The sequence below is a fragment of the Dromaius novaehollandiae genome, chromosome 2 (assembly GCF_036370855.1).
Source record: "Dromaius novaehollandiae isolate bDroNov1 chromosome 2, bDroNov1.hap1, whole genome shotgun sequence".
Lineage (NCBI taxonomy): Eukaryota > Metazoa > Chordata > Aves > Casuariiformes > Dromaiidae > Dromaius > Dromaius novaehollandiae.
In genome coordinates, this window is record NC_088099.1 from 28,716,971 (window position 1) to 28,789,059 (window position 72,089).

Sequence of the window (72,089 nt, forward strand, 5' to 3'; positions counted from 1 at the left end):
AGGAGGCTATTCAGTTTATTTGTTTGAATGTGCCAGCAATTAATTTAGTAATAAGCATGTTCTGAAGGGACAATTTGAGAGGGTAAAAACAAGGGCCAGGCTCTCAGTCAGTATAAATTTACATTGGCTTGTTGAGTCACATTCAAATTTACACCAGTGGAGGATTTCACTCAGATCCCATTAGAGGATACATTCTGGAGGAGGTGACTTATCTTACATAAAGATTGTTGTGTGCTTCACACACATGCAGATGGTGATGCTTTTCATACCACCCACAGCACAGATGGACTGTCAGTCATTACATTGAAAGTAATTCCAAGAGTGTTCCTACCCCAAATCCACCAGGAAAAAATTAAGTGTTCTTTTATCTGCTAAACCTACCATGCTTTACAATGCACAGACACCAGAAGCAAAAACATTGTAGAATTAAGTCTGCTATTTATATAACTCAGCAGATGAGATATAGCAATAAAGTAAAAATACTGAAGTCACCCCTTGTTTAATATAAATCAAATAATGTTTTGCTTATAGAATCCCTTTCATCCAGGGATCCCTGAGAGCAATAATCTCTTTACTTCAGAGATGGCCAAAATACTGTCCTAAAGAAGTTAAAGCCTCAGATTACAGCGCTTGCCAGCCCATGCCATCTATGCAAAATAGCATGCAGGGTTAGATGCCTAGGTTTAAAATAAATCATTCGCTTAATATCTTTATCTAATTTTGGTTCTGTGAAGCACCAGTATCTCAGGACAAGCCAACTACATGGCCTAGAGTTATGTGTGTGCAGAGCCTTAGATAAGGAGTAAAAGGAGACCTGATTTAGAAGGGGGCGGCGGGGGGGGGGGGGGGGGGAATCAGTAGACATCTTTGCAAATATAAGCTAACATGTCATCTGGTGCATCTGGTGTGCACATCAGACACGAGCACCTGGCACCTCCAGCTCCACACATGAAGACTCCCGCTGCCTCCAGAGTGGCACAGCTGGGGTATGTCCATCCTCAGTTCTCCAGGAACAAACTTGTCAGAGGTGAGGAAGCTGCACCCTGCGTGCAGCTGCTACGGTCTCCTCCCAGCGTAGGGACCATACATTTTCCCGTTTCTCATTTCCCCATACCTGATGAGGAGGAATGGCTGTCCAATGAATGCTTTAACCATGCAGAGAGGCACTGGCCTTTTCAGAAGCTACAGGTTGCAATGAGGGAATCTCTGCTTATCACTCACATGCTTACCATCACACCTGCCAGCCCAGCTTGCACAAACCCCTCACACTGGCTGATTGGATCCAGGTTTTCAATGGCTGGAACTGGGTTGTATTTCCAGTGGCAAGATCCCAAGTTTAAAATTTGCACTCTTCTCTGATCAAATCACACAGCAAATCACAATTTTGACAGGAAAATCATTGGTTGGGAAAACACCTTTTCACTTAACTTCCATCCCTTCCTATTTCCCAGTCAGGTTTCAAAAGCAATTTTCAATATAACCTTTGAAAACAGGTGCAGATCCATTAGTATTACTCAAGATTATGCTGAAGTTACTTGGTGAGCAATGATTCCTTCAGATATAGCTGGTATTATCAGCAGCGAGCATTGCCACCAAGACTACATTTCTGGCCTTGTTGGAAAGCATAGGACCTATGACATTCCTTCTGTTTTGAAGCAGAACTCACCATTCGTCAATGTCAGCAGCCGTTAGGTTTCTTCTTGGTTGTAAACATCTTAGAAAGCTTAGTATTTTCCCTATTGACAAGTGTGGACCTAAGGGGAGAGGAAAGGAGGTGAAGAGGGTTTTCATTAACACTGCCTGGTAGGACGCTCACAGTGTGTGCCACAGCACAGCTGCCAGCCTTCACATTTAGAGCAGGACTGCAACCAGTCTTGCCTCTTTAGGTCATTCTTTCCTATCAAAATATGTATTATTTTGCCTCAAATTCTGGCCAAAGCATCAGATATGTGCAAATCAAAAAAATATTTATATATAAAAGTTACTGGAATACAAGTCACAACATGGCTGCACATTGCTTTTGAGTAACATATTTAACTGCTAAACACTGAGGTGATGAATAAAAAAAAAAAATACTGTGTTTGCACATTTCTCATTTAAATTTCCTAAGAAATAGGCATGTTTCACCTGAAAATGTATCTCCTCAGCTATCTTTTAAAAGGTTTGTTTTCCTTTTTCTTCTCCCTTCCTCCACACTAATTTTTAGAAGTCCAGAATTATTTTTCTCTTAAGAATTATGATTTCCTTAAGAAAATGACCTTTCCGAATACATGGTGAGGAAGGAGCGAAAGAGGCAGAAAAATCTCAGTTTGAACTCTGCAAAATGAAATATTTTAATTAAGTAAGTCCAGTCTCTTTCTGAGGTGTAAAACTTCCAATGAGTTACTAGTCTGGATTGCAACTAGTATGTCACTGCATACCATTATTACACACAGGCAGCATGTTAGAAGAAAGAAGCCAAAAAAAAGAGAAACACAGAGAAATTCATATGGCCAATTAAGAAAAAAAAAAAAGCACAATAATTTTCCTAAGCAAAAGCTAACCAGTATTTTATGGTAGGTATGAGCTGTTCTGGATGAGGTTTACAATTCTGTATGTTTTTAAACAGCTAAGTTAAGCGCGCTGTGTAAGTACTGGAGCCTTGCTGGCTGGGTAACACTATTTGCTGAGGATAGGAGGGAGCATCAGCTGGCTGCCACCACTTTCCTCCCTTAGCACCGGCATCCCACCAAAGCATCCCGCAGGCTTGCCATCCACACAAAATGAGAATCGCAGCCTCTCAGGAAGATCTGGATTGCATTGATGCAAAAGCATCAGCAACACGAGACCAGTCCCCCCCTTGCCACTCACTTGACTGATAACTTAGTGGTCTGTCTTCATGCTGCACACAGCTGAGGGAGCAATCTCAAGCTATGCAACTCTAAATCACTCTCCATCAAGTAGGGGACAATTTTATAGCCAATAGTTATCTGGAACAAGGTTTTAAAAACCACACAGAGAATGCTGCTTGGCAGGACCCAGGCTATCTCAGAAGGAATTCATTAAAATATACATATGAAACAAAAGAAGAACTAGCATTTCTTTACCATACTTTCCCAGCACGTTGGATTCCTTAGAAGCTGGTATACACGTTCACTAGACATCTTCTCAGACATGATCATGCTAAATGACACCTGTTGGGATGGTAGGAACAAGTCCATCCCACCACTAAATAATCCTGATTTCTCTGCAGACAGTCTGACTCAGCTGCTTTTCAGTCCTTGGTTTGTACTACTCCAACCTGCTCCTCATTCTTACCAGGGCAACCAGTTTTCCACCATTTTGAGTAAAGAATGGTCCATTTATGACAAGTTTCACCTGTAAGTGTCAACTCCCTACAGCCACACAGACCCTGTGACAACATGCCCTTCTCAAAAAACACAAGGCTGGATTAGAGATGAACCTCTTTACAAATTTTCTATTCTTGGATACAGTTTTTAAGAGCGAATTAGGAGTGTAAGCAACTGAAAGAAACAGCAGCATGAATTGCTCTGTTACTATTAAAGCCCCTGTCATGCTTTAGAAAATCCCCTCCCATCGGTAATCTTATTACTGTACAACCAGAAGCTACTGCTCCAACACCTTGCATGTGCAAGCTAGTAAGTGCTCCATTCACTTCTTTTTCCTCTTTTGTCAGTAAAGAGTCCTTCCTTGGAGGTTGGATGCTGAGGGACTGTATGCTCCTTGTGCTTCAGCTAATTAAAATGAGATATGAAATCACAGCCAGAGGAAATCCTCTTAGATGATCTGTCTCCGTAAGTGCTCTGTAAGCACACTGAAGCCTGACAGTGGCAAGTTCTGGCCCAGCTTGCTATTAGCAGCCTGTGCTGCCTTAAGAATTCTTTGGATATAATTCCAGCTGTTTTTCTTGTTCCGGGACAGCAGGGCCAGACAGCATCACAGAGCTAAATGTATTTGCTCTAGGAGCATAAACAAATGATGCAATGGTAGAAGGTCCAAGTCTCTTGCACAACACAACTTGTCAAAAGGAGCCCCTTAAGCTTACCTGATGGATAAGCTGTTTTGGAAGTGAGGTAACCCAGTTCTAGTCCTGCCTTCTGGTGCATGTTAGAGATGTGTCCACAGCCACTGCACATGGAAAACCTGCATTTGTTACTAGACAAAACCTTAGACAATGCCATGCAAGCATGCTTTTTGATTAACTGACAGAGAAAAGTCCCACCAGGGACTTTCTTGAAACCTGAAGGATGGAGGCTGTATGAGAAGATACTAATGTGAAGCAAAGAAAACAAATGGTTTATGGGACAGGTGAGGAGTGGAGGAGAAAAATGGAAAGGAGCTGCACAGCATTAATAGCAAGGTTATTAAAAAGAAAGAAAATCCATTACAGGGAGATGCTAACACTCCAGCACAGAACTTGATATAATACAAATCAGCATAACGTTACTATGCTCAGTTTACAAGTACTCTCCATATTGCATGTACCAGGAGAGGAGGAATTCAGGGTAAAGCAATGAGGCCCTGGTAAAGACATTTTTATATTTGTCAGGTATTAGAGGCAAACTGCAAGATTACTATCATGCTTTCTGTGTTCTGCCTTCTCAGAACTGGAAATGGAAAAATCCTTTAATTTTGTTGCTGCCTTATAAAGTATTCATTGCACTGATGAGGAAGGTAGAACCTGAATACACATTCTTTGAAAGCACATTTGATTTTCTTCTAGAAAAAGAGAGTTTCTGAATGCAAGAAACCATTTAATGCTAGAGTTAAAAGAATGTCAACCCCCATATATGATATTGTTTTATAGCTAATTTTGTTGATTAGAATCATTAGGACACGTGAAGAAAAAATGCTAATGTGCTATAATCAAACTGCAAATGTTAGAAAACTGGAAATCATATGAAACTAATTTCAAGTGAAAAGGGATGGTCTACAAATTATGGGCAAAGGATTGCTATATAGGCACTGAGAAAGAAGGGCACAAAAGCAACACACACACAAATAGCCCACCCACAGTAACCAGGTGGTTGTGAGAGGCAGACAGCTCACACACTCAATGAAAATTATTTCTGAAGACTGATGCAAAATGAACACTGACTAAATTTCAGCCCTCTGAAGGCTTATTAATACTGACATCGTAGGGGGCCAATATTACTGCCCTTGCAATGACTAGCGTGAGGATGGCAAGTCAGTGGCTGCAGGGCTACATGCAGCTTGAAAGCAGCAGGGCTGTGGGGGTGTGAGGTTATTGCAAAATCCTGCTGAGGGGGAGCAAATCAGCCAGTGAGGTACTGGGGAGCTACAGGTCCTGGTGCCCATCCTAAACACCCTGGTCTCACAGGAACCCAGAGGAACATTTCTGTCTCCTGCTTATGAAGTTTCCTCACCTCAGCTCTGAAGCATGTGGCATGTCTTGTCCAGACAAACAGAGAACTTGGGACGCAGCTTGGATATTTATCTCACTTCAAGAAGCTCGTCTTATCCTAAAAAAAACAACAGCGGGAGTGTTCATGCACCCCTTTAAAATATCAAAGCAAAAACTGTCAGCTGGCTAGGCTACAACAGCAAAGCAAATGCAGACTTTGGGCTTGTTTGTATTTTTTTTTTAAATCATAAACAACCTGTTTGAAAATAAAACAGGACATAATGAAAATGCATTCACAGAAGGAGCACTAGCCCAAAGGTCCAAAGTTGTTCTGCAGTGTTTTATTCATTTTCAACCCTCCTGCTTCTTGTCTGATTCTTATAGCACTGTTCACCCCCCACCCTCTAAACTCCTATTATAATCCTGCCTTGAGATGCTCATCTATCAGCCCATCACTCAGAAGGAAAGCCAGTCATTCTACCTTTCAAACATCCATCCAGACCTTGGGAGGACAGGGAGGGAGGGAGGGAGTGGAGAAGAAAGCACATTCCCTGTTGCTTTAACGTTGGTTATAAACTATGGAACATGCTAGCTTCTATCAGTGAAACATCTCCACACTTCTGCCCCTTCTTTCCCGTCTCCTACAAGGCCTATGCTTTTGACATGGCTGTTTTTCAAAAACGGCATCATGTAGGGTCTCAGCCTGAAGCACGAAAGTCAGGATCAGGTTCTGACAAGGACAGAGAGTACTACCCTGGTAGTAATAATAATAATAATAATAATAATAAAAAAAACAGATGGAGTAAGAGAGCCAGATTCTGATCTAAGGGAACATGAGAATAAGTCTAGAATACACTACTCCACTGCCTGGATTAACAGAGCTGAAAGAGCCATCAGCCTGGCCCCAGCACGTTCTCTCTTCAGCCCAACTCCATGACAGCCGTTTTACTGCCCTCTGCCTAACTCGGCGTTTTCCCCCCAGCGCCCAGTAAAATCTGTGCCCAAGAGCTTCCCAAGACCAGCCCAGAGAGCTACAGGACCACCTCCCAATGTACTTGTTAGCAGACATTATCCAGAGATGATTCTGATCAAAATTCAAAACAGGATTTTCTTTGAGAGGATTTTTATATGGGCAATCTCTCCTCCATTAGCTTTCCAAAACAATTCCCTTCCTTTCCCACAGAATTGAACATAACTCACAAAAGGAAAACAGACCTTAAAACCAGTCAATTGTGCTACCCACTCCCTCCCGGCTGCTATTCCAGCCTTCCATGTTGCTACTGGGGTGCAGTAACATCTGATTTTAAATGGCACTGACGCTGTAGTCTCATTCTCTTAGCCAAAATGCAAAACATAAGAAGCTATCCACATACACATTTTATCACAGCAATGGATAATGCTATCACAGTAACCATTGTGACAGATAATAAAAAGCAAAAAAAAAATCATGAGGAGTTTACAGCAGTTTAATGAAGGCTCTTGTACCAAATCTTTTAACTCAAAGGTACAGACAGGGTTATTGAAAAAAATAACTTACAACAAAAAAAGCTGATGAAAATTGCCCACCTAGCCATGGAATTAATTGTAGTTTAATGCTGTACTTAAATACTCACCACACAATAGAAACAGTCAAATCACTACCAAGGTACACACAATTCACTTCCATTCTGTTTTCTATTACATGTATTCAGCATGTAACCTAACCTCTGGAAGTTACACTGAAGAACAGTGTTTTTTTTTTTTTTTTTTTTTTTTTTTAAACACTCACTGAAAATAAATACCATTTAAAGAACACACAAGAAATGCAATCAGATGGACACTTATGCACTGGTACAGTGCCTCTTCAGCCCCCTACATACTACAAGACAGTAAGTTTTAAATCACAGATGGAGTGGAGAGCAAGGCAGAGCTGTACAGCTAGCACAACAGGTTATGTACTACATAAAAGCACATCTGCAAAAGGTCCCAGGAGATTTTTGTTGAAGATGCAGCGTATCCACACCAGGTATATTGTGAAGGGCTTAATGTTTTCTGAGAAGGTGTGATTCTGATGGGACAATATATAAGGCATGTAATTGTTTTCCCCTTGCTCTTGTATCCACACTTCATATTTCACTTCTCTGACCTTCAGATACTTAAGGTTCCATGGGATCTGCCAAGACACGACAAGTTTAGCTTCGCTCGTGCCCTGGACAGAGGCTTGACACTTGGCATCCCTCACTTTGCCCGGGTAGAGGCTACCAGACCACCTCTGTTTCTTGGGTCCAGGCTTAGACTTCACAGTCTGCCTGATCACATGGATGAGAGAAGGGATGTCCACCTTTGTGTCCTGGTAGGCACGGAACAGCCACTCAGGGTTGCGGCAGCAGAGATGCCGCGGCACTTCTGTGCTCTTAATGATGCGCTCCTGCTCAGCTTTGTCCAGGTGAGCAATCCCGCCCTGATCCCATGGTCTGTCCGGGTAGGTAACGGTGTCTTCCCTGTCGGTGTTCTGCCAGGCAATGTACTGCAGGTCCATGCCAGGAAGGGTTGCCAGAGTTTTGTAAGGGGTATAGTGTTCAGGGTTTATAGCATAAGGAAAGAGCTCCACCACTGTGGCACCTCTTGGTAGGAAGAGAGACATCACTAATTGGGCCCCATGCATGCTGACCAGCATGGACGCATTGCTGATCAGCCGGACAATGTCAGAAAATGAATGTTCCTCCAGAGAGACGGTAATGGTTTTCATCTGAAACTCCTGGGCTAGTGCCAGGATTAATTCTGCCTCATTTAGGATAAGTCTGTTGATCGTTCGACTGAACACTACGATGTACTCCTCACTGGAGCTTTCCTCCAAGCTGATGTTCAGCTTCTCCATCATGAACTTGGTGAACTGCCTGATCTCGTTACCAGAAACCAAGATGTTAGCCTTTGGCCCTTGTGGCTGGACAAACCCATACTGGTACCAAGTGGTGATTTTGGACAGTCCCACATATGATTTAGTAAAGCAGAGGAGCCTGCCCAAGCTTTTAAGCTGCTCCCTGAGGAGCGGCTGCTTGTTACTCAGTAACTTGTAAAGGTCGAAGTGAACACCTTCACTCCACCCTTCCATGAAGAAGAGCCGTGCCTCCAGATCTAAATCTGGGAACTGCTGCATGGTATAATAGATGGGGAGAAGGTCATCATGAAAGACGTGCATCAAGTTGTCTGGATTGAACCTGTTAGTGATCAGCGCTATGTCAGGCACAAAGACCGGCTTTGGCATATATTTCAGCGCAGCAGCTGGCAGCTCCACAAAGTTGAAGTATTGGGTGTTGTGATCTTCGACTGAGGAGAGGTCAAGCAGAGCTGGCTGGAATCTGCGGGAGCCCAGGTTGGGCAGCATGACCGAAGAGTTGCTGTGAAAGTAGATAAACTCCTCTGCCTCCGTAGAATAGCAGAGGGACTCAAAGCGGCAGATGCGGTCCGTGTGCATCCTGCCAGTGCACACCATCCTGGTACCATCCTCCACCAGTGTCTGGAGAGCTGCATTGTAGTCAATCTGAACCTGAGAGAGTTCTTGAGACTGACGCATGAGGACCAACTCCTCTTCAACCACAAAGACATGCTCTCGCAGTCTGATGTATTTCCACAGCACAGCAGCGAGGATAGACACGAGCAGGGCATTAAACACCGCTGCTATGTTCATTCTGTAGTTAGATCCTAGCAAGATGACAGGTGGGGAACACAATGGAGAAGGAATACATCATTAAGACTCCTTGACATGGCGAAGGCAAAGACCTGTGGAAAATAAAACAAGAAAGGAACCATTTAAATGTCATGTTTATAGCCCCACCATAAATCATATTTTATGGAGCGTTCAAGAGAGTTTAAGTGTTTTTCCCCACAATTTTTTCCCCTTCCAGGGAACCAGGAAAAGGAAGAGAGAATGCTAAAGGAATAGCCAAAACTGTTAAAAAAAAAAAAAAAAAAAAAAAAAAAGCAAACAGAACTGTGAGCTGCTCTACAGAAAGGCTGCCTCTCTCATTTTCATTTCCACCCTTCAGGAGAAGAAAAAATAAATGAGTTTGAGGATGAGCTCTGTGAGGCTTTGTTAGAAAAATTGCTATCCTCACTAGGACTTTGGCTCACTCTGCTTTTTGCAGACCAGTCCAGCAGCAAGAGGAAAGACAGCCCTAGAATCACTGGGCCACTCAAAGAGCACTTAGGAAACCTAACTCCCTTTCTTGATCTGGTGTAGGCCTTTTCCATGGCCATGTGTATCCAATTCTGCCTCTTGCCCTCACTGTGAGGATAATAGTACAAGTACATATTTTGATATGTTCCATTCCAATATGAAAAGTAAATTATTTATTAGTTTATTATATGATTTATTAGTTTGGGAGGTTTTGTAGGTCTATGGACTGTGCTTTGGGAGATTCCCAAGCCACTCAGCTATTTTCTTGGCTGGAATCCAGGATCAAAGGTTGGAGTTTCCACTGTCTTTCAGAGGAAACAAGCTGTATGACAACAAGACGAACCAATCTTTCATTAAAGTCTGATTTGCACCAGCACAACCAACCCTTGTACAAGTGTGAAAGAAATACACTTCAAGCACTTTCAGCATTGGTTTCTTCCCATTCCAACCATGCTGCTCCAAAGTTTCCCTGTTCCTTTTTCTGTTATGGGAAAGGTCCTGCCTCTCTTTTCTTTCCATGTAGAAACACTACTGGTTTATATTAGAGTATTGATTATATTTTCCACTGTGAACTTCAGCTGAGGTATTGATTCACCTGCTGTGTTTATGGGCTCCAGTTTGCATCATATATCAAGGTTCACTGTTAGTCAGGCTGTAAATAATTGCATCCATGACTCATGGGAAGCTATTGGAAGGGAAATTTCTGATTGGTATATACCCGATCAGACTATTTCTATTTGCACTTTTTAAAGGTAGCAATTTAAACCCCTTTTGATGCAAATTTGGGGGAGTGAAAACCAGCAATGTCTCAAGCACATCCTCCAATAGCCCAAGCAATGGATCCCTTTGCATTTTAACCCAGAGACACTGGTTCTTATAAGCCAAAGTGGAAAAAAACAACAGGGCAGATTTAGGGCAAATGCAGACACCTCCTCTGCCGTCAAGGAAGTTTTTCTGAAAAGAGATATTGCAGCTGTAAAACTTGATCCTGCAAGCTTGTCCACACAGCTTGGAATTGAATGGAAAACCAGCCACGGAATTCAGTGAAGTCAAAAGGGATTCCTGCAGCTTGCAGGATCCCTACAGCTTGTAGGATCAGCATCTGAAGGAAGAACTGCAGGTACCTGGGAGACTGAATAATGCCACAGAACTGAGTCCTGGTTGCAAACCACACAGATTCAAGAGAGTCTTTGGGGACCTGAACAACAAATTCATTTCAATTTCGTAGTAGATTTAATAGGATTAGAAATGAAGCCCACCTCCTTCGGCAAGTGGTCTGAAAAAATGCCTCATTTAGCTACTCCCTAAAAGCAAATGGCAAATTAAGAAGGCACTATTTTGACTTCATAAATAGAAAAAGGAGGCAGGAAGGGACCCGGAGTATCCCTTAATTACCAGGGCAGGATCAGCTCTCCCTAAACCACATCTAGAAGATGCTTATCTATCTCATTCTTAACACTTGTCAATCTCTTCAGCCAGTCTCTGGCAACAAAAATGTAAAGTACTAAGATAAACTTCTTCTCAACCTTCAACCTTCATCTCCTCTGCAGCAGGTTAAACCTGCTCTTGACCCAGGCACTACATATACCCTGCACAGATGAATGACGGCTGTCACGTCAACTCTCAATCCTTTCTTCTTCAGAATAGGGGATGACTGACGCTCCTGATGTCTTTGTGTGCTACCAACCATGGCTGTTCTATGGTCAACCATGAATGGAAAACAGCTGAGGACAGTGGCACATCACTTGGTGTTCTCTTAGGCTCAGCTAATGCAACCAAACCACAGAGTTCTGGGAAGAGAACTACCCTATGATTTGGATTTTTGATGGGGACATAACTTAAATTATTTTGTTGATACTAGATTTTCAAAGCTTCGTTTTTGTATTTCGTTATCTTTGAAAGACACCTAAAAGTATCATCCAATTCTCCAAATAACCTGCCCTCTGCTACAGATCCGTGATCCTGTGAACACTGCTTTAAGTGGCAACAGCAGCATCACAAAGGAAAGGACAGAGCCCAGGCAGCCACGTTTGCACACTCCGCAGCACATAATGGAGACATATAACCAACACTCCCCCCCACACACACACTTCAAATGAAGGCCAGTCTGAGGGAATGAGGAAAGTCAACTACTGTATTACAGAAGAACCAAGCACCTACAACAGTCCAGCTGAGTCAGTGGGAGTTGCAAGAACACAAGGGGGTAAAATCATCTGGCCTTTTTACTATCCCAATATGGGGATGCGGGGAGGTGTTTTGAAAGCATTAAAGCCCAGCAGTCCTTAAACACCACTGACAGCACCTGCATTTCCCGGGTGCAGTGCTCCACAGACCATTACAAATCCTTGAGCCATACGGGCCTCCTTGGAAAATAGCCAACTGTAATGTTTCATCCTGACTGACGTGTTCTCTCCCCTCCATTCCCAAGAGAAGAGTGTAACAGTAACTTCAGAAGAGCTCCAGCCCCACTTCTGAGAAGCAGCCCTGATGGATGTTGCCAGTGTTCAGAGGTTAGCAATTTTCATTTCCAACTCTGCTGCAGCAATACCTGTTAAATGGCTAATGAACTCAGCTTTCTAATAAAAATCACCTGTAAGACCCTCCTTCACCTCTTCCCTCACTGCAGCTCTTTTGCGTCCTTGCACTTAGCTGAAGTAAGTGCACGTGCTTTAGCCAACCAAGTGTCAGGAATGCATGTTAAAAGCCAGCAATGCTAAAGGAATCCATCTTCATTCCTGTTCCTAGTTGCCAATTTGTAAATCCTGGTTCATGCTGTTTGGCTTAAAGCTGCTTTTGATGGAAGTGAACAGGGGAAAATGGACAGAAATGCAGTGTCGCAACCAGAACTGAAAAGAGAATTTCACAGGTACTTGGGGAGCAGTATTATATCTTTGCCCATTTTCCCCACATTTTATTATTCTTTTTTTTTTTTTATTTGATGCTTGCAGGGAACACAATCCTTAGACAACTAAAATCTTTGGTCCCCCAGGGAGTGACAGAACATAAACAGTAACAAACTGTCCCACTAGTTTGCTTTTTACATACCCAGGAGAGGCTGCATCACATGGTTAAGGGGAAGCAATCACTCTCTATGTCCCCTGGTTCCTCATTCCCCCAACTGAGAGCAGTCATTAACTGCTGTCAGTAGCAGTATTCCTGGGATAGGAAAACTTACCCCAGAGGCAGCAGGTAACTCTGAAATAAGTGAAAGCATTTAGTCTTCCACCTAAAGAGAGATGCTTCACAATAAAAGAAACTTTTGTTACTAAAGCTCCTTCCATCTTCCTTCCTCACAAAATGGGTCTAGAGCTGTCAATCCCCTTCCACATTGCCATGAGAGAACATTTTAAGAACTGAAAAGAACTTGGAAAAGTGACAGGCCAGACACACTGTGTGTGACATACAACACACTATGTTGCTTGAATTCAGAGTCCTCCATGCTAAATTTCTTACTACATATGGGTCAGCAGCTGGGCCATTCACACCCCAATTGCCCAGAGAGCTCCCCCATCCCTATCACACTCATCCATCCTCTCACTTCCCAGTGACACCAGTATCACCACAGCTTTGCTCCATGCGAGCACTACATCCCAGCCACCAAGGAAGTCACAGGGACTGACATCTTTTACACCGTGCTTTGAAATGCTAAAGCACCATCCTTCAGCAACAGAAGAAGCACCAGCTGATAAGACTACAGCCTAGCCGGAAGGGATATGCGCATAAAAGCAGCACAGAGTAGCTTGCTGCTAAGCTGGTAGGCGGCAACGCTGCCCCATGGGAGGGGAGGCTAAGAGGCTGTAGGAGTGAGCCTGTTTTTGGTCAGTTCATATTTGCTCTTCTTCCAAAAGAGACCACAGGAACGGAGAGCTTTCCCCACTCTCTTCCTCCATCCCTCACTCACTTAGCGAAAGGGTCGCAGGTTCCTCCTCTCAGCCCAGCCATTGCCTTTCTGATGACCGGCGAGCAGCTAAAGCCCTCAGGAGCACGCACCCGGTGTGTTCAGAGGGCAGCCTGGTGGAGCCTTGGAGCATCCTGCAGATTCTTAGCCCTCTCATAGAAATCTGGCCATTGTAGCACCTTTTTCCTACTAACTGCTGCTCACCTGGTATTGTAAACACCCTTAGGGAGTGGGAAAGCAACAGGAAAGCAAAGGGAAGCACAGACAGAGAAGCTGTTCTTCATCTCATATTAACATGTAGAGGAGATTAGTGGGTGGGATCAAGGAGATTGCCTAGCAGTATAGAAGACCACTGGGATTCATTTAAGAGATGAGTTTTCTTGTTCTTTTTCTAATTATGAAGCTAGGGTATGATGAATCACTAGTATAAAGCTATTAATATGATGGACAATTTTTTAAACCTCTTCTCCATTTTAAAAATTGTAATCTAGGTAAGAATTTGGAAGAAAGCTACAAAATCCAATACAACGAAAAGCAAACCAGATACACACCGAGTACCAAGACCCACAGAGGAACACAACAGGCTCTGCAAGTCCTTGATTAGGGAGAACATGGTCACCAGGAGGAAACAGCATGTCTAACAGGGGACGTTTTAGCCCTTCAGGATATGCCAAAATGAGAAGTGCCATCTACATCTACTTAGGCCTTCCCAATCTTTTGTTATCAACTGCCCAAGCACTTTCCAAGTCAGTGCTTTGTCCTCCAGGCCTATTTGAGAAAAAAGCCCAAAGGATACATATACTCCCAGAAAGCATCCAACACTCTGTGCGCAGAGAGAAATACTTCTACACAGAGGCCAACTTGGGTTTGGCCCAGCTCATGAGCTCTGGCAGAGAGCCTGCCAGTCCTGGCCAGTTTTGCTCCTTCAGAGATGCTCCGGTGTCCCTGTACTGCCTTCCCAACACTCCAGCAGAGCTGACTGGCCCAGGCACGGTGCTGGCCTCAGCCTAACACCAGGCAGGCAGGCAGAAGCCAGAGCGCTGGAGCGCAGATTCAGGAACCCAGCATGCAACCAGTCCTAGCCTGGGATGGACTGGCACTGCCCCAGGTCCAGTGACACGGCACAGGACATCTGAGCAGAATCAGCTCAGAAATTCTCAGAAACATGGGCACAGCTGGAGCTGGACCCGGGAAGGGGTGGGAGCAGCTATTCCTTTGCTGGGGACACTTACCCTGGCAGGAATTATCACTCCACACACCTTGCCAGGCTGGCTTTCCAGGACTGGCACAAGAGAAGTAAGGAGTGCAAACACGACATTTCACATCCCCCCTGCTAAATGTCTTCTTTTCTCCCACCCCTGATGCAGGAGACTTAGCTAAGGATGCAGCACATGTAATACACTAAAAAGTTTTAATTACCTATTCATTCATACTCAAAGTAGAGATTGCTAGAAGGCAACTTTCCAGGTTGGAAGGGGCAGAAGGGGGCTAGGATTTAACAGCTAAGAATTCCGGCTTTTATTTTCATTTCTGTCACAAATTTACTGCAGGACTGCAAGCAAGTCAATCCCCCAGTCCCAAAGGTCAATATTGTCTTATTCACTGTATTTATTTAATGAGATACATATAACTTTCGCAGTACCTATCACACGAAAGAAAGGATGGCACACTGAATGACTGATAAACTGGAACATTTTCTTTGTAAAAAGCAGTCAAGTGTAGAAGTGCTGACTTTTTAAACTGGAAAAGAACAGATTCTTGAAGGGAACAAACCCAGGAGTAAAAGCAACAAATACCATTAATGAAGCATGATGCAAAAAGGGAATATGAGAAAAAGGAGGATACCTTAATTCTGCAGTCCCGAGTGGAATCTTAAATATAGGACTTTATTTGGAAAAAAATAAAATCAAAATGTAATATAAAACAATTTAAAAATATTGTTTTACAAAATCCTTGGGTATCTACTGACATTTGTAATCAAAAGCAGGTTTATCTTTAGTTTTTACGGTTTAGCAAAAGATTGGAGTAGAAAACAGTAAATACTGTAAGGCTCGCTAAATGAGACTGCAAACAAGAAGACAGAGACTCTGTGCAATGATCCCTCCTGCAAACATACCTTCAGTATGGAAAACAAAAATATTAGTAGCTCCTTGAAACCTAACTACCAACTGCACTTATGGTCGGAAAATCTAGTTTTCTCCCACTCAGTTTGTTAATTTCAGTCATTAAGAGCTAGGACAGGAAGAGATCCCACCTGACCTTCAGAAACCTTTAATTTGATATTTGTTGATACTGCTGTGTTGACCTACAAAAGAACAATTAAAAAAATAACAAATTCCAACACTAAGCAATCAAAACAAATAATTAAACCAAGAAACTGGGTTAAAGGCATGAGATGAAAAAGAGTTCCTCCTGTGCTCTTAAGGTTCATATTTCTAAGATCTCCTCTCCATCTAGAATGACGTGGAGTACTGAACTCTTCCCCCAAACGAAAACTAACACTGATCTCCAGAAAATTCCCCTAAAAAAGATGCATTTCTGATGAAGATAAACAAGCTTGAGGTGGGAGATTTAAGAGAAACAAGCTAAAGAAAAAAAAATTACAGTATTTCTCTCAGTGGCCAAATCTTCAACTTCTGACAGTCCCAGACCTAGAGATGAAAATTCAAGGTACCTGGGACAGGGGAGGAACCATGGCTGGACAAAGCGGAAACTTCGCAGACAAAGAGTTCACTCCAGATGACCTTACTTCATCTGAGCATCCCAGTGAAACCTATCAGATTATGTCGATATTAATAGCACTGGTCATATCAGTAAGAACCTAAAAAAACCCTCCCTCTTCTCTGGTCTCTCGCTTTTCATCTGTAAGCAAGACACCTTTTGCGTATCTTGAACGAAGAACAAAAATGTGTGCCAGACAGCAGCAGTTATTTTACCTTGTTTCAGTGGTCTACCTACAGCAAAGATGGAGTAGGGGTGGCTGGAAGAAAAATTTACTAATTCAGCAAAAGTGATTTTAAAAGAATATGATATGAAATCCAGAAAGCATCGAACACGATGAGGTTCAGCCACTCCAACTATGCCTTTGGGCTCTAGCTGTAATTTGTTATTTCTCTGCATTCTATGCCTCCTTTCTCTCCTCCTCCTCAGACAGGGAGAGTGCCTATATTATTTGGATATTGGGACTGGTACTTAGTAGCATTTACAGCCTGAGCTTTCCCCATTTCCCTTCAGCAGGGTGCTGGAAGCCGTTTCTGTGTGCTAGAAATTCTAAGCAGGAGCCAAAGACATTCAGAGCACAGCACAGCCAATAAAAATAGTGAAAATCACTCCCTGGTTACCACAAGCTCTACATTATCATGTTTTTAGGGGAGAGTAAAAAAACAATCCCAAATCAGCAACTGTCCAGTAAGAAACGTAGTTCTGAAAACCTACAGAATTTAGTCCAGATCAAAGACGTTTTCCACACAAGACTTCTGTTTAAAAATGATAAAGCAAACCAACAGCCAAACAAAGAGGGACTACAAAGACCTGGGATTATAAATGAACTACTGACCTCCTTCCCCCTCCTTCCCACACATGCACAGCCCCAGATGAAAGACTCAGCGTGAAGTGTGTGTGTGTGGGGGGGGGGGGGGGAAGGGAGGAGACCGAGTCAAAAAATCCATGCTAAAATCTCAAGAAGCACGCTGCAGACAGGAGAGCCTACAAAACTGAATTCAGAGCCGTATGTGATCAGCACAGCAAACAGAGCACAGTTACAATAACACCCACCAAACACATTAATTCAGAACATCCGCAACCTTTTTAATCTTGAAAGTACTATCACTAGTAGATTAGTGTTTCAGCACATGCATGCATACCTGGTGTTGCTAAATAAAAGAAAATGCTATCCAGAGCCTCTCTTTCACAGGAGAAAGAAAAAATAATAATAATAAAGACACCTTAAAGCTATGTTTTGCAGGGGAACGAACACACTCTCCAGTCCTCTTCTTTCCTCACCACCGTAAGAAAAAAAATACCGTATCTAACAGCTCTCAGAACAGTAACCCGTGCACCATCTGCAGACTGAGCTACCTTTCTCCCCCAGGTCTGAGCATGCTCTGTCTGTCGGCAGTGTCCTATCGCTCCAGCTGGCTCACCTCAATTTGTTAGCCTCCCAGAGGTCAGCCTCGCATGCAGGATGATTTGCTGCAGTATTCCTGCAAATCCCCAAAGGGCGGCCACGCTGGAACAAACACCATCGTGCTGTCTCACAGAGCAGAGCGTGTCCTGGGAGACAGACAGGAAACTGGTTTGGGGGGACACACACCGATTTTAGAGATTCTGCTTTTAGATATTACTAATGCCACTACTATTGCAAACACATCACACAAAAGAACAAAACAGTGGGAGAGAAAGGAAAAAACTGCCCCTCGCTAGAGGATGAGAAGCCATTCTGCATGCTTTCTAACAATTCCCCCAGCCCCTTGGAAGAGATTTCCTAGCTGCGTTGGTCAGCTTAGTATTGAACAACACTCTGAGTGCCCTCCTTCAGAGATCCAGGCAACCATATTTTTAAAATGATCTCTTACAGGGGAAACTAAATACAAAGGCACAGAAATGACCTGGGACTTATAAGCATGTATCTAATAGCATTCAAGCTGAAGGTCACGACAGCCAAAGTATCTCACACCAATCTTATCAGCAGAGCTTGAACCCATGGTGATCCAGCAGGTTGAAAAAGATAAACCAGGGGACACTGACTGGGAACATTTCAAGTCCTGATCCTGCATCCAGATCTAAATGCAGGATTAGAAAAGCAGGAGTCCAGTTCTGCCCACAGCACTCACCAAGAGTTTTATGGCAGAACGATGTATCACTGCACACTGGAGCTATTGCAGGTACTAGGAGTGAGGTTCCAGCCCTGTAGGGACATACTTGCAGATAGATCATAACAAAACATATGAGGCTTGCTACAACTGTGTTGTCTCTATATTTGCAGGATACATCTTGTTAATTATCTTTGATGCTTTTTCCCTTTAAGTGAGACTTAACAGGTGAAATAAGAATGATGGAAAAGAGGAGTTCTTTAGCACGCTGTGCATGCACATGTCTATACAGATACTCTCAGATGAAAAGTAACCATTTTACATAAGGAAAAAGAGAGAAACATACCTGGTTTATTATTCATGGCAAGAATTATCCTCACTGTCAAAACAAAAAAGTACAAAGTCCTGGTTCTGCATTAAAAAATGCAATTGGATAAGATATGGGGTATTCAAAACTCCCAGCCAGGAGGGTTTGGCAGCTGCAAGGTTTAGCGTTTTACTTAAACTCCCACTCTAAACACACATCACAGATGAGCTGGTGTCTCCAGCTTCTTTTGCTCCCCAGCTCATGCTAGAAGTCTTCTGTTGGGTCACTGCACTGTGGAGTCACACTGACTGGTCTGGTTAGTGCTACCTTGATGGTCACTTTGCCCACAAACAACCCCGCACACGGTGGCACCCCATCCCCGAAAAACCTTCCATTTCCAGGCAACATGGCAAAGCAGTCCTGCCAAACTGATCCATAGCAAGGGGCATACAGATGCATTTGCAGGGTAGTGAGGGGTGATACTATTTGAATCACAACAGCAATATAGCACAATACCACAAAGTACAGCAGTACCCTAAAACTTTTGGGGTGAGGGTCCACCAGCATTTCAAGTTAGTACAGGTGGGAAAAGCCCCCCATTTACCACCAAGTAATCTGATCTTTCTGAAGCCAGGCCTCATGCCTGGGGGAGGCCACTACATGGAGACAGCCTGCAATCTAGGCACTAGGGTATCTCCTCCTCCCCTACCTGCCCACTGCTTCCCATCCCTCCCAGTACATGGATCCACGGCCTCAAAACCAGCATCTCCCTCACCCAGCTCCTCCTCCTGCCAGAGATACAGGATGAGATCAGGATGTGCTTTGGGCAGAGACCTGGAAGAACTAGGAAGCACAAAGCGACACCAGGAAGACGATGGCTTGGCCAGGCTGGGCGGGGTGCCACAGAGCAGACAAGATCACTAGCCTGAATACAGCCACAGCATCGTCAGAGCTGAGGAATGTGGGTGTCAGTCAGCATCACACATGCTTAGAAATGCAGTAATATCACCGTATTTATAACCTTGGGTTTCTGAGTAACAGTTAAAAGCCAAACATGTAAGAAAGATAAGCTGAAAGAAACAAAGAACAAACCCAAATAATATTCTGCAAAACCAACAAAAGGTTCTTCACAAAGCTAGACCTTCAAAAATGAGCCTGACAACATGATGAATAAACAGAACTGTTGTATCCACTAAACTAGGGCATCACAGAAATAAAAGAGACATTTTCTCATCTCCTGCTCTGGAGTGTTGCTTTTACACCTCTGCCTTCTCTGTACAGAAGAAGTAAAAAGGTTCTGGCCACCTTGGAAACATTAAAAGACACAAGAAGAAGGGGACAAGGGGCCATCTAGCTCTGTGCCGCCTCCTCCCGCCAACTCAAGGAGGGCTTTTAATTCAGGATAAGCCTATGCCCACCCTTCTCCTGAGGGGATCCAAAAGGGATGCTGGTCAGTCACAGCTACATAACAGAAGTACAGAAAACAAAGGGCAAATAGAAGAGGTCCCCTCTTTGGCAGGCCCACTCAGTGTCCCCAACCTGTCCTTTAGGGACTAAGAGTCTCCAGGCATCTGTCTTTTTCTAGCTCATCTCATTGCCCTCTGGCCCCTGTGAAGGCAAAGCTACAGTTCAGCATGGAAAAAGCTAAACAGTTTTCCTCTAAGCTTTGAAAGCTGAGAAGTAGCGTTAGATAGTAACCCTGATATATAGTTCCCTGGAGTAAACCCATCTTCATTTTGCATTTTCTGCATGCTACAAAGCCCCACTGCAGGACATAGCTTCCACTTATGCCAATAGGAATCTTTTCACTTTACTCAATAGACCTTCAGCTCAGGTTCGGCGCTATTTCAGTGAGACCCCTGGTTACCCAGAGACTCCAGGCTGGGCTCATCTTAGTAAGTTTTGATTTTAATATCAGGAAAAAATACAACACATACAGCCTGGTCTTTCATTTACAAATAAGCTCCTTCTCTACTCCTGCAATGAGATATCTGCACAGATTTCAACAGGTACAAGTTATCGCATCAAGTAACATTGGATAGTTTAACCCCAGTCATGGAAAGGGACCTCTATAGTCAGTCTGCCATGCCAGGGACATCCTAGGCACAAAGTAACTGAACTAAACATTATTTCATTAATGAAAAAAAAATCCAGCAACTCTGAAAGAATTAACTAATTGTCTATTACTACTGCACTATAGCACACTAAAGTGTGGCAGCCCCAGGCTCTTCCCAAACAAGCAGCAGCACCAGCCTCTTGCAAGTCAGTTCTGAGCCAAGACAACCTATTCAAACCTCACTAAGAGTTTGATAAATATTTAATTTACCTCATAAAGTTGCAACCTCCAAAAACAGCACCACAAAAGAAAAACATTTAGCATTTTGGAACTCCTTAAAAGCAGTACAGCATAAATAAAATTCATCAGGCTGGCAAGGAGGTCTGAATAGATTCTTCTTGGTTTAGGACTGACAAACAGCAGGTAAATTACTATTTACTGAATCTTTGCCTGGCATGTATATGTTGCAGGGGTGCCTGCGTCACTGAGTTACAGCATTTATTATTTATAGGCCTAGAAGCACACTCTGTAAGAAACTGTTCTTCCTGCAGTGCTTTTCAACCAAAAGCATGTCTCAGTTTATGAAGAGAGCACAAAAAATTCCATGCTTGAAATGACAAAAAAAATCCTTCCTTATATTAATAAAGTATGTAGGGAGACAGCGGAAGCATTGGGGTTCTACACACCAAGAAAATCTGGGCTGTGCACATGGAGGATGACATTTTGATTCCACAGAAGCTAACATTAAAACTGATGTCATAAGGACCAAGACTTCAACCGCACACTGAAAACCCCTAAGCAAAAATTCCTTTTTTACAGAGGGAAAGATACTTTTTGAAGAGTATCTCAATGGTCAAACCCCACTTTCCTCAGCTGCTTCAAGCAACATGAGGCTTACTACGAGGCTTAAGAGAGATCTAGGATGGAAATTTTAGGTAAATATTAGGTTTATGAAGATATATGTATGAACAAATATATCTTACACATACACACTTAGGTTATATCTCTACATCAACCTGACAAACAAATATCTATGACAGATATTTATTCTTTTCCTTCACAGATGTGTGCATATTTTTATACATATAAAACATACTTACTATGGAAAGGTACACTAGCCATCTGAATTCGCCATTATGTAAACTATTTACTCTAACAATCCTTCCATCCCCATTAGGAATTGCCCTAGCAGCACTGCAGGGAAACACTGGCCTGCTCCTGCAGTTATACACAAGGCACGGTCAGATGACCGGCATGGGAGATGTGCCTGCTAGACCCCAACGGCAGGAAATGTTTTTGGTAGCTGTGTGGACCCAAGCTAGGTGTCACTTGTGTTCTTTCCAATTTCCATTTTGCCATCAGTAATGGTCAGCAAGGTGACACAGATAAGCCAATTCCCTCTCCCACAGCTGTGCCAACCTATATATCTGCAAATGTAATTAATACCCATATTTCCGTTTCCTTTACGGATATAATTCATGCTCACAGGAGCAGCTTGGTAAGAAAATGTTGTTCACTTAGAAACAGACATGAGAATTCATGGGTAATACACTGTCTGAAAGACCTATTGTTCATGAGTACTTGAAATTAGAAATACTGCTATGTCCTAGGCAAACTGAACAGCCACACCATGGTGTTTCTTGCTTAGGAGACGGTAAGATCATCTGCCCTCTCTCGGACCATACTTAATATTAGGCCTTATCACCACAACATCACTTGAAGAAACGCATCTCCCATTTTACAGATGAAAAAACTAAAATCAGCAAAGAGACCTGGAGAGGGTACACCGCACCAGCAACTACAAGTATGCTAGCAGTCTCTTGTGAAACACCCACCATCAAACCCTCTTGCAGACCCCAAGCTTGCATATGTCTCCACAGGATCTAGGGCTGAAGACAGCAGCCAGGGTTGCCGAGATCAAAGGCAACACTTTAAACATGCTAAAGATCAAAGGGACAGGGAGCATTAAGATACCATCTCTGTCAGTGTTGCTCTGAAAGAGCTGCTGGCAGAGCAGCTGTAAGCCTGACATGCTTTGCTCCCAGCACACCTTCCCCCCATCTTCTACCCCCCTCCAGAGCAGCTTAAGCCCGATGTCCTTTGCTCCCAGCACACCTTCCCCCCATCTTCTACCACCCTCCACACTTGCCATGCAGATGGCCATGAGCATCTTGTGTGCCTGGCAGCCCCACTGCTGCCACAATTTAGCCTGAAGTTGGAGGCTGTCAACATGGACCATGAATCTGGTCTTGAAGAAAACCAGAGTGGTGCTGAAGAAAAAGGAACCCTTCTTCCCCTCTTTTGAGATGAAAAGGGTAGGCATAACCAGCAAGCCTCTCAGAAGTCTCTCTCAAGAAATTAAGATGCAAACAGTACAACAAAAAACAGCTCTTCAAGGGAAGAACATGCTTGAACGTGAACATCTTGGGCAGGGGGAAAGGTAAGTAAAAGAAGAGAAATAAGAGAAATACAAGCTGTCTCTTATGCTAAACAGGATTCTCAGGCATTCGACAGACCTGTAGTGGTGAACAGCTAACAAGCATATTGAAGCATCTGAAGGATGGGGGTTAAGATCTCCAAGCATTTCACTGTCTTCACTGGATTATGCATTCATTTGTAAGTGGGCTGCAGTCATTCCAGTACTGATAAGAACATCTCTGTCTAAGAGCAGGATTACAGCAGGACTGTTCCTCATAAGTGCCTTTGCCCTAAGCTTCTGCTTTCTGTTATGCTCAGATATTCGTGCTTTTCTAAAAACAAAGTCCTAATACTTCATGGAAAGAGCTCCACAATGAGGCAGCAGCAGCACGTACAAACTTGATCAAAACAGCAGTTTTAATCCAAGCTGGAGTGTGTGCTTCAGTTAGCCAACCTCTCAGAAATGCCTGGAGGTGAGCAGCACAGCAGGCATGACAGGAATGTAGTTCAGAGCCAAGGAAAAGAATCTAAATCAAATCAGGGACATAAAGTTTTACTACCATTTTGAGTCCCCCAAATTTGCAAGCAGATAGTTATTTCTTGCAACGCCCCCATTGGGCACATTTGTATATCATAGCCTCCCATTTTAAAGGGATGCAGTCAGCATACACCCCAACCATTGATATAATAGTACGATTTAAAAACTGATAAGAGTACGATATTACTGGTCATCTCACATCTAGTGTAACCAGTCAGACTGATGCTAAGGGAGCATAAAACATCCCTGTTCTGGGTTGGTAGCATATCCCAGGATTGCTAATATTCACATGTAGATTCAGAACAGAGTAAGGTCTCACAACTCCTCTAAAATAAGTGAGATTGGAGCAGAAAAAGGTGTTACCTGAGGACACAGGCCACAGGACTAAAAAATATCTTCTGGCCAATTTAAACACGTCCTTAAAATTGTTTTCTGATTAGTCCTTAAATACTTTAGTCTGACTTTCCCTGTGGAAAAGGACAATTCCTACCTTCTCTCTCATCTGATTACAGTATCATCAGAGGGCCTAGCAGAGCAGTAGTAACACATGGCTGTGGGCCAGGCATTTACTGCTTCAAATGTTGCTCTGAGGGCTACTGCTGCTACTGACAGGGGGAAGAGAAGAAAGCAATATGAATCATCTTTCTCAGCTTTCATGTGAACCACTGCATGCAATAGGGAAAGTGTGATGAATACACTGAGTTAGTTGTACAAAACCATTCCAAGTCTGCCAGGTGTCATAGGCAACAATTTACAGTTCAATAGCTAAGAAGAACTACTTCATGCCCTTGGCAGCCAGAAAATTCATGGAAGAACTATTGCATCTAGATTTATTTATCAAGGGTAGAGTAGCAAGATGAAGAGGTTTTAGACCTGATTCAGATTCTTTTGTTTATGTTAAGACTTACTGTTCTATTTATCTGAATAGTAATTAAAAATAAGGTGGTTAAATTTTGCCCTCTAAATAAGACCAGTAAATCAATTTGGAAAAAAAATTCGTCATTCCCCTGCAGCCCGCCTTCTCACTCCATCTCTCTAGAGGTTTCAACAGCCTCATAAACAGCTGCTCTGACATTTAGTATGAAATCCAAGAGGATGAAAGCATCAGAGAAAAGGTAGAAAGCATCTGTTGGGAGGCAAACATCTGAAAACATGATGAGAAAGTTGCTATTCACTGGTGGCCCATTGACGGTGGGAGATTCCTTACCCAACCTTGACATGTCAGCTCATTTCTGTTCTCTTCCGCTCTATACGCAAGAGCTGCTACCTTTTCTGAGTCAAATCCTGAGTCAAGTATTTGGGAGTGAGAATCTCTTAAAATAACTGAACGGTAACCTGACTGTCACTGTAAGAAGAGCAACAGAAGCCTGATAAACCAATCACTGTGTAAAACAGTCCCACTTCAAAATATGTGCCTCCATTCCTTATACATGGCTCTAGATCCATGTGCAGATATTTATGAAGCCAAGAAGAGCACGGCCTTTCAGCTACTTAGCGCAGTATTTCAAAACATCAAGGGCACTGTAAGCAACATCCTACATCAAGATGTGCTTCCTCAACTCTCAAGATTTGATGTGCCAACACAGTCACACCAGGCCAACAGACAAATCTTACAAGGGCCAGATTAAAACATATCCTAGCAATGGCTCAGTTTTTGCTGGAGTTTGCAGCTGACACAGCCATTCCCCACAGAAGCCCTCTCGCTGTTACGGAAGCCCTGCAGCACTACCCAAGCCCAGCGTGGGATGGAGTAGGTCTGATCCCTCTCACTTGCAAAGAATTCCCAAGATAAGCCATAGTAAAAATCCATCAGTCCTACCCTCAAAGAGGACAGTTCTTGTGACCTTGGAGAAAAGACAGGACTCAAGCATACTCATATATTGGCCCAGGCATACCCATCCCAAGAGCCTGAGGGGGTCAGAGAAGAGAGGCTACACATCCCAGGCACAACCTCCCTGCCTTGACCCATCCAACACCACCCTCTCCACAGCAGACCCATGTGTTTATAATATGTTCTTACAGGAACAGACTGATGGGGTAGCCAGCCCTCCTTCCCATGCAATGGGGTTAAAGCTATAGCCACAAGAAGTTCCTCCAGCTTTCCTATGAAGGCTCAGTCTGCACCTGTATTAATGCAGCAAGTACCTGAAAGGATAAACCAAGTCAGAGGTTGTAGACTGACTAGAAAAATAGCCATTTTGCCAAGTGACTTAAGGATATACAAAATATCCACCATTTTTTTTAATATCCTGATGACAAAATATACTAAAACAAAAAATTCTTCTCTGATTTATTTGAATACATTTAATGCTTAAAGACAAGCATGCGTTTAATAGCCCTATGTTTCCATGGGATACTGACATATACATAAATTAAGCAAGGACTAAAGAGCTTTTTGAATAATGACTCGACTTTGACTTCTGTGCTAAATTTGTGGTTAAAGTGTGTGTGTGTGTGTGTGTGTGTTATGAATACTATAAAATTCATATAAAAGGTTACACTTAATATAGACTCTATATTGTTCTTAAGTTTAGACATGCATTAAAAATGATTAATCAGTGACTTTATAAATTTAAAGGAATTAATTTCAATAGGCTGCTACCTTTGCAGCTTTAGTTTTATACCTGTGACACAATTGTTTACACAGTCAGAAGCCACGGAGCTGTGAAACCATATATAAACCTGTGTGAAGTTGTCCCAGATAACCTTACAGGAGAGGGGAAGGGGACAGCAACTCCAGTCTTCATTTTCTATTAACTCTCAGGTCTCTGGATGAACATGAGTAATAACCTAAGCAGCAAAGAACAAACAGCCAGAAGCAAGGAGCAGGGATAAGAAAAAAAATCATTAAAAAGTGATCAGCATCAAGGGCCCTAACTTAGCTAAAGGCAGTAAAAATACACATGCACAGCAAACCACCTCATCTCCTCAAAATGAATCTGGTCATATAATGTTAGTGCTGAATAAGTGACTGCTGTAGTGCAACATCAGCATGCCTCTTCAAAAGGACAGGGTATTTCAGCTGTGTGCTTGGAGGTCAGATAACCCATTTTCCTAGGTGTTTCTCTCCCTCCTTTCTAAAGGGGCAAAATACACAGCAAATTAACCTCTGGGCAGCTTTTTATCTTGCACCTGTCATCATCTTCCTTCACCCCACTCCTCCCATCCATTGTGACAGATGAAAGGGAAAACATGGATGCTCCACAACAAAATTCAAGTAAATTCAGAACGACAGGAATGCTGGCCTGAGTCTGGTTTGGCTCAACAAGGTGAACCTGTAGCATGGTGAGTCAGTGCAAAAAAACAAACAAACAAACAAACAAACAGGTCTGTGAATCTGATGTCACACACTTTTCTGGAGGCCTTTTGTGGAAGGCTTATTTGCCTGAGAAGCAAGCACTAGAAACTGAGCTTGCCAGTGCAGTGGGACTCTGATTCTCAAAGCGTTAACCTCCCACTCAATTTACATTACAGGTGGGAGAGCGGAAACCAATAGCAAAATAGGACATGAAGCAATTCATGGCTATGTAATCTCCAGTGCACCAAAAGGCTCATCAGTGACTGCCCCATGCATCAGGCTGAGCCATGCTATAACTAAACTTGAATATTTGCTTGCCAATAGTAAAACTCCATCACATCCAGGAAGTCTTTCACATTATAAACTACTCCTTTTCAGAACACGGAGCACAACCCTCACCTTGAAATTAAGGGAAGCTTTTTCTGGGCACAAGAAGAGAAAGAGCTAAAAGGTTGTAAGTTCCCTTACGGTGTTTATAATTGCCAGGTTATTATAAGCAAACTCAGCTTAGATGTTTCGTTGGTCAGCAGTGGTCCAAAATTCACATACAGCTTAAGATTATACATGGGCTTCTAAGCTTAAAGAAATCAGGGTCTAAACACTCAATTCTGTCCCCCTTTCAGAGCAGACTTTCATACTAATATGCTACTGAAGGGAACTGAACTTCTGTCAAAAATAAATGTTATTCAGAGAACAGCATGAAAAATTGGGCTCTAAAACACTATGGGTGAAGTTTTAGCACCAAAATCAATGCAAGTCTCACAGCATGACCTTGAGAAGTATGTTAAAAAAATAGCAAAAACACCCTAAGCAGGCTGAGTTTGAAGACAGGAAGTTCTTAAAAGCGAGAGGGAAGCTGTAGAGTCTGCTTATTTTCCAGCCAGTGCTAGCCACAGGTCTTCATAAAGTAACCTTTTAAAAACTATATGGTCTGCTGATTACTGTGTCAGAGAACATGACTAGATGAATAAGAAAGATTTCCTGTGTGCAAGCCCCACTTGATACAAGAGATACAAGAGTACAGTTCGGAAATTCATTACAATTCCCTGGCCTCATGCAGGCATGGTCCTGCAACCACACAGCTCTGTGCTGAAGAAAAAGATGGTTCCCTGAAACAGAAGTGACCTATGCCAAATTTACACAAGCAAAACATCCCCCCAACCCAACAAAAATTTCCAACCAAGGATCCAAACCCCAGAATTCAGCTGTTCTTTGCTCCTTGAGTAACAAAGAAGCAGACAGATCAGACTTCAGAGATACTTTTCATGCTAATTACAAGATAATAGTTTAAAACAGAGATCACATCAGGCCAACACCTCTCAAAAGTAGAAATAATAGCATAAGTGAATTGTAAAGGTAAACCAGTAACACGAGACCTTCATTTCTATATCACTCCAGTAACACAGTGGAAAGAAAACTAACACCATGCACAAAGAAACCTTCATAACCAAAAGATGAAAACATTTTTATTGTGAAATACATTTTCTCAGTTGAATTTAAGCAATTAAGCTGGATGGATCAAAAAACACTTTCTCACAAATACAAAAAGAATTTTTTTCACATAAGCTTTTATTCTTCTCAGTTTTAATCCCCATCTCCATATATGCCTTGTTTAACACCAAAATGCCCTTCAGCCTCTTTTTACAAACCTGTGGCCTTCAGAAAACCTAGCAGCTGAAGAAGGGGCTCCAGGATTCAACTGTGAAGAGAAGTCCATCTCTCAATGGTTTTCTAGATCTCAGTTTCAATTTCACATGGCAGAGTCAAAAGCCAGAGGAGAAGGATACTCACAGGTGTGCTTTGAAAGGAAAAGTCATGTTAGTCAGTCATGATGGAAGAGGGGAACGTTAATTGTTTCAGAGGTGGAGATTGTGCAGCACAGCCTCCCGTAAGTATGAGAAAGCACGTATTGGTGCGTAAGACAGTAAAATGGCAATTAAAGCTGCAGGAAGGATGAAAAAAGTTGGTGAAACTTTCTACTTTTTGGTGGGAAAAGCTTTAAGAGCCAAAGAGGCAAATTACAGAGCCCTTCACTTACAAAGCATTTCTAAGGAAAACTTCCAAGTTAAGTCCAGGTATCCAACTATACTTAGATTCAGATACGTTTCTCTCTCAAACACAAACAAAATCAAAAAAGAGGGTATAGAAGACATAATCTGAAATAAAGGGAAGGAAGAAAAGAAACAGGCATGAAGGGAAGAGAGAGCAAAAAGAAGATACACTTCAGTGAAGGATGTGCAGCAGAAGAAGGTGCAACTTTCAGAGACTGCACCAAACAAGAGTGGGAGATTAGCTTTTTGATCGGTGTTTAAGCACTAAGGAATCCCAGTCATAACCCTGAGAACTTATTGTGCTGTATGAAGTAAGCAAAATCACTTAAAATGTAGGAGATTGATATAGGAATTGCAGAGCTAGCTGCAATGTTGTGGGACAGGTCAGAGGTATAATGCAGTGAAAATGAACGATGCTACAAAATCAGTGCATCAGGAGAACTCAGCCCACCATTTCTCCTTTAGAGTCTCAAGGACGCAAGAGGTACAACATCTAACTCCACACAAAAAAAAAATTAATAAAAATATTTCCATCTGTACACGCAAATGGTTTTTCCCCTCTCAGTTCAAATGCAAGCTCAGATCAAGCAGGAACAGCTTCACATCAACAGAAGCGCATGGACAGCATTGAGAGCTAAGAATATGCTGCTTCCTCAAAAAGCAAACATGCCATGGAATTCAAAAGAACATGAAACACAGCATGAAAATGAACTAAAGTGGAGAAGAGAAAACAAAGCAGAACCAAAGAGTGCTTCAACTAAAGAACAACCAGAACAACAATCAGATGAAGAAAAGATGTAGACCCACTCTGATCAAAGTAGAGTACCACCAGCAGCCAGGAAGGGGGGGGTGGGGGGGGAAACCACAGTCCTATTTTGGGAAGCTTCTCGGAAAGGTTCATTTCTCAGACTAGCAGAGGTCAAGCCAGTGTATGGAAATAGGAATCTCTGGTCCAAAGGCTTTTATCCTGGGAAGGAGATAAAGGGGCTGAATGTAAATTGCTGAAAACCTTTACAATTTTTCCAGTTTGGAAGGGAGGAGAAATTACAGCTCTTCCCTGTAACATCCCCAGCCTCCTCCACTGCTTCAGCCTCCTAGGCTGAAGATGCCACCCCATGCCATTCCCGCCAACCACAGGCAAGGTGCTCTGCTCATGGCTGGCAGACATGGACACAGCATGAACACAGAGGAAGGGAAGCACACAGATGCAAGGTAACAAGCACTGAACCATTAGGGTTAAGCTACATAAGCACATGCTGGGGAGTCGAGGTCAGGAATACCCAAAAGCAACGCTTGCACTCCTCATAGAGCTCCATTCCAGAGGACTGAAAAAGGCTCATTTCCCTTTCCTACTTCAACCCACTAAAGCAAATTAATCCCCCTCTCATGGCAAGAGCTTTGCCTAGCCCACACAGCACAGTACCAGGTAGACACACACAATGGAAGGAACTCCTGTGCTTAGAATTAAGCACATGCTTAACTACTGGCTGTATCAGTACTTGTAACCATACATCCTTGTGGGCCATGGATTTGCATTCTTATGCATCTGTCAACTTTCTAGGATGTGCAATTTCTCATCCTGCCTGTGACAAAGGACAGCAACACCCTGCTCATTTCTCTTGCTCTCACTACACTGCAGAAAACAGAAAACAGATTTCTCGGTAGCAAGGTGGAAGACAATGGCATCCCCCTTTCCCCCTCTGATAGTTTAGCTATAGCATATCATCACCAGGCTTGAGGTAGAAAAATTGAAAAAGACTCAAAGGAGGAAGGAAAAAAAAGTGTGGGAAAGAGATACTTTACTTTCAGCAACAGAAACAAACAAACAAACAGTTGCAGGTCACATAGGAAAAGAAATTCCATATTAATTGTGATCTCAGAAGAACAGACCAGGATAAATCCATGTGCAATTCCATGCGTTTCAGCCTAAATACAGGAAATCAACATTACCCTGTATTTATGAAGGGCTTAGCTTTATGCCTGTCCTTTGAACATCAGTACTACTCACACATACTTCCTTGGTGCATTTTAAATACATTACTTATACTGTATACACACTATAAATACAAAATGCATAGCAGTATATTTATGTACCAGCAAGCCAAGATTTTAAACCAACAGACTTGAGTGCTCACTGACTTTCAAAGACAACGATTGCCTATTTTCTAACCTGTTTCTAAATTATATATAGGCTGTGTATCCCTCCAGTCAAACGAACACTGATAGATTACATTCTGTCTCCTGCCAGACACTTCAAGTAATCTCCGCCCTCCCACCTCCTCGTCGCATGAAATAAAGATGAAGCACTGTACAGTGTCAGTCACACTGCAGATCCATCCACCACCTGCCTGAACCTGGAATAACAGAACGGATGTGTCAAGAATATTAGAAGTAGAAATCTTTGCTGCAATGGACTCTGGCACTCTCAAAAAGGATGCCAGTACATGCCCTACACAGCTAGAGTTGTACTAGACTGCATCTAGTTCCTCCCACAAGCTTCTCCTGATGGGATTGCTCTCCTTCCCGACTGTCTCTTTTATGCCTGGACCTGTGATTTTGTCTGCATCTGTGGACTGTGATACATTTAACGAACAGCACGGCATGCTCCATGAGCTGGCTGTCTCCCAGCCATGGTGCCTGCAGGAATGCTGCCTGCAGTGTTAAGCCCATTGCAGATGTTTGAGCACACAAGCCCCCTTTCTGACCTGCTTCATTACCCTTACCCCAGCAAGCTTGCCCAGAGTTAATTTAATGTGTTTATGAACTAGACCAGCTTCGCTGCGCTGCAGTGCTATCAAACATGTTAGAGACAGAGAACTTGGCCACGCTCCATCTCTGGGGTTTCCTCCAAAGTCCACTTGTTCTGATGGCAGCTGAGGTGGTGCTTAATCAGAAGGACACAGCTCCATCCAACACAACCTGCCAACACCCACAGAGAGCTGCTGTTCTCTCATATTGACTCTCCTGTACCCCAGTCCCTCTCCTACAACAGCACAGCAGCTGGATGATTTCCAAGTCACTTTATCTGAAAGTCACAAAGTATGCAAGAGAGCAGAGAAGAAACAGTGGTTGTCCTTTCCTATCTTCAGGCTCTGCTGGTCAGCTTAACACTACTTCTCTCCACAGCCACAGACAGGCACCCACAGCCCCCAGGCCAGGAAGTAACACCAAGGAGACACTATTCCTGCTCCAGCACTGCCTGCACAAACAAGTAGAGGCAAGTAAATGCTTTCCAGTGTCCTCCTTAGTGAACTGTAACAAGAGTCCCCTGAATCTGGGGACCGCTGCCTTCAGTTTACAACACCCATAGAAGAAAGATTTTCTCTTCAAGTGTGACTTCCAGTTGCATCAACATTTATGTAGGCTCTAATTAGCAGAAAGTCCAGTAAATCCACTAAGACTTTGAGAAGGAGAGGAGAAAGAGTTTGTGCTGAGGACTTGCACCTGAATGTTCCCTTGCAGGGCAATCCCATCTCTGTTTACAAACATGCGTCCTTCCACCCCATATATAAATAGCTGTATTATGCTTTCTCCCAATACTGTATAAACTAAAAAGCTTAAAAGTTTAAACACAAATCACTTTTTATTGATCTGGGCAATTAAAAGTTGAAGAATGATAACAAGTTGTGGAGTTTATCTTGTTTTCACTGGCCTAACTGCCACTCAAGGTTTCAAATTATGGCAGAAAAAATGAAGAACAAAAAATGAACTGCTTGTAGTTTGTTTGGATTCTACTTCACAAAGTACAGAATTATTTTTGTCAATGTGTTATGAAACACAACTGCACTGTACACATCTGCATCAAACACAAAGTTGCTTTAATGATTTGAGTATTAAACCAGCAAGAAAAAAAAAAAAGATGTACTTATACCAAAGCAATAAGCAGCTCTGAAATATATGACCTGTTTGCACAGGTTAGTACTCATCTGCAAAAAAATCTTAGCTCCTTTTAATACAGAAGTACCTGGAGGCCTCCTAACAAGTACTGAAGCATTTTGAGACCTCCCTTTTGAGGAGTGAGAGGGAAGGACTGGGGAGTAAAGGAGAAAGAAAATGCTGCAATTTAAGTGTGAGAGTATCTTCAGAAGGAGAATCAAAGACAGTGAAAGATAAAGTGAGCAACCCAGTGTGAAAGAGAGAGAGAGAGAGAGAGAGAGAGAGAGAGAGAGAGAGAGAGAGAGAGAGAGAAATCAATGGTAAAGCTGGGAATGGACTACAAACCTCTCAAGTTTAATTCCAGTACCTTAGATGCACTATCTTCCTTAGTTTAAGGTTTACTCATTCCACTTTCTTTATAGAAAAGTCAACCCTAGGCACTATAAATGAAATCCTGCAAATCAAGAGCAATCAAAATTACATTTTTAAGGCTAACTCTTCCCCTCTCTTCTTTCCCCCAAGCTCCCACCTTTCCATCTCAGAATTGTCAGTAGTTGTCAGCACATCGTATGAGAAACTCATTTGAACATACAATATAACTTGACAGGCAATACATCAGAAAACCTAGATGTGACATCCGCAAATTCCACCAGATGGTCCTGGATCATATCCATCCATTAAAGGAAAGAGAAACAGAAAAAAATAATTTTTGAAGAAGAAAAAAAAATTGTATATTCTGTTTCCCCCTTTGTCCTATCCATGCTGGGAAACACAGAATAGCTCCACCTCTGCCCTCACCATAGTATCAATATGTGTATTTCATTCTCCTACTCTACGTAAAGACATTCAAAAAAAAGACGTTGCTCCATTAAAAGGCAGTATGCACTAGTAATAATAATGCTTTCCAACTCAAAAAACTGTCTAACAACTCTGGAACCTAGTTCTGCTCCATCATCCACATGGACTCCAGCTACACTGAACCCAAGCTCTTTGTCTGGAGAGCAGCCATGAAATTAGAGCAAAAACTCCCCATTTCCCATTCTCCTGATCTCCCTGTTGCCCTCATAAGGAGCATAGATTCAATTTTCTTTCAAGCTCCCTGCAAACCTCATCAGCCTTTGCAATGGGGTTATAATACAGCCCTTTTGGGAAGAAACCTTGAACTGCCTTATTTGCTATCAGCCACATGAACGGTAAAAGCAACTGAGACTCACAGGCCAGAGACTGCCAAGGCCTAACCTCAATGCAGGTAAAAATGCCCTTGATACACACTGGAAGCTCAGACTGCCCCAAATCTAAGGGCTTTTCAGCAGGTAGAGAACACAGTCAACCACTGATTGTGGCTTTGAGCCCACGCAAAACACAGCGCGGAGGAAGCAAGGGAGGTCAGGGACAACTACAAACAGGGCTCTGCACCACCCTCTGGGAGCTCAGCACAGTCCCACGGCACAAGACACCAGGTTCAGCAACAGCTCGGGGGAAAACTCTCCGCCAGGAAGATAGTGAAGCTGTCAGTGCTCTTCAGATGAGCATCACCAAGCTGGCCGCAGCTCAGCTGCAACAGAAGTGACAGACCTGTGAAACACAAATCAAAGCCAGGCTGTCACTGCCTGAGCAGAGACTGGCATGGATACCCTTCCTTGCTCCTGCTCTGCCCTCTCTCTTCAGTAGTTGTCCACAGAGGTATGTGGACACAATTACGCACAGAAGAATGCCACTCTGTGCGTAATTGTGAAAAAAACAGCATATCCATGTCATTGCTGTCAGTTACACAGTAAAGCAAGTAGATATGAATCTGGATGCATAGACTGAACGAAGCTGATGAATAAGGTGGTGCCATTTTACCAATCATTTAGCAGGACAGGACTGTGCTTTGAAGTTCTTAGGAAATCTGAAAGCCTCTTCCAATACAAAGATTGCTGCTGTGGTGGAAGGTAAATCCACTCCCTACCAGTACACAAGCTGCACTCCAAAATTTTGGACCTAAATCTCTTCTTTGGGCCTCAATTGCAAAACCAGTTTCTACCAAAAAATTGGACCGAACCTTTAACAAAGGACTATTTCTATATATTAGAATTAACTATTTTCTTCTTCCTAAGGAAAGTTCCTTTCATTATACACTCTCCTTTGCTGTTAAGTAAAGTGCACTCTAGCAGCCAGAAACATCTGTGGAGTGGAATACTTTACTGCACCGGTGGAGAACTGGGTTGCAGCTGTGCTTTAAAAAGGTGGACTGGACTCCAAAGATTAGTAATGGAAAGAGCTTTCTAACAATGGCTGATGGGTACTTGCTGACTTACACAATAGCAGTTTGTCTCAGCCCAATCCATTTCACAGTTATCACCTGTCTTAGTAATAGAAGATGCTACTTTTACCTCATGGTCTTAAGAACCAAAGGTTTACAAAAAAAAGTCTAACCTCCCCCCTCTTCAATAAAGCATATCACAGGTTTTTAACTCTGTCATTTTTAGCACAGAAGAAGAAAAAAAAAAGTCAGTGAAATTTGGAAATTTTTTGTGTTGTACTGCTGGGGTTTCAAATGCTGCAGAGGAACACAATTAAGTTTATGGACACTTCTGACTGGAATTTAAATGTTGTGACAGCGCATAAATAGTTCTTAGAGATACAAAAAATAGGTATTTAGCTTAAAGTGTGTATTCTGATTCAAACCTAAATGGACATTACCTTTTTAACAGGGTGCCTTTTGTCAGCTAAAACATTTTCTGCAGATACTAGACAAAGATTTTTCAAAACATCAAGTTTCTACAGTCAAGAAAAAAAAACAGCTTGATATTTAATTGTTTTCAGTAAAAATACTGAAAACTGAAAGCATAATATTATTATATATTTAATGTCACTGGTAAAAATGTCAGCTCTTTCTACTTTTTTGATAGTGTAATTATATCTCATTAGCAAAACAATGAAAGCACGGGAAATCAAAGTCCAATCAGCTGTTTATTTTTATTTATTTATAGGCATTCCTATAGTGCTCATCACCATAGTAACCAAGAACCATTTTTTCTTCCTGTTCAAAGGAAAAGTTGTAATTCTGAAATGTGATGCTTTGATGTTACAGTGCAAATAGGTACTTATGCCCCATGCTGAAAACACTTCCACAAGTGCTTCAAGTACATGAATAGACCTAGGTCAAAGGCAGGGGGAAAAAGAAACAGAGAAAGGAAAAAAAGAAAGGAAGCAAGTCAGATAGAATGAAAGAGTAAAGGGTTGTCATATGAAAATTCACAGTGTACTGGGTCCTACAGAAAAAGTTATGACTTCCCAGGGCTTTTTTCCTGTAATGGTATATGACTGGTTCAAGAAGCATAGGTCAATTAATGATGAGTTCACAATTTTTGCTGAGGACACTGGTGAATATTCTTGAACAAGGTTTTCTGCAAAGATAGTAGCTTACAAATGAGGCTGTAGAGGTCTTCCCTTTTGAGAGCAGAGAAGTCAGGAGCCTTACTTTGACAGCTACTCTCTTCTGATCCCCCAGCAATTAGTCATTATCAAATTCCCACAGAATTAATAGACCTTTTCAAGGATGCCATCTTCTCACAAAATATTAAAGGAATGAGTAAATTAGGACATTGCTCTTGCATACACCATTATAAAATGAGTTACTAGGTATATTAGGCATTTGCAGTTTCCCCATGATGCTCTTTCTACACCCAAGCACACAACTACTTTTCCTATCTTCAGAAAAGATTTAAATTGTTTTTAATACTATTTCATGTGCTAGCTTTTCACCACCCTATGAAAATAGAGTGTATATATATATATATATATATATATACACACACATACATATATTCTCTCCCTCTCTCTCACACACACACACAACTTCAGGTACCTTTAAAATTGAATGAACTAATTAAGACTGAAAGAAAAAAGAAGAGACCTTTAGCCTGTTTTCATTTTGTTATATAAAAAAAACTTAGGATCAAGACTTCTTCAAGACACAGGTATATAAAATATTACCTTCAACTTTGAGTTGAACCTATATTCTTCATATACCTATATATACCTATTCATATACCTTCCAAATCAATTAAATAAGGATTACTTGCGCCTAAAGCAAACTCATAAATCTCTACACAAGACTGGTGGTTATTTCATAATCCCTTTTTCGAGCTATATTCTATATAGGGCAGAAGCTGCACACATGACATAACACGTGACACACGTGACAAGTCCCTTATCTGGAGAAGCACCAGTTGGCATTGCTATCAGAACAGACCAGTTCTTTTAAAGAAGACTGATGAAGCTATTTTTTAAAAACACCTCATAACATTACAGATGAGAATCTGATCTCTGCAAAGGTGAGCTGTGTTGCTCGATACTGCTGGGAGGTGGCTAATGGAACTGAAGCGTGTGAGACACAGATCGTGTCCAGTAATTGGCTCTGAAAATTGACAGTTTAAATTCCACCATGCTGAGTTCAGTGCCCTACTAGCTAACTCCAAGGGTGGGCAGAGCCGAGGGCTGCCTAGTTCAAATGCGAGTGGCCACCCTTCCACTGCTCGTATAACCAGGCCCAGTCTGCATGCTTCCCTTCACACATGCTTGGAGGCAGAAAAAAGAAACCTACTTTCTTCTAGCACCTCACACCTACCTCTCTGCTGCTAGGACAGGGATGAACAGTTGCAGGAAGGAGGAGGCAGAACAGCATGGAAGCAGGCAGCATGCTGATGGTGGAGGAGAGAGCGTGCCCTACCACAGAAGGTGAAGGAGCCAGGTGAGGACCTAAAAGGCAGAAGGAAGAGGGTCCCATACTGTGCATTCACTCAGGAAAGCAGAGCCACTGACCACTGCTAGCCATCATATACATTACATGCAGACTGTGCAAAGTCCCTCAGTCATGGCTGCTGGCTTCCTCAAGAAGGTGGCTAGCAAGGAGGGAGAAGTGTCATCCATTTTCCTCAAAACTCCACTGACCCTTCCCACTCCCACCCCCCAAGTTTTATAGGCCCACAAATCCATTCTGCTTCCCGACCCCCAAAACTGAATTCTGCAGCTATCCAGGATGACAAGCAAAGATGTAAGTGTCCCACACAAGTGAAGAGGCAATCTTTGGTCTACACGGCTTAGAAATTTCAGTGTGGTCCTAGTTCTGTGGTCTACTTGCTCTCATTTGAAAAACCTTCTTTTACATGATTCTTTCTGCCTCCCACTACTTCGTAGAAAAATCAGCTCTTCCACTGTCTAGACAGACTCCTGTTGGAAAGCCATTTCAAACAGGAAGCAGGTCTTTTGCTGAGAGAAATCATCCATGGTTCTGTTTATTTCAATAAAATGATAGTTTCACTAGTGGAGGATGTCTAGGTCTGTATGTTTTAAAACATCTTCTAAAGACCTTGCTGTGCTAGAGCACAGACCAGATATAAATCTGTTAAGAACTCTGGGGAACAATAATTGAATGTGGGTTGCTGTCACAGGGAACAGTTTAAATACCAACAGCACTTACAGGAGACTTTATAGCAACAATTTTTAAGAGGAAGAGAGGGGGATGAGAACAAGGGGAATGAAAGTATCCATTTTCATTATTATTCAAATGAATCTCAATAAGTTCACAGTGCAACATGACTCAGGAGCTTGGAAATTTAAATGGAAAGAGAATTCCATATACTCAATCCATTTTATACGTTGCTTAATAGGGAATGGGCTGTAGGTAATTAATCCCTAAACATTAACCAGGTAGCTAGACTGTATGTTCACAGCATACTTTACAAGTGTTGGAGGTTGAACTCCAGCTTTGATGATAGCTCATTAAAACACAAAAAGGAAACTCCAAGTAAAACTGCCACCTTGGAAGCGTGAACCCTTCAAAAATGTGCTTTTGCAGAAAAGCAGACTGCAAAACAGGTTTCCTAGATCCAGTCCCCACACTTGGTATCTACCAAATTTATGAAAATGACATTGCAAAATAGAGCTCCAGTCTTACACGTGATGTGTTGATACATCAGACTTGTTCGGGGGAAGAGGCTTGATTCTGACGAAGCCAAAGAGAAAGCATGTTTAAGTCCCAGGGGATAAGAGCTGGTTCTCAACTAAGTCAAGGCTTGAGCTAACAGGCCAATCTGTCAGTTCAACTGTTTCAGGTTTTGAGATCGCTGTTAAAGGAGACATTACTGTTTTATTACCAAAGTCAACAAATTCTTCTGAATTAGCAGTCACTTAAAAAGTCAGCATTTGTCAATAATTATCCAACTATGGTACTGGTGTGAAAACACCAATATGTTCCCTTGCATTTACCAGTTGTTCAGATACAGTCATTATTATCATCACCAGAGAAGAATGTCTCTCTTCACTATCAAAAAAAAAAACTAGCAGTCATTATCTTAGTAACACATATAAACATTAAGGTAATCAGAAAGGGAGAGAAAGCAGCTATGGAGCACAGTGCTCATGAAAAACAGTAGCTCAGTAAGCCTGAACTCTAATAACTATAAACACAATACACATGCATAACATGCAGAACAGGCATATGCAACTCAAACTTTTCCACCATGCTTAGTCAGCACACAGTAATTAAAAGGGGAAAGAAGCAATAATTCAGCATCCATATCCACTGGGGCCAGATTTGTAAGGAGTGGAAGCATTCAAAGCTGAAGACAGGTGTCTAGGGGGATTCCCAAGGTACTCAGGCATCAAGGAAAATTGTCAAGAGAGCCTAATTACATCTTTACTTGCCTTGATACACTTTAAATCTGCAGCATCTTTGACCTCTAATGAGGTTATTAGAGATTTAATTGAACTGCATTTCTGTGATGCAGGCAGCTACCTACAAAAGCCTGTCCTGAGAACTTCGGCTCTCGTTATATGTACATGACCAAATAACCCTCACAACCTCATTTTTTCTCTGTTATTGGTCTGGATCATGGTTGCTCCATGGGTTTGAAGAAGAAAGGTTTCTTCTTCCAAGATTTCAAGCCTTTTTATTTTAACTCTTCTGCCCCTCCTCACCCTCACCAGCATGGCCTTTGACCTTCTCCCACGGACCAGCTACAGGACTGGGGCCTTACAGAAGGCAGACCTGAGACAGGACCCGAGAGGTCGGCGCGGGGAACTGGAAATCTCAGGAAAGCAAGGCAGAGGGAGGCGGAAGGTGCTGGCCCCTCAGGGGACCTTTCCCCCTGCCGTCTCAGGCTTGGGCCGGGGGGCAGCACCTCCTTCCCCACCACGTTGCTCAGCACTGCCCTGGGGAGGCACAGTACCACTATATGTTAAGTTTCACAGCTAAAGCAATAGTAAGAAAGGAGACGTTATATAAAAATTAAAAAATAAAAATAAAAAAAATCACATTTCTCTCTTAACCACCACGCCACCAGTGACCACGAAACAGCCCCCCAAATTCCCAGCCTCCCCGCCGCACACACGCACTTCACTCAGTCCCATTTCTCCTCAAAAAACGAAGCAGCCCCGGAAAGCCTCCCCCCGGCTCCCCCTTCGGCCCACGGCTGGCGGGGAGGGGAGCCGCCCCCCCCAAGGCCGCCCCACGGCCGCCCCACGGCGCCCCCCACCGGCCGCGCCGCGCCACCTCACCTGCCGCCCGCGGCGCCCCCGCGCTGGCAACCGCTGCCGCCCCCGGCCTGTGCCACCGCGCCGCCCCTAGCGCCTCCTCACGGCCTTCCCGCCCGCGGCGGGCGGCACCACCACCTCTTCGCGCGCGCGCGCGGCCGGCCGTTGCTCGCGAGGGACCGTGGCGGCGGGGCGGGGCGGCGGCACGTCCCGCGGGGGGGGGGGGGGGGGGGGGGGGCACTCCCTGGGCCGGCGGGGGTTTCGCGGTCGCTGCGCATGCGCAGTGCCGAAAGGCATTGTGGGGGCTGTAGTTTGGAGGCCCCTAAGGCGCCCCTGCTGAGTTATTCCGTTTATACAGGCAGAGCAGGGTGTGGGCGGTTTTCGTGTTGTTTAGGGGCTCGCCAGGCCGGTGTCCCTTCATCACTCCACGCGTGTGGCCCCACTCGGCTGTGGGCCTCGCCAAAGCCACAGACATGAGCCCAGGGCACTGCCAAGCCTTGGCAGGCCACTTTTTTTGTTGTTGTTTTCAGAAAAAAAATAACACTACCATCATCTATTTTGTAATGGTGTGATCTGAGGACAATCAGACACCTTTGGGTTTTTTTCATGGGCTCCAATACTTTTTCAGAGGAGGAGCGGTCTCCTCACCTTCCCAAGGCCGCGTGGTGCCCGGGCTCAGCCTCCCTTTCCCCCAACCTTTCCCTTTTCTGCTTTCCCCCGCCTGCCACGTTGCTGCGACCCTCCTCTCCCGCTCCCCCAAAACTCTCTCCACTTCCGTTTCGTTTTCCGGTTTCCCTGCCGCCATCGCCCCGTGCTGCCGCTCCCGGGTTTCTCCGGCTCCGTCCTCGAGGCTCGGCTTCCCCCCGCCCGGACGTCTCCCTCCCCACTGCCGCCTTCGGCGGCCCCTGGCTCCGGTTATACGAGCTGAGCTGGAGGGCGGCCCTGCTTCACGAAGGGTACCGGCTTCGAATCTGTCAGAAAAACCCAAAAACCAGCAGCCGCCTTTACCAGGCAGAGGTCCCTTTCCAGCAGGCTGCAGCAATGGTTGGGCACATGGCGAATTTTAATAGGGTTCAGAGTCCACCAGAGACTGCTACCTTGAATAAATAACTAAAAACTGCCAAAAAGGTAGACTGAACTGAGCGAACGTGTGCAGCGTGGGTGCTCAACCCAGCTTTCCTCAGAGTTGAGTGGGCTTTTGTCACCCGTTTTCCTGAGGCCTTTGATTTGCCTTGGGAATTTGCTGTTTCCGCACCTGCTCAGCACTCCGGGGGAGCGGGAGGAACAATTAGTGATGCGGTAGCATCTCTCGGGTTAGCTGCTGTTTGTATGCACAACTAAATAGTCCCACGGTGACAGGATCGCTAAAACCGGCGTGCGGGAAATTAACATAAAACTTTTAGCTGGTGAAATGTTTGCCCCTGAAAAGCTGATAGTCGTCTGGGGAAAATCAAATTTAATAGCTTAGTACTCCTTCCTCCAGTCTCTCTCTCTCTGTCTATTGCAGATTGTATAACTAATGATCCAAAGAGCTATCTTGTGTAATAAGAGCTATATGCAAGAACTAAGGATTTTCAGAAATGCTTGTTGCTACTCTAAATTTACTTTTGTTAAAATCTATATGAATTTTAGTGTCAACCTCCTGTGGACCTATACAGCAAACATCAGGCATTTGAAATTAATTTTTTCTGAATTCGTTCATGAACTATTACATTAATGAAATCCATTGCAAGAGATCCCAGCTACTAAGTTTCTCATTAGGTTTGTGAGTTATAATCCAGTCTTAAACAGACTTCAGAATGCTGGATCTGTGTCCTCATAACTAGACCAGTGTTGCGAAAGCATAATAATAATCAAAATCTTTTTCATTAGCATGTGTTTGAATAAAATGTCACTATTTATTTCAATGGTGTTTAGAGCTCTCTATTAATTTCCGGAATTCGTGAGTAGAAATCTTGTCTGGAAGCTAAGATTTAACAAACACCTGTTTCCATATTCACATTAATACAATCTGCAGTGCTGCTTTTCTTCCTTATCATAAAATATTTAATGGTCCAGTCAACAAAAGAGACATTGCAGTAATTTGAATCAAGTAGCCAGTCACATAACACAGACAATGAATGGCCATAGACACAAACATAATCATTAAAAAAAAAAAAGTTTAAATGTGTTTGTATGCAATATTCATAGAATTGCAGTGATTTACTATCATGTCTGTTTCAGAATAATTTACAGTGGGAAAAGAGCATATTTTGATAAACTTTTCATGCAAAATAGTTCACTCACCATTCCTGGAATATCAAGTTTGTGGAGCCACATCTGTTTAAGTGTACCACCTATAACGGAAGTGTTTTCTTTCATATGAGGTTTTGCAGGGAATACCTAGTGAAAACAGTATGAAAATGCTAGTAGGCTGCTAGCAGGGCGTGGTTCTGAGAGCTGGCCCCTCCGGCAGAGGAGAGGAAGGGGAAGGGAAGGCTGCTTTCAGGTATTTTTTACATAGCTATTCTGTTGTTGAGGTTTCAGAGAAAGCCCAGCCAGGCTGCCTTTCATCTCCCCAGGTCTCTGGTGCAAGGAGGCAACACGGTAGTGGCTTGTCTGATGCGACAGCCCCCCCGGACCATGCTCTCTGGGCAACCACGGGGCAGAAGGACCATGCTGCCAAGCAGCATAAGCCACCTGCAGGAGCAAGGAGAGGAATTTAGTGAGTCGTATGTTCCCCTTAGAGAAAAAACAGCTAGTATCCTTTCAGAGGTGAAGCCTCTTCTCTCTGACAAGGTTCACATATGTCCGGTTGCACTCAGTATTGTCCTACAGAGTAGCCTCGTATGTGTTGCTGTGCAATGTTGCCTCAGCTCTGTTCATCTGTCAATTTAATGCCTCTGCTCTCCACCGGTTTTAAGCGTTTCTCTGTGTGCTGCACAAATAGACATTTGGTGGGCATCTGTGCTGAGTTTCTGCTAACCTTTATACACTAGGGTATACAGAATCTTTTCACGGGTAAAGCGGTTGTTACCAGGGTCTTGCAGGGATTGAGGCAGACAGATTTTTTAAATGTCAGCTTTGTAAATTTTTTTGGATGGGGGAAAAAATGCAAAACCAAGGGATGTGACAGTTTGTGTGGTGTAGTCACAGCTCATTAGAGCTTGTGGGCCAACCAATCAGTATGTAAAAGTGGAACAATTTTGGATGAGTACCAGTGATTTGAGTCTTGTAAAAGGTAATAAGCGACATCCATGGATTGTACTGCCATCTGATCATCCTGCCAAAGAGCACTATTTCAGCCAAAGACGTCAATGAAACCACTTGGAAATAAAGGCAGAATGTAGCTCTCTGCACATTTGCTCGGCATACTGTAAATGCAGATGGAAGAGACAACAAAACTGAGAATTTTGAAAGTGCTACATGCCTCAATCCTTTCTTACAAATTTATGAAATTCACTAAAGGAAAGATACATATTAATACCATTCTACCTCAGGTATACTAATTGGTCTGGATGTGCTGCACACTTTGTTCCCTCCAAAGAGCAAGTTTCATTAGACAGTCTCTCTCTTGGAAAATCCAAGGAGTTACCCCAATCTCTGGAGTATCTGACAGCTAGTAGTAGCTGTGGCATGATGAGGACCTACCCCGATATTTTTTTCACACTCTGTTACCAATGACGTGCAAGAGTAGTAAATGAAATAAAAAATCTGCTCTTGCTGCTGAGCAACATTGGCTGTGAAGTGACTCTGAAAAGGCAGCTGTGATCCCAATGTTTTTACTCCCTGAGCCCGAGGACTCGGGAATTGTTGGTGTTGCCAAGGAAGTTTAAGGCTTCACTCTCTTGTAGCAGGCATAAGTGCACATGCTGTTAAACATGTAAGCAAATACAATGACCATTCTATAGAAAGAGATACCAAAATAAAACATTTAAGCATCTCAGTTAAGGCTATAAAGCAGTTTAGCAGTGATATTAAGAGAACAAAATGAAGAGTTACTAGCCCTGGAATCAGGCCACTGACCCACGTTTTCTACCGCTAGCCATCTGATTCCACTGACCAAAGAAGTGAACATCACGTGGCGATCTGTGCCTGAGAGATAGCAGAGCTAAAAAGAGAGTAGCTCTTTTCTAGCTCATCGTGTAGTGGCAAGAACTTCTGATTATTTTTGGAGTAGTCTGCTTTGTTTGGGACAGAGGATACCTATTTCCAGACTACATTTAATGGTGGAGAACTAGTAAGCAAACACTTTATTTAGCAATAAATTTATTTAAGAACATTGAATAGGCAAGCTATAGATGGATTTGAGACATAAGGAATTATCTCTGATAACAGTGTTGTATAGAGAATCATGTGTACAAATTTAAGTAGATGTTCCTCTTAAATACAGAAAAAAACTCGCACTGATCTAATATCATGACTAGGTGCAGGTCTCCACAATACAAAAAAGGAATACGTAGTTCCTAATGACAATGAATAAAAAAGATAGGAAAATGGAGAAATTCAGTGGCAGTCAGCATCAATAAACGTGCCAAAAGCTTGTGAAAGCTCTCTGGTATGATGCAGTGACTGTCTCATGAAATATTAGCAGCTATCCAAAACTGGGAAAGTGTGAAAGTGTTGTTGCTGTATACATTATCTGAGACACTCATGCCAATTATAGACTTGCTGTGAGGAAGAGAGACATTGGTAATCATGACAGTGACTATGTTCTGGTGTCATGTGAATATTCTCAGGCAATTATTCAAATCAATCATTTCTTGCCTAGGTAGGAAAGATTCATCACTCTTAGTACCTCGTGTTGTTCAGCAACTGAATTGATGATGCTTTGCTATTTCTGGTGTTCTGTAATCTGCCCATTTAAATTGACAACATTTGATACATGGAGTTACTGAGGTGGAGAACCGTCCAGTAGAAAATGGGATACGTGGGCTCAGGTCTGGTAAGAAGCATTATACAGGTCATTTCTTCTCTGCGCAGAGCACTGTCAAAGCCTGAGGCAGTTTCAGTGGTGCCAGGAGTGATGCCTGTTCCTGCTGGTGGGGCAGAAGGGTGGATTGCTCAGGAGCAATATCTGCTTTATTACCCTTCTTCCATATGGGATGGACAGGAGACCTGCCCAGTGTGTGCCTTGTCATCACAAGCCCTCCAGCTCCTGTGCGTGGTGTGGCCTGTTGCTGGGAATGACCCTGGTGACACCTAGTCAATGACATTGCCACATGCCCATTCAGAGGTGGTCTGACTCAGTTCCCCAGCCCTGTGTGCCCTGTCCTGTCCTCTCATATCTCCTGCTGTCTGTGAACACAGGTTCCTAGTTTCTGTTCATGCTCTCTCTCATACTCCCATCTTTTCCAGTGCGAATTCCTCTAACTTCTGCTCTCCTGTTTGTTGCTTCCCCTCTCAGATTTGCTGCTTTCCCAGCCTGTCCGTCCTTGCATTCTTTCTACCTCCCTTACTTTGCCTGTCTCCTTGGTTGTTTTCTCCGAACCTTCCTGCACCCCTCCTCCTTAACTGCCTCTAACAAACACGCTAATGAGCACTGCTACCTGCAGGTGCAGGGATGACTGCATGGGCAGCCCGGTGAGGGAGGTACTGAGGGCATCACAGATGTGTCTGAGCTGAGCACCCATAGGATTGACTACTAGTTCCAGAAGAATTATTTTGGGGTATATGCAATGTATGTGTATATTCACCTAATCATTGCAGTCCATACTGTAACTAATTGAATTTGCAGAAAACATGATGGCATTCTACAGTATGAACAGTGTACTTTTTTTTTAATGTATTTTACTATTTAAGAGTGAACATGCCAATGCATAAATTTCCAATCAGACACAACCACAGGAAGAAGTATAACTAGTGAATTTACCATATCACTTCTGGTAGAACATCTCATTGCAGATGGGTGCACCCTTAACAATATCTAAGGTAGGACTCATCTAGCTTTAGGCTCCATCAGGATAGAAATCTTCATCCAAGCTGATTGTCTTGACTCCTTTATAGTTGGTGGGGGGAAGAGACACCTCTAGAGCGCAGTTCAACATGCCCCAGCTGAGCTGACTAAAACCAGTCAGATGAATCTGCACCTCTCCACTGACTGTAAATCGGCTGCAGATGAGATGACTAACCTGCCGACATCTAAAATTCAGTGAGATGACTGGTCCTTTGGAGACTCTTGCTTGAGTCATCTCTTCCAGGTTGCCCCTCCAAAATTCTAAGTAATCATTGATATTGATACTGAGCCAACACACAGGAAAGAGTTTTGTTTTTTCCTTTTAAGAGTATTTCTCCGGCAGATCATCCTCACTTTCTGAATCCCCTCTGCATCTCTCATTAGCTATGACATCCTTCATTCATGTACAGTTTTGGGGACACCGTCGAACCTCCTTTTCCTATCTGGGGCTGTTTCGGTGAGGTCAGGGAATGTTCTAAGTAAATGCATCAGCAAGTAGCATAAATTTATCACCTTCATTTAATGACTCGCAGCTATGAAAATCAGGAGACATTATACGTGCCTCAGAGTGCAACCTTTCACCAACTGCAACTGTGAGCTGTGTCCAGCTAGACTTCAAGAAAAAGTGGGAAACATCCAAACCTAATGCTAAAAACTGCCATTGTAAAATCCATGCTTTTCACCCCCATCGTCCTTCTGACAGATTACTTTCATTTTCACAAATTCATTAATTGCTCTCATTCAAGCCTATGAGCTCATTTCTGGTGGCAATAAAGGAGAGACTGGACTCATTACCACATTTCTGCTCATGGGAGAGAATTTAAATACTTCATTTTAAGGAAGAATTCTGCTTCTAATCTCGGGGGGGGGGGGGGCGGGGAGAGGGGAACAGTATTCTTCCAGTTCCCTTCCCGATCATCAGCTTTGCAGATTTTTCACTCCTAAACCCGCAAGTGAGAAACTGCCTAAACATTACCTGTGATGGTACCTTTCTGCTACAAATATTGTGGTTCCCAAAACTGGACAGGGGGTGAGTTATGACTGATTCCTCTGCTCAGTGATTCCTCCTGCCTGGCTATCAAGGAAGGCTGGTAGATCCACCTTACTCCCTGCAGCCCTTTTGCTGGCTGGCAGCCCTTCCAGGTCCCATCCATGGAGAAGGCACTAGGCCTGAATGGCACCAGGCTGAGAGGGTTCAGATCGTCCTTCTCAGACCCATATGAAATGACCACGAAGCAAATCCTTTCCTTGCGCTTCTGTCTCATCTGCCAACTGCCTGGCTGTGACTGAGTCTCAAAACCGGCTCTCCTGCTTATCTAGGTGACCCTGACTGAGGCCAGCGAGGATGTAAATGTGCCCACTCTGAATTCTCACAGAGTATTGCTTGAAAGCGAGACAATTTAATCCCTGTGAACTTGCACAGAACTTATTAGGACTGTGCCCTCCCTACTGTCAGCCCTAAGTATTGTAAAAGTTGAAGAAAATAATGAATGATAAGGGCTAGAACCAGACAAAGGCTATTTCAGTTTGCGTTGTGAAGCCTGGCTAACCCTTGTCGGAGCCTGCCTACCCCAGAAATTATGCTGCTAGTAGCCTCAATTATCAGCTAATGCAGAGAAATAAATGAAGACAAGACAAAGACTAAGGGCTCCACTCTACTGTGAATGCAGGACCCTGAGGCTGTAACACGAATTCAACACCTGACTATTTACAGGAGAATTTAGACATAGAAAGGAGAGTCTCTGGGGTGACACTTCCCTGGGCACTTTTTGTGCTTGTTTTTAGCTTCTTGTAGCCAAAACCTATAATGTTTGTCCATGTCTTTTGGGCACAGAACTTGGCTCTGTGCACTCATCTTGCAGAAAGGCAGAGCAGCCTTCAGACAGCTTCCCCCTCTCGCAGGGCACCGCAGTGTGCAGTGTGCCCCAGCTCTCCCCTCCTGCGCTTTGCACTGACAGAAAAATCATCTCCAGATGAACCCGTGCTGTTTCCCTGCAGCCAGGTCCCCCCGTGCACCGCGGCAAGGGCACACGAAAGCAGCTGCCTTCCCCCTTCTCCCTTGCTAAGACATGACACATCCCATCTCATTTATATTATTAAAATGATTTCTGTGGGGTCACCTTCTGCTTCATGCCTGAAATGATACAGAAAATTAAGCTCTGCCTTTTGTGAACATTTGGATTTAAACTGCAGGTTTTGAACATATCCTCTCTCCTTGATTCTTTTATTTTCCACAGACAGCACCACTGCAGTGGCAGCTCCTAGTGACTGCATTGGATGTTCGGAAAAAGAAATCACAGGCACATTGACTCATATGATGCTATGATGAGTGAGGTGGATAATAATAAACACACAGTACTTCAGGCACCCACTGTGTCTCTTTCCATTTTCTTCACAGAAAGCCTAAACAACCTGCTGTGTGGTGCATAAAAAAGGTTGTATCAAAAGAACATCTGCACATTAGTGTAGCAATTAGCTTATACAGTAGCACCCAGTGGTGAAATACCTTTAATCTTTCTTCCACATACAAAAATGATGCATCATTCAAAGGGATGCTTACGCTGATGTCAGACCTGACAGCTGCTGTGGTATCTCAAACATTTCATCAAAAATAGTTCCTTCCAGGTGAGTTTGGCAAAAGGCATTTGGATCGTTTAAAGTAAAGTGTTGTACTTCTTTATAAAGTGTAATTCCAGTGACTGCGTTTCACATGCAAGAATGTCACCAAGAATGAGTAATTCTTGGTATGGGACACATACAATAAAGTAAATATGTAAACTGATACTTCAAAATTGTATCTTTCACTTGAGCTTGATTTAAATGTGTAAATCATCTGCAGCTTTCTAGTGTTCCCCAGTCTTTACTATTGGCTTTCCGTATGATCAGTCTGAAAGAAGTCACTGCCATATGGAGAGCTAGAACAGCCAAAAGTTACATTCAATAGGATTAAAAAAGTGTTTAGAAACTGCAAGTCCTCATGGTCCCAGACAGAAGTTAACCTTTGTAGCAGCATGTTAAACAGTATTAGGATTTCCTGCCTCTTTTTTTCCAAGTCAGATGGTGCTGGTGCCTTTCTTGGGAAGAGCACCAGAGGAGAAGGCCTGAGGAGTTATTCCTTATGGCAATTCCTATGTTACCCTGGGTGATACTGGTGTTACCAACTACATTGCAGTTTAGGAAACAGAATAATCCTCTCCACTTTTTGCTGTGTGTGATGCAGATCTGATGTGTCTGCCTGAGTATTGGAGCAGGAATGGAGGAAAGGAGGAGTCTTTGGCCCTTCTTGGAGGGGCATAACTCAGTTATTCCATACACAAGGCTGTGCAATAAAAACACGTTCAGCTCTTCAACAGTAGCCAGTAGCCAAATACAGAGTTGTCTGAAAAAACATTGGGCCATCAGTTTAGTCTTTCTTGCAGCATATTCTTCTACCCAGAGCAAACCCTGGAATATTGCTGGAGAATGAAATGTTTGGGACTGGGACTCCAGAAAAATGAAAGGTATTGGATTAGCATTTTTGTCCTGCGGCTGTAATAGAAATCTTGAGTAACTAGAGCCCAGGAATGAAAATCACATTTTAGCTCAAAGATGAATTTCAATTTTGACTTGAATCCCCCTCCTCTTAGTGGTCTCAAGGCCAGAATATGCAAAGAGACCTTGTAAGTCCTATTTTCAGGGTGTTAGTGACACATAGATCCATCTGCTAGTCCCTCTATACATAAATGAATTTTACCCAGAGCACACAGACGAGCCCATGTCAGAACATTGCTATAGGTCATGTTGGAAGACGACTTTATTATTTCCAAAGCCAAAGATTTGCGAAAGAAGATCTGGCTAGAGGAGAGATACCGAGTGCTGAGGCCTTTTGAAAATTTTGAGGTAAATGGGGTCTTGGCTCTTCTGAAAACCTGTCTGAGCGTTACAGAAGTAAAAATTGCAAAATACCAGCCTTCTACATGGAAATCTAGAGACACATTCCCATCTTTTAATCTAACTTGCAGAAAATGATACTTCTCTTCTTCTGTTCCTTCTTGTGAGACATTATTGTACTTGGCATAGACAAGAAGGTGCACACAAAACTCATCTGAGCTATAAAGACATTCTGATTCTGTTGATGGGAGCGTTATAGAAAAAAGTTATGCTACAGATCATTTCTTCAGATAGATAGTAGATTTAACAAGTGAGTGTGACAGTTATGGTCCCAGTCACTCAGCTGTGGCTTTTGTACTAGGACCATTAAATCTGTCAGGTTTACCCACAGAAGTGGGGTTAGTTCTGTAGTTGCTACACAGTCTGTTTATGGACGCAGTCTTCATCAGAATAAAACACGAAATCATAGACTGCGCTCCAAGACTAGACAACCACAGACAATAATGCCCCCTACTGATACTCAGACAATTCAAGGGAAAAGCAATGTCTCAGTCTGTGAAGGCAATGAGGCCAGTACAAGGACCAAAAAGCTGTATGAAGAACACAGGCAAGAAGCTTAATGCTCCATACAATTAAATGACTGGGTAGCTCAGAGGAAAGTAACTGCTTAGATAAGTTCAGATTTTGTGAAATGGCAGATTACAAGACCTTGCTGGGCTGAAGAAGTCCTACTAGTTGAAAGTTAAACTTTCAGCACCCATTTCAGTTCCCATGGAAAGTCCCATTCAGGACAAGGGAATTCTCTGCATGGATTTAATGGGAGTTGCAGGGGCACCAGGTAGCACAGCTGACACCAAAATACTCACAGACTCATGGTAAATATTAGTCTTCAGTCACCTTACTTACAGGGAAATTGAGATGAGACAGTGGTATGACATGACTGAAGTGTAATCATTTATGGGTAGGCAAACTGACTCCTTTCTAAATTGGGGTTTATATAATGCCCAGGTCCAGCAGTTATAATTCTTTACAGCCAAATATTGCCAGTGGATTTACCGGCCACAAATCACTGATTCTAACAGGTTTACAGAAATTCAGAGTGGCCTCTGAAACTTGGATTGTTCTATATTATGATGCATTATTATCTATACAGCAGGTATTTCTAGCATTTGCTAGGAAAATCATTTTAGCTTTTCTATTGTGTATCCATAGCTTAGGAATTAAAAAGCTCTGTTTCGAAAAGGAAAAGAAGGCTTAGTTTTTTGAGCAAAAAAGCTGCTATTTAGTTTCCTCTTCGTCCCAGAAACAACACCAGCCATCCTGCTGCAACTGCTGAGAGCCCTCCTCATCTCAGAAGGACCTCATGCAAACTGCAGATGATACGCTGTTAATTTGGTAGCTCGGCGGAAGTTCGTACCCACAGTTTTTGCAGTACTGCTGTACATGCACCTTCAGCAGCACTTAAATCTTAGCTAGGAGCCACATCTGCGCAAGGAACAGTTTTTCCCCAGGACATAATTTGTTTGTCCCATGTGCTCCTCCTGACACTGGAAGCATTGCTACTTCGTTGCTTGCTCTCCAGCGACTGGGAGGAAGAAGATGGCTCAGTGGAGGCATGTACTGGGAGCCCCCACAACAGAGAACAGGGCCTGGCTCTGGTCCCAGCTGTAGGTAATTCGTTTCCTATTATGGACATAGCTGGTGTCCCCATGGAGCTTTTTTGTGCCTATGGCCTTGCTCACAAAGTCAAGGCACTGCCCACCAAGTTTGCTGTGGCAGTTCTTAGGGGTTAATTCAGGGCAAACCTGTCAGCAGCAGTGCTCCGATGAAGTCAGCATTTGGAAAAATAGCAAGCCGTCTTAAGAAATCTGAAAAGCAAAGATGGGTTTTATTACCACGATCCTAAAAAGTCTGTGTATCAGTGTGCCCTTGGAAACACATTCTTACAGTGAAATCCAGTTTCCCTCATCACGTGCAGTAAACACTGTGATGTTAAAACCCTTCATGGTTTCTTATATCTTATCAGTAGGATTTATGTCAACAAAATAACATGAAAAGTGTATGCAAGTGGTTGTTATGCACCCTTCATTTCCACTCTGATCAAACCACATGGGTTTGTATCTGGCATCTTATATGCAAAAGAAACTGCTTTCGATGAAAACTAAAGTATTGTTAATAGGCTATATTAGCATGGGATAATTAGCATATAGGCTTTATGATGTATTACAACTATATCCTAGTATATATACTCACAGATACACACGTAATACATCACTGTTTGCTAAATATAGGTATCTCCGGCAGAGAAGGTGGTATAAACAAATCTAAGCAGAGGTTTTGGATACAAAATGAGTACTGAATGACTGGCTCGATTTACAGTTCCATACCGTATTATCGATTCCTCCCGCTACACTGTATAGTGAACGTATATTACAAAATCTTCTTTAATCTGTCTTTTATGTCTCTGAAAATATTAAGGCTTCTCTGAGTTCTTTCTTTTTAAATTCCTTAATCCAGGGTTGACTAAATAGCTGCACTTAGAAGATGCACACTAAGGTTACAGCAGGGTGGGACTTATCATAGCTCTCAGGTTTGTGCATCTGTAACCATGGCAACTTTGTGGATGCAGCTTTCCTGAGACTTGATTTAACCTGAGGTGGGTAAAGGAAGCGCTAGCACCACGCACACTTCTCTCTCTGGTGTGGATGTCACGTACAGCATCTCTCAGGATACATTTTTAATTACTATGTTCTCTTAATTACTCCTTTTGATTTCCCTGGTGGATTGCCTTTCTGTAGTTTCGTTGCAAAACCAAGTTAAATCTGCAGTGTCTTTGGTCAATTTGGGAAAATTCAGCCCGGCAGAAGGTCTAGGCTGGGTCTGTGCCCAACCCTCTGCACCTTTTCCAGAGCAACACCCACCCGAAAAGCGACCTCCTGCTGCCCTGTGAGGCCCCCTCCCACCCCCTCCGCAACACCCAGCGCCCTCAGGCTGTGCCGTGGCCTGGTTAGGGCTGCAAGGGGCAGCGCACCCCCCTGCGTGCCCTCTTTGCAGGTGCCAGGAGGGACTCGCTTGCCCGCTGGCCGTGTTCCTGGAGACGATCGCTCTTGGGAGATGATGGCACTGTGCACCGGGACAGGACGGGTCTGCGTTTAGCCATTTGTTTGATAGATATGTTGCTGAGAGCCGTATTTTGTCTCTCTAGAGGAAATTACTACTGCTGGCGTGTTAAATCCAGCCCCCTGCAGAGGTCCAGGCAGCACAAGACCTATGCTCCAGTCGAGAACGGTGTCACCAGCATATGGACGGTTTATAGCCACTTTGCATGGGCATGAGTTATACTAGCCTGGTGAGCTCTGGGAAACTGGGCAGTTTTGTCTTTCTCCTCATATTTCTAGCAGGGCTTGACCTGAACTTGGCCTTCATGAGATGAGAGCCCAGTTATCCCGCCCGGCAGGTTAATCAGAATTTATAAGGGGATACGTGTTCTTTTTACTTGAACAGCAATAAACACAAGCAGCAATAGCAACATTTCTTTTTTTTTACTTGAGCAGTAATATTTCTCCTTTTCATTAAGCCTTCCACACTTTAGAAGTCACCGTAAATAGCTGAGCAGTCAAGGCGCATTATTAATCATTGTCAAATGTTTAACACATGAAATAGCACAGTGGAAAGCAATCAGATTACTCCCTCAGCTTTATGCATATACCCATATATGATGAGGAGTATTTATGGTTAAAAGCGACACCATAGAAAGAACACACAGTCCTTATTAATTAGGAAAAGCAATTTAAGAGCAGTACTCCTACAGTTCTGACAGAGGGCAGCATTGAGTTTTTTAATCATACAAAAAAAAAAGGAAAAGAAAGAAAGAAAAACATTTCTCAGCTCTCCGATGACTACGCCGTTCAGAAGGAAGATCAAGGGAAAACGGGATTTTTGGTCCTGACAGAAGCAACAGTCCTATGGCTGTTTGCTCCCAGTGACGTTCCAAGTGTTCTTGGTATAGACAACCATAAAGCAGAACTGCCACGCTAGTCAAAGGGGAGTATTTACATACAAAGCCCTAGTCAACAGACATTTCCTAGTTGTAAAAATGTGCTCTCTGCAAAAACTTGGCGTAGAGTGAACCTATTGCTGTTGTACTATCAGCCTTGCAGACTTAATAGGTGAACTGGTTTGCAAGACACTGAATGTCTCCCACGAGCTGCAGAGTGGTCTCAGCTCCTGTCGATACTAAGGCAGAAGAGACTGACGGAGGTGTAGGAAAAGCTTTCCCTGGACTTCCCGAAGCGACCCAGAAGCGGCCTCAGCCCTCACTGCTCAGCCTCGTATTTACGTATAAACATGAGCACCGTTTGACTGTGAATTTTGTGCAGCCAACCAAGGGCTCCATTTTACTTCGAGGACATTCATCTGACCTAAAAACAAGCGTAATGTTTCCCTCCCTCTCTCCCTCCTCCTCCTCAGAAGGCAGTCAGGAGGAAGGGCTCTTCCACGCCAAAGATGGGGCACTAACTGTTCAGGGCAGGGAGAAAAGGGGGCAAGAAAGACCGCCGGGTCCAGGGGAGAGGGACAACTGGCCGGCACCATTCACAGCGTGCCTTTTACCATCTGCGTGGCCCTGGGAGAGGCTCAGGCGTTTTGGCAGACTGCCTCTTGTTGGAGCCACGAGAGGAAGTGGCATTTACACTGGCAGCGGGTCTCACGCCTGGAGCAGACGCAGTGAGAGGGAGCGCTCGGAGGAGAGAAGCGGCATCGTCGGCTGACAAGAGCTGCCCCAGCGCCCTCCCTCTGGTGGTAGTGCTGAAAATGGCCCCCGCCTCAAATCTCACGTGCCTGTGGTATCCATGTCGCCGCATGTGGCATGGTATTGCCTGGATGGGATGTGCTACATCGCAGCTTCAGCCACTTGTTTCCCAGAGTCATTTGAGAACGCCATCGCGCGGCGCTGTGAGCTGGGGCTGTGCTTGCACCGCCCTCCTGGGAGCGGCTGGGCCCCCGCCGAGCCGCCAGAGGGGAACAGAGTTTGCTCAAATCCTAAACCAGAAACAAATTCTGTTTACATTTCTCAATCAGAATGGCCTGTTTTCACAATCAAACATGTTTATTCCTTTGCAAGAAATACTTGCCATGCTTGCAAAATGTTTACTCCACTACCAGCCGTTTGTTTCTGCAGTGAAAAGCCTAGCACTCACGTTTTTCAAAAGCTGCCCATCAACTAGTTTTAAAGCACAATTTCCTTCTAAAACCAGTTATATTTTGTGAATATTTTGGGGAGGGGGGTGGCAGGGTTGGGTTTCTTTATTCACAGCTTCGCAGAACATGCTGCTTTCTGATCTGCTCCCTGCAAGGGACACGCAGCTCCTCCTTTACCGAGGCCAAAGCGTGAAAGCCTGGAGAGGTAGCTACTATGTGGGCAACCTCGTGTGAGAAGCTGTGGTAAGGGAAAGGCGTCCTGAAACTGCCAGCCTGTTTTCCCCTGCTCTCAGGGACTGCGGAAAGGAGCGGGGACCAGGAAGAACAAAGTGACTGTCCTGCAAAGCCGGACAAGCAAAGCTTCCCATCGCCATTTCGGGAATATGCCTGATGGGCTTTCAAGGTTATTGCATCTGGTGTTAACTAATGACAGTGATGGAAAAACTGATACGGCAGATGGACCCCGAGGGATGAACAGAGGAGCAAAAGCAGAAGCGGGGGGAGAGCACAGGGCACCCCACTGCCCGGCCGAGGGGTTGTGCTGGTGGAGGTGGGCAGGGAGCGGGGCGCTTCACCATGCAGCCCCTCGGCCAGGTGACGGCTGGCTCCTGGTGGCAGCGCTGGGCTCCTGCCCGCGTCGTGCTTTTAAGCCAGGGACTGGAGTTCCTCCCTCATGAAAAAAAGACCGAGTTCCCCCCTGGTTTTCATTAAATGTAATAAAACAAAAATGTGCTCAGCCTATTTTTACGAGAGCGCCTCCCTGAGCTGTGTTCCTCTGCCGTGTTATCGCAGCCCCTGGCTCCGCGGGGGCCCCTGGATCTGCCCCGGATTCGTGTATCTCGCTGCTGATTGAGAAAGAGCGGCACGCAGAGGGGTTGCAAAGCTACCTGGGCATGCAAACCTCTGCGATGTAAAGGGACTGTTTTTTTTCAGCGTATCACAGGCAAATTGTTGGGTTCCTACTGAATAAAAACTGAAAGTTTTGGAGGCAGAAAGTAGCTGGCTCAGTGTTTATTATAGGATAGACACTCTCTCTCTCTCCGTCTCTTGGTCTGCCATGAGAAACAGGTCTCTTTTCCTTTTCCCTACCAGCAGGGAATCAATTCTTTTAATACCTGAATAATACATTTTGTAATTAGAAACAGTCCTTCATTTCAGAGTTCACAGCAAAGCCTATATCTAACTTTCTAATGTTCCTGGTCTGCAGCAGCCCTGGGCTCTGGTTGCTCCTGCATTTGTAACAGAGAGGAGGCAATTGTATAAAACTGATAAAAGAGAGGGCACACCGCGGGCTTGAATAGATATTTAAATAACTGCCCACACAGAAGCTATGTGTCAGTAAATGTGTATGCTTCCCAAAAATGTTGTGTATGTGTGTGTGCGTGTGTGTATCTGTGTGTTAATTGCGATGTATTCCATCTCCCTGTAGGCCTTTTCATTATAACTTTCCGAGAGAGCTGCTCCATATTCCCTTTTTGCCCTGTCTCATTGATATTCATTTATTCTCTAGTGGGCTTAATGCTGCTGTCTGCACACAAAAAAATTAAAATAACAGACAGTGCAATAATAGGAGAAGGAGGTGATTCTTTTTAAAGCTTTGTTGGGCGTGAACACAGGGATTCATTTGTCCTGAGCCTTTGTTCGGGGAGCCCTCGGCACGGCAGTCTGCGGCACAGGTAGCAGGAGCGAGGTGGCTCGCTGGAGATACTCAGTACCTCGAAATACGTCTGTAAATTCTGTCACCACTTTTCTCTGCAGGGGTCCGAAGGGGAGGAGGAAAGGGGGGATCACAACATTGAACGGATCAAACAAGCAAGCTTCAGAGGAGACATCAGTCCCACACTGATCTTTGGCACGATGCAAGCATCTTTGCGGGTAAGTAGTTTTGTTTGTCTAAAGTATGGCTGGCTATACCCAAATATTTATATGCCTCTAGAGCGGCTTTAAAAATATTTGAAGGCCTTCAGTCACGCAGAGCGAAAGTTTTCAAAGGAGCGTAAGCCCCTGCTGCCTTCCAAGAAGAGATGAGCGCCTGTGTCACTCGGCTGCTTTTGGAAATATTCCCTGCGACGCAGTCAGGACGCGCTCGTGAAGGTTATGCAGCCCTCCTCGCAGGCAAGCGTTACGAAACTCCTCCAGGGCAAAGGATATGCGGACAATGAAAGGGAAATGAGGATATTCCTGCCTCACCCGATCCCTCCTTGCTTTAGGAAGGATGCAAATGTCTTTAAAAATTCACCTGGAAGTTGAACTGGGCCTGATGGGGCTGCGGAGACAACTTCAGTGAGCTGCCTCGTCCCCCCGCCCTTGCCCTTCCTCTCACCACCCTCCACCCCAAAGGGACCTTGAGCAATCGTGTAGTCAGACCAACACAACTTTTCGGCAGTAGCTGCCAACAGTTTGCCCACTTTGCAGCGAAGCTTTGGCTGGGTGAGATCGCTGCAGCTCTGTTGATCTCTGCTGTGGGCTGCAGGGTTTGTACAGAAGGAAGCCTGACAGGTTATTCACATTTTATGGGGCCAGAGATGGACTTTTGACTGCTATGCTTCATTTGTGCTTTCACTTTCCCCTGCCTATAAATGAATATCTGGCCTGGGGAGTCAGAGGTGGTTGATGATAGCGTTAGCCACTCTATCTTCTTATGTGCCTTAACTACTTCAGCTCAACGAGCCAGCTAGGCTTTGGTTGACTTATCTCAGCTTAAATTTGAACACGCTCACATTTCCTCCAAGAAGGAGAGCAGATAGGCCACTTCAGCCTTCTTTTTATCCTTTGGACACCATGCATGAATGGAGAGATTAGAGTCACAACTAACTCAGCCGAACATAAAACTGTTTCAATGGCACTAACACACTTCTGTGTGTCAGGTTCATGAGTATCGAGCGTTGCTGAGACCGAAAACCAGCAACTCTGTTTATCTTCTGGGCAAATCCAGATATTACAATATCATAAATCTTATGTTTAGAATGGAAAGAATCCTTTTAAAGTTAGCAAATATTTGGATGTTTTGCTGCCAACATCCTTTAGTGACCTGTAGCATTCCAGTAGTCTTTTTTAATAACTCACTCAGATGTTAACAATATGATCCCACATCACAGGGTAAAACACACATTCTGCACAGCAGTAAACATGCCACCTTCCGAGATGCTGTGATAGATTAAACATCTTGTAAGAACAAGAACAAAAAACAGTGATGTATTCAGATTACGTATCTTATATCTCACCTCAAGACAATTGTGGCATTTAGTGAGTGATGATAATATATTGTGGTGGTAGTAGCAACCCAAGCAAAACAGACCACAGTAAAGCTATAATATCAGGGGAATGCAAAACAGTACAACCAAGCAGGTGATTCCCCATTTGGAAGAGCAGCCCTCAAAATTTGCATTTATGCAGGAACTTACAGTACTTTCAGTTAGAATACCCAGGGGCAGGAACTATGCTTCTTACAACGCTTAGCTGAAAAGGATCACATAATTGTCACAGAATTGATCACAGAAAATGTCACGTGTGCAGAGTAGCAATGCCTTGCCATTACTTTTTTTTTTAAAAAAGAAGCACAGCCCCGCATAGTGTGGCCTCATCGACTGAAGCTTCCCCACAAATGGCGAGTGCAGAGGCTGAGCACAGCACAGACCCGTGCCGGGGCGAAGGGCAGCGCATAAACCTTTAACGGACCACGTGTCCCCATTTTGTGTGCGAGCTGCCTCCATGAAGAGGTGGGAAAAGCTGCAGAGGTTGCTCCTCAGGCCAGTCTGGATATCTGGCTGCACGTTTCCTCTCTCTCGGCATTCAGGGGGCTGAGCTGACCAAGCGCCGGCAGGAAAAGAGATAAGGGTATTAAGCCACTTACTGAGAACATGCTGCTGCTTCTCCCTCCACCTAATGACAGTGATCACCTTCAATACCATTAACCCAGCTTTGCTTCCACAGACGCATCCCACATGTGCATTGCACATCACCAGCGAAGAGCGCGCACGGCACGGGAACGCCAGATTTGCGGCGCCGCGTGGGGCTGCCGCAGAGGGAGCTCAGCCTCGAGCCATCACCGTGCGGTGCCCCCACGCTGCCCAGGCGTCACACGGGTGCACAGTGCCGCTCCGGGCTGTGCTTCTGCAACCACGGGAACGGGCACCCCTCAGGAACCAAAGGGGACTCCGAAACAGTGGGAGATGCTGAGGAAGAAGAAGGGAAAAAGAGCTTCCAAGGGGAAACATCTGTCCTCTTTAGCATTAGCTACAGGTGGTACCTTTTTAATTATTAAGATGCTGAAGCTGGCAGAGGTTGCAGAGTAGATTGGCTCAGTAATCATTTAGAAGAGTCCCAATAGCTGGAGAGGATTCCCATGCAGTCATTTTCTAACTGGACAGAGGAAGAAATAAACTCTTCATGTATTTATTATTATTATGGACTGTCAGTTACGAAGATTTATTCATCCCTGCAGAGCTACCTCAGGACACTGCTTTACCACTTTGCTGCTGCTGCCATGACACTATTCAAAAGTGAAAACCTAAAAATCAGATGTGCTTTTTAAAGCCATAAACAATTGATCTTCCTAAAGTTTTAACAGCTCCCCCTATGTACAAGATACATATATACATAAAAAGTTTATATGTACATATATATATGTAAAACATGTTGTTTGTGGCTTTACAAGGGGCTTTTTCCCAGGTTTGATTCAGCAAAGCATCTTAGCACACATACTTTAACATCTTAAGCAAGTTTAAAGTGCTACGAGACTTAACCTTAGTATTTTCCACAACTTCGTAGCCTGCTGCCTTGAACCAGCTAGTCCTTCAGGCTCATGTGCTACTGAACACATATTTAAACCCATTGAAATTGGTATTGCAGTATGCATAAGATTCCCTGGCTTGTTGAGTCAGGTCCTGAATTTGGGGTGGATTGACCAAGATCTTTAGGAAATGCAGGAAACTAATGTCTGTTCATCCAGCGTAGGACATTTAGGCATGTTCATGGATGCAGTAGAGGCTTAGTACACAGGTATTGTTTTGTTGTCTAAGAGGTAGTGGCTTATGACCCCATATTTTCCTCAGGATTTATGGCTATTCCAGAGGGAAGTTCTGGGATCACTTGCTGGCAGAGGCAGAATTTCCTTGTTTCTTTTTAGTCTCCTCTCCTCTTCTCTCCTCTCCTCTTTTCTCTTTTTTTTCTTCTTTTCTCTACTCTACTCTCAATAAAACTCAGATGCTTTTTATTTCATTTTTAGATTAATGAGACTCTTATTAAAAGGATCTCAGTGCCCTTCTATTTCTGCTTGTGTAGTTGCAACTTCAACAATGGCTGAGTGACTTACAAACACAACAGAACAGGCCACTGTGATGTAAAGGGCTATCTCTACTTTATATAGGGGCAACTGAGGCACAGAGGCAAGCAGGATCCAGTGCTCAGAGATTGGGAGCTGCTTCACAGCCTTATGAAATGCAGGCAAGCACTCATCAGCTTTGAAAATCAAAGAAAATGTGACATATAAATAGTGTTTGATCTCTCTCTCCAATGTTTTGTGACTGCTTCTTATACCCACGCTATAGAAATATAAATATATTATTAGAGATTTATATAACTAAGCTCTATGCACAGATTATATTGTCATGCAACTTTTTTTTATTCTTTGGACCGGGCAAGGTGCAACATGCAGCCACTTACTGTCCATGCCAGATGTGAGCACATGCACCCCTGATGGAGTGCAGGGAATCGACGGCTACAGCTGAGGACCACAGCTAGAGGGACGCAGCCTGCTTTGACTGCTGCCCAGTCCCCCTCAACCACAGCTCACCTCCTGCACACCAGGCCTGGGGGAGTGTTTGCCTTTTTGGACTAGCACAACTCCCTGGTTTTACTCCTGGTGATGCACCAAAGTATTTCTGTTCAGCCTCAGGTGAGAGTGCTGCTGATTTCTATCTATACTGACAGAAAAGCGAAGCAGCCAGCTCTAGAGCGTCTCCTCTAGAGGGGCTCATGAAGGCGTCTGCACTGTGCTGCAGGCTGGGCACCCGCCGACTGACAGAGGCTCGCGAATGTGCTATCTGCACACTTCGCTTCAGGACCTGGCTGAAAGAAAGGGCAGCTCGGCCCAGCTGTCTTGCGCACCTTAGGCAGAGCAGAAATGGTGCCATGAGCTATCCCCTATATGATGGGAGGGCAGACGGGAGCCTCCCATCAACCTGAATTCAGGGCTGAGTTCCTGGGCAGGGACCTCACCGTGAAAATGCTTTTCCCAGTCTCATCCTGAGTAACTGCAACAATTTGGGGCCATCTGCAAATTTGCCACCTCACCGCTCACCTCTTTTTCCAGATCATTAAGACATGCATTAAACATGACCAGCCTTTTTACAAATTTGCGAATCACTCCTACAGCCGTCTTGATGAAAATGAAGGCAACTCCTTATTTTCTGTCTCCACTTCCGTTTCACTGTGCTCTGCTGCTTGTGACAGGATGAATTCCCAGCCATGATTATGCGAGGTGTGTTAGTAATCAGGATCTGTCACGTACTCTGCAAAATCAGAGCTTGAATCTCCTTATGAGCCTTCTGGGAGAAGCTAGTGCTTCTGCATTTGTCAACTTTCCGGCCACGACGCAAGATTGATCTCTTTGCCGTATATGTCAAGGTCATGTCTTGCAACTGTTCCAGAGCAGTAGGAGAGGCATCCAGGAAAGTTTTAATATTGCTTCTGGTCTGGTTTGCAGCTTTTTGTAGGAAGCTGTGCTGTACCTGCAGCCTGGGAGAGGCAGAGTCTGTAAGTCAAAAGATATAAATAGCAAGACTAAAGCCACTGTCAAGCCAGGCAGTTAGTTTTACTTATACAACTATCCCTCCCTCATTGTAGCTTTTGCCTCCCCAGCACCTATTCAAAGGGGACATTTCTCTAACAAGAGCAATTATAATTAAAACGAAAGCATGGGAGCTGGGAGCCAGCAGCACTGTTTTGGAGGTCACACTCACCTCGTGACAAAGCTTCCAAATGACTCCTGTTTTTTCCATGCTGTTGGCAGCAGGAGAAGGCCTGACAGCAATGTTTCGCGTGTGACTGCTGCACTGGAGCTTTAGCTTCATTATTAACCCACTTTGGGTTTCCTGTCTGCACCCCGAGGCCAGACCAGGGTCTGCATCAGACAGGAGCCCTCGCTCTAGTAGTCACCAGCACTAGGGCCTTCAGGAGAAACAGCAAGACACATCTCCCTGGAGATTTATGAAAGTTTTGCATTACCCCCCTCAGTCTGAGGACACCAAATGACAAGAATTATCTCTCTGACATAATCGCAGATGGATTTTTTTTTCAGTTTTTATGTCTGCAGCTCTACCTCCTCTCCTAAGTAAACCCTGTATTTTTTCTTACTCCACCTTTTTTTTCAGGACCTTGTGGGGCAATGAGTTTCATATTTGCTGGCTTTCGCTTTCACTGAACATCAGCCTTGCAGAGTAAAATGGTCTTATGTTAGGGAGGGGTGTTTGCTTACTCAGAGCAAATGCAACACACCCTCCTACAGCGATTGCTGGGTTGTTGAGGGATGATTGATCCAGATGTGTGACGGCAGGTTTGCATTACTCACCCTGAGCCTCTCCTGCACACTTTTAAATGGCTAGTCTTGACCTTGCTCTGAAGGATGAGTATCTTATCCAACTACTTGATGTGCTCCAAGTTTAGAGACTTGACCGCACATTTCCAAGCACGGTAGGAGTTGCCATTGCCCCGACAGAGCAGGGCAGGCCCTGGGAGGGCATAACTCCGAAGATTGCGGTAAGCGTATCGTTCCTGGCTGGGCCCACAGCTAGGCACAGACAGATCTCCTACACATTTGCGTGTCCATAACCTTCCCATCCAGCAAGCCTGTCATCGCCGTATCTGTTTTGTCTTGCACCTCAAGCCATTCCTCCCAGCCAAATGTGAGGGGGAACCTGCTGGGAATCCTTCCTTCATGCAAAACCACAAGTTTCCGAAAATGCTCCATGGGATACAGCTCCAAGGGGGCAGAGCCGCCCAAAGCCAGCCTCAGATTATGGCTTTCTTTTCCACTAGCCATTTTAAACCCCGGCATGCAACTTTGGTCAGCCTGCTTTTATTCGAATGCACAGGACAGATGGCACCTGCATCCTCCACCTCATCTTCCAGTTGCAGCGAGCAGGCCTGGAGGGTCGGTGGCAGGCTGGGGCAGCATTTGGTCCCAGCTGTTAGCAGTGCGTACTGACACAGGCAAAGAGCAACCTCTCCTCATTGCACCCTGCAGAGCCAGCGTAAGAGGTCCAGGAGGGAGAAAAGGTGATCACCAGTGTCCCAGCTGCTGGAGAGGGAGCTGGAGGGTTTGCCGGTGGGGGAACACTGGAGGAAATCAGCTTGTTTTCTGCGGTGCTGGCCCTGGGGGCAAGGCGAGGATGAAGAGCTAACGCTGCTTTGGGGGCTGACGTGAAAAGAGGGGCCACAGAGAGCATTCAGTGCTGCCTTACCCCCCGCCAGGGCTCTCCCCACAGCAAGCTCGCTTCTTGGCCAAGCCAGAGAGCAACTGCGCTTACAGGCCAGCCCCTCAGCTGCTCTACATCAGCGCTGTCCTCGCTTACCCGAGGGCACTCTGAGACATCACAAACCTGCTTCTTATAACCCCTCAAAATGCTCCGACTCTGCCTTCTCAAGCCCCTGTTAAAAAAAACAGTCTAGACAAGCTTTGCAGGAGCTGCATCCCAGGGCAGCGAGGAATATCCAGCCCTGACTGCTGGCTTTCGCCGAGGAGGGAAATTTCTAACGGAGCGTCACGGTGCAGAGGAATACCATCGCCCAGCTGGGCCTGCACGCTTTATTTTTTTTGGATGCACCGAGTGGAAAATATTAGCCCGTAGACAAAACAAATGTTGGGAGGATAGAGGCCCGGGCCGTGCAAGCGTTCCAGGAGCTGTTGATAGCGAAACACGCTCACCACGGGGTAAAGCTATGCGAGCTATGGGCCCAGAGGCTCGCGGGAGCCCAGTGAGCAGCCTCCTTCCCTGCCCGCGCCAGGAATAGCTTTTACTGCCGCGAGTCACCTGGGCACAGCCAATGGAAAAGTTTAAAGGTGAAGGTCCCCTTCTCCTTCCCACCGCCTCCCCCGGGGAAGCGTCCAGCCTGCCTCTCCAAGGATATCCCCGAGAGCTGGCAGCGATCGTCAGCGCTCGGCCCTGCGGAGAAGGGCCTGGCTCCGGTTTGGATGAGCCGAGGGACCGGCAGGTTGGAGTATCAGCCTCCTGTTCTGAAAATTGCTTTGTTTTGTAACAAACATCCTGCTTGTCGTTGGCAGGTAGCGACTACCAACCAGAAGGCTTAACTAGCAAGTAGCAGGGGGCTTATCTTGCCTGGTGATAAATACAGACCTAGAACCTGCACAGCACCCAATTCGACAAGCCAGGACGGCCCTGGAAAAACATATGGAAGGAAAATTCCCAGCTTCTGCCATTCACCTTGGTTCAGTTTCGGGGAGCTCTTTTTATTCCCCCCACTCCCCCGGCCCTGATGTTAAAATAAAGTCTGAGCTCGCTAATTCAGACCTTCCGCTTCATCTTGCCATCTGCCCGCGAGACAGCGTAGCTGACAGGATCTGGAGTCAGCTCTCCTGCCACCTGCTCCTGCTGTGTTTTCCTCCTCTGGCAATGGTATAACCTTTAGTTTTCAGACTGCTAAAATGTGACTCATTATTAATTGGCTGTAAAAGCGGGGCCAGTGTAACGAACTTTCTGAACTCTTCCCTCCTGCCCGTCTCCCCCACAGGGGCCACGTGCAGGCCCGAGGAGGGGCCGCTTGGTGAGGGCAACGCGCAGGGCTGAGTGCTGCCTTCAGTGCAGCAGCAAGGGTCACCTGAGGAAGGGTCATCCTTTCTCAAAGGATGTGATGAAGACGTGAGCTTAAATAAGCAGCACATATCCAGATCTAATCACTGGACAGATTCGTTCCGGTCTAAATCAGCAATGAAAAAACCCTGATCCTGGATGCCAAAACTAAATGAGAGTGTCTGGGAGGAGGCAACATTTTTGGGGCAGCCTTGTTTCCATCTTGCAGGAAAAGAGCTGGTGGGGAAGGCTGCGACCATGCCTCCACCGGGGCCTCTGCCACGCAGTGTCCCAGCCAGCCGGCCCCTGCCTACAGGAGCTCATGCAGCGCCTTTCCTGCCCTGCTCCCGCCAAGCCAGGCTCTTCCCTGCTCTCCTCAAAGCCTGATGCTCTCCTGATGATTAATAGATCCATAGCAGTGCAGGCCAGAAAAGACCATTATGATAATCCGGTTTTACCTCCTCATAACATAGGCCATAAAATTTCACCCAATAATTCCTGCGCTGAGCTCACAGCTCCTGTTTGAGCTAGTGCCTGACATTCCAGGAGGGATCCAACCTTGATTTAAAGACTTTGAACAATGGAGAAAACCTTTTTTTAAAAACTTTGGAATCTCTTCAAAGGGTTGTAAATAATCATTGTTAGAAGATGTGCAGATGGAAAACTCAGCTTTTCTTCATTCCTCGCCCCACCTTCCCACCCTTACCAGACATGGCTACAGCACTACAGCCTGTCAGTCTGAACTTCTTCTGATGGTGCACACATGTCCTTGGTTGATACAAGCCAGTCCCCCTGACAAATACCACACCTGAAAGCAGAACCTTAGTACAGAGCTGAAAGAAAATAAGTCAGTAAAAGCCTCAGAGGTTCACATTGGGATATTTTTATCATGGGATGTACCAGGTCTCGCTTTGGATCAACAGTTCCCATCCAAGCCCCCGGAAAGCATCAGTTCACAGTCCCTGCACCCAAAGCATGACCCAGCACCCTTCTCAGCACCAGCTTCTTTGCAGCACCTTCAGGATCTTCTTCCCAGGGTTACAGCCCTCCTCTTCCTGAAACCTGCAGCCACTGCACTCCAGCCTGGGCTGCTTTCTCTCATTTAGGTTAGCCCTTGCCTGGTGCACAGTATTCATGGGGGAGTGTAAGGAGGCGTCATCCCCACTGCCTCTCCACCATCTGCCAGAAGTCTGGTGTCGTGAGCTGCTGCGAAGAGGTAGTGTGTGGTGTGGCCAGCGGGGTCAGCCCTGCCAGAGGGGACATGCGGATGGCCAAGCTTTCAGTGTCTGACAGAGCTGCGCTTCAAGATGGGCTGGCCCTGAAGCACCCAGGGACACTGGGCTGATGGCATCTCCCCAGCCTTGCTGCACGGGTGGTGGCCCATGTCTGTTATGCCCCGGTTTGGCTGAGCGTGGCTGTCATGACACACTTGCATGGTACTCTTTGCTACTGCGTTTACACTCCTAGCAAGGTTACTTATGGTGTGACGGCCCTGTTCAAGGGACTGCAAGCATGGGGACGAACGCTTCCCAAGGTCTTCTCCCCACCGGCCTTCCAAAGCAAAACTAAAAATGGAGCTTTCTAGCTAGTCTCTTATTTGTAGTTCTAGAGAATTATTAAAGGTATGAAAACAATCCTGAATGCCTAAAAATAACCCTTGACTTCTTTGCAAGGAAGTTATATTTTGAGATATGCAGAATATTATCAACATTCAGCATTCTTGCTGAAGCTGTGGACATGATCAAAGCCCTCTAATTCTTTTTATTTGTCCTTACCTGAGTTACTTTTAGGACCTTTGATGGTATTTTTAACCAAACACATTTTAGAATATAATGTTCTTTCCACTGTTCATACTATGGACTCATATTTTACATTTTGCTCAGCTTGTAAAATGAAACACAGCTGCCATTGTCACTTTCTGGCCCTCGTGCATCAGAAAACAGTGCTTTGTTTCAATTCCCAATACTAGCAAGGGATGTTTAAACTAAGCAACGGACATTTTATTTTATTGAAATAATTTTAAAAACCCTTTTGTTTTACAAACCTTAAGTTTTTGGCTTAGACTCTCTGACAGTGTTCCTTCAACAAAAGCAAACACAGAAGAAACATGACAACTAGATATATTAACGACTCAAGCACTGTGTTCAATTTAAGGCTGTGTGTTACTGCAGGTTTGAAATGTTATTTCTCCTAGATATACAAAACCTTACTCTTTCAACAGATTTATTCCTTCATTCCTCTCATGCTTTCCTTTTGTGCACACTGCAAGTTTTGTGCTTTGTCTCCTGAAGTTGGCAGCTAACTTGTCATGGTGAATCATCACTGAGTGCAAGATGTGGCCACTAAAATAATTTATCAGGCATCGAGCGGAAATGGTTTCCTTTATCTCTGCATACGGTGTGTCTCGGTTTGGTGCTTGAAAACATATATTCTTCACAGGTCTGCTTGCTTAATAGGGTGTTGAGAGGAATGGGCTCCATTGGAAGTGACTATTATTTCCCATCGTGCCATTACAGTGAGTTCTCTGAGCAATTCCTCGCTCACCATGTTGAAAATTTACCTGAGCTTGTCCAATTTTTGAAGTTTACTTACTATAAAAGTGCTAAGGAGGCAATAAGAGGCAGTTGCTGTTTGGAGCCACTTTGGCAGCTCTGATGAGAGATGCTACCGTGGTCTCTCTGGAGGGTGCAGATCTGGCTGCCGGGTGGCAAAGCCGGCATCACTGAAGACGGGGGAGAGACCTACCACCCCAGGTGGGGATCTGGACTGCCTGTGTTGCAAATGCTTTAATCCCTTCTTCCTTGCACCCCCACAAGCACTCGCAGCCAAATTTCATCTGCCCACCAGACCCTCCTGCCACCCCGTGTTGCACCGCAGCAGCCGGGTGGACCCCACTGGTTGGTAAGGCTGTGAAAAAGAAGGGAGTTAAAAGGAAAGAGCAACGTGCCGGTGTCCTTCGATTCCAGAGGACAGGAGGAGTGCCAGGGCAGCGTGCCAGGGCAGCGCAGGCAGCGGGGCGGGCAGGGGAGCTGGACCAGCCAGGTGATTCGGTGGCTTTGCAGGGCTTTCATAGAGCACCTGCTCGGCCACAGGGTAAGCGGGCAAGCCCCCCGCCCAGCTCCAGGCCCCAACTGCAGTTCACGCAGAGGAAAAGAGGATTCTCTGCAAGAGGTGTGGAAACGAATGAATATCAAAGTGCTAATGTCAGTATATGATGAGCTAATGCAGTGTTATTGTGTCTTGCGCTGCCTAAGTCACGTTGCTGGCACTTAAATGATAAGTGTGTGACTCTGCTGTTTGTTCCGTTAAGCCTCCGAGCAGTGTGAACTGGCTTTTTCCAGGAGACCAAGCAGAGTCATAGTGAGCCACACTAATTAAAAGGGAAAAAAAAGCCACGTCCTGACAAACCTTCCAAGAGTTTTTTCAACACCAGAGCAGACACAGGCCCAGCTGACACGTTTTAAGGGACTCATGTTTGGGAGTGAGGCCAGTTTGGTGTGTAAAATACTGGGTGGCAAATACACCTAGGAGGTACCTGTTGAGCACCAGGCAGATGCACCTGGAGCAGCTCTCCCCACCATACGCGGCCAGCTGGCTCTGCTGCACCGAGTGGGACCACGGCTGCAATGCTGCGCTTGTCTGGCCAGGGGGAGCAAAGGAGGGGCACCTTGCAGGGTTTTGTATGCAGAGGAGTTAGATGGTCCCAAGTGCAGCTGAGCACCTTGGTGCCTCCCTCCTAGGGACCAAAATAGTCCCTTTTCTTTGGCATGGCCCCATTCCCCACTGTGCAATGCCCCAGGGAAGGAGGTACTCAGAGAGCCCCAAGAGCATCTCTTGCTCCAGGGATATCTGGATAATTTTCCCCCAGGAATGCAGATGTCTGCTCCATGGCCTGTCGTGGAGAAGGAGCGCTCGCAACGGGGTGCCTGGCCCTGCAGGAGCAGCCCAGACATGGCCATCCTGCTGGGTCCCGCAGCTTGCCCCAAGTCTGGAGCCCCGCGTTGCACAAGCACCCGCCCAGGAGGGAGCAACATGGTGTTCATGCAGACATGGTTGCTGAAAACAAGTTTGCTCAGGCAGGGCTGCTTCATCCAGCAATGGCGGATTTAGCTAAAATAATACCCTTCCCTAGCTCCAACCACTAATTATGAAAAAAGGGGATTTGGGTCTTTTTTCCAACATCAATCATTTCACCATCCTGGATCAGGGCATCATTTGGCAAACTGCTGCACAGGCAAGATTTGGAGGGGACAGTAATTCCTGGAGAGGAAGGAAGCAGCAGGAGCAAGTAACCCGCAGCAGGGCTGGAGTACGAATCAGCTGAGCGGGATCTGCACCTGACAGTACAAATCCTATTGCTTCAGCCTCCATGTGCAAACAGGAAAGGTTCTCCTTACCTCTTAGGAGCTTCTTCAGTGAAAAGGGTTCTTGGGGACTGTACGCAAGGAAGCTTTTAAGGTTACATGAATTTACCTGCACCTCCTCCACTCGGAGGGACAGTCTTCTACTCCTCAAATGCAGTATTTAACTCACTAACCTCCCCCAATGCTGTATGTCTCTTCTTGTTCTGGAAATCCAGATGGATTGTTCCCCTGACTAAAAACAAACTTACTAGCCATGGTGGTCTGAAATAGTACAAGCACATTATTTACTTATCCAGCACCTTTTCTAGTGCATGGGGATGTTTTATTGTTTAAAGTAGAATTGCAGACAATACCTCTGGGAAGCTCTATGCACCATGCTGAGATTCCCAAAGAATACCACGCTGGTAACCTGCTGTCATCTGCTGGAGAGGAAGAGCTGACTAAAGGAAAAGACCAGAGGATAACTGTGCGAGCAATCCTTTGACATGGTTTGCAATGGGCATCATAAGACTATTGCCGTGATTACAAGTTGAGGGAGCTCTGCACTTGTGTGGTAGGCACTCAGCACTTTGTGGTGTTTGGGAACTGCAAAAAAGAAGTAATTCCACCCCCAGACAGTTTCTTCGAAGCATCTCAGAAATGATCCCCAAATACCTTTGGACATTTGCACCGTGGGAATGAGGATGGATTATCTGTAGCTCATGCTGCCTGATGTTAGATTGCTCCTCTCCGAATGCTCTTAGCCATGTGTGCCCGAACTTTTCTGCCAGTTGTCTGCTGCAGCTCTAGCCCCGCTGAAATACTGCTGTCAGGAGCAGAAACCTGCTCGCATAGGCTGGAGCAAGCATTTTTACTACAGTATTACCTAACTCTGTCTTAAACTGGGTGAAAGAATATCCATCCCTTTCTTTAAGCCAAAGATTTTAAAAAGCATTAAGATAGAAGGTTTTTAGGGCAAAAATTTCCTGGCCTCAGGCCACCAGTGCCACAAGAGGTGGTTTCACTCGGAGCAAGGGGTATTGGGCCTCACTCATGAAACTAGATATTCATTTGAACTAATACCTCAGCTGGCACATCATAGTCAATGACTTGAAACAATTCATGTGTCTCATCTGCTTTGTGCTCAGAGGTCCACTGCCTCCAAATTCAGACTGGGCAGATTTCACTGACTGTACAGACTCCAGCGGGATTGCTGCATGTGGAGAGCTGAGAATCCCTGGCCCACATACACCATGTAAATATACATACACACAGTTACGGCAACAACTATTTTTATGGCTGCAAAGTACCATGGAAGCAGATGGTGCTGTAATAAAGCTACAATAATCAGAGTGATTTACATACACAGGCAACTGCAATTCTCATTAGAAATAAATTAAATAAAGACACTCGAGATGTGAGCAGTTCTCCAACTCTAGATTTCAAGCTCTTCCAGAGCCACTGATGCCTGAACCCAGGCTTTTGCTGCAGCCCCAGGAAAGACAGAGACAGGGAACCCCAGATTTGCCTTCAGGTATCAGGCTCAAGTGAGAGAATATACCAGGACTTTAGCCTGAGCCCACCTCCAGCAGAAACTGAAGGGAAAAACACTTTTCTTAGAAGCAGAAGACGTTAAGGCTGCATTTCTTTCTAAAAGAAAAGTCAACATTGAACACCTGTGCTTAAGCAGCCCGGGCAGTCTTTCCCTTGAAAATTGGAGTCCAGTGCCCCAAGTGCCCCAAGTGCTGCTGTATTGCCAGTGACCCCCAAGCCACCCGCCTGCTCCAGGAATAACGAGGTAGGTAAGGACAAATTGGGCCCCTTTTGCCAGCCCTTTGGCCATGGTCTCTGGGTAGAAGCCCAGTTACGCAGAGCAGGGTAAGGCCAGAGATGTGCAGGAGGACCACATCTGTCCGGCTGGAGTCCATGTCCTGAACCAGGGCTCTCACACTTGAGCTGGAGGGCTCTGAGGGAAACGAGCATGGTAGGGATGGTGTAAATGCACATTTCTGAACCATGAGCACACCTTTCCTGCTTTTCCTTCTTGACTGGTTGCACAAGCCACCTTGGCTGGGCTTTCCAGGCCTCTTGCTCACCATCACTTCTCACTCTCTTGCTGGAAAAGTAAATGGTAGTCCGTAATTCCCCATTTGGCCTCGAGCTCCTGCTCTCCCATGCAAAGCCCAGCTGACCAGCTCCTGCTAGCCCTCTGCTCTACTAGTCCTGACCTGGAGCTAACTGAACCCTGGTGGAGGGCGTACATGATGCACCAAACTTACATTTTCAGCTGCTTTCCAGTCCAATTTTGAAACACTGGCCTCAGCCAGTGCTTTATCAGACAAAGTTGCTGTACCCGCAAGCAAGCTCTGGAAAGGCAGAGGATCCAGCCCCGCATCTTGCTCGTGCACCTCCGCTCAGCAGGGCTCCCTGCGCATGGCTTGCTGGGGCAGCGCGCCTCTTCCCGTCACCCCTTGCTCTTCCCAAGAGACACACTTTGTGAGAAAGATGGCAAAGACGGCGGAAAGTCCAAGGCTCAACGCAATTATGGTGCACCAGCTATGGCGAAGCCAATCACCAGCCATTCCCCTGGCAGGGACCTTCCCGGGGCAGCCGCTGGGTGCTGCTGCAGTGAAGGCTT

General features: G+C 44.6%; 1 protein-coding gene and 2 long non-coding RNA genes across 8 annotated transcripts; 1 reads left to right on the forward strand and 2 right to left on the reverse strand.

The window, feature by feature from the left end:
- Positions 1-1,667: 1,667 nt before the first annotated feature.
- Positions 1,668-5,485, reverse strand: LOC135327286 (uncharacterized). The gene is made up of 3 exons (XR_010387389.1): positions 5,388-5,485; positions 4,046-4,128; positions 1,668-1,754 (listed from the first exon to the last, which is right to left on the reverse strand). It is a non-coding gene; the product is annotated as an uncharacterized LOC135327286 (long non-coding RNA).
- Positions 5,486-6,815: 1,330 nt separating this feature from the next.
- POMGNT2 (protein O-linked mannose N-acetylglucosaminyltransferase 2 (beta 1,4-)) lies at positions 6,816-40,503 on the reverse strand. Of its 6 annotated transcripts, none has more exons than XM_064506114.1 (3): positions 37,390-37,517; positions 28,497-28,645; positions 6,816-9,124 (listed from the first exon to the last, which is right to left on the reverse strand). In XM_064506114.1, the coding sequence occupies exon 3, from the start codon at positions 9,030-9,032 to the stop codon at positions 7,296-7,298; it is 1,737 nt and encodes a 578-aa protein (XP_064362184.1). In that variant the 5' UTR covers positions 9,033-9,124; positions 28,497-28,645; positions 37,390-37,517; the 3' UTR covers positions 6,816-7,295. The 6 variants fall into 6 exon arrangements, with proteins under 6 accessions (XP_064362184.1, XP_025954568.2, XP_064362183.1 ...); XM_026098783.2 differs by lacking the exons at positions 28,497-28,645; positions 37,390-37,517 and adding exons at positions 17,562-17,691; positions 18,252-18,331; XM_064506113.1 differs by lacking the exons at positions 28,497-28,645; positions 37,390-37,517 and adding an exon at positions 40,320-40,503.
- On the forward strand, positions 36,978-39,944 carry LOC135327456 (uncharacterized). Its single transcript, XR_010387599.1, has 3 exons — positions 36,978-37,096; positions 37,404-37,512; positions 39,750-39,944. It is a non-coding gene; the product is annotated as an uncharacterized LOC135327456 (long non-coding RNA).
- Positions 40,504-72,089: the final 31,586 nt, after the last annotated feature.

Coding starts and splice junctions, on each gene's coding strand:
- POMGNT2 (XM_064506113.1), bottom strand. CDS start 9,032: ATGAACATAGCAGCGGTGTTTAATGCCCTGCTCGTGTCTATCCTCGCT.